General features: G+C 47.3%; 2 long non-coding RNA genes across 5 annotated transcripts; both read right to left on the bottom strand.

The window, feature by feature from the left end:
• Positions 1–3,158: 3,158 nt before the first annotated feature.
• Positions 3,159–35,505, bottom strand: LOC130368184 (uncharacterized). Of its 4 annotated transcripts, XR_008892328.1 has the most exons (6): positions 13,513–13,857; positions 4,918–5,002; positions 3,980–4,020; positions 3,819–3,885; positions 3,554–3,718; positions 3,159–3,451 (listed from the first exon to the last, which is right to left on the bottom strand). It is a non-coding gene; the product is annotated as an uncharacterized LOC130368184 (long non-coding RNA). The 4 variants fall into 4 exon arrangements; XR_008892330.1 differs by lacking the exons at positions 3,980–4,020; positions 13,513–13,857 and adding an exon at positions 35,491–35,505; XR_008892329.1 differs by lacking the exons at positions 3,980–4,020; positions 13,513–13,857 and adding an exon at positions 15,279–15,876.
• Positions 35,506–37,635: 2,130 nt separating this feature from the next.
• Positions 37,636–38,454, bottom strand: LOC130368174 (uncharacterized). The gene is made up of 3 exons (XR_008892317.1): positions 38,318–38,454; positions 38,053–38,217; positions 37,636–37,950 (listed from the first exon to the last, which is right to left on the bottom strand). It is a non-coding gene; the product is annotated as an uncharacterized LOC130368174 (long non-coding RNA).
• Positions 38,455–63,280: the final 24,826 nt, after the last annotated feature.

Below are 63,280 nucleotides of genomic sequence, written 5' to 3'. Positions count from 1 at the left end.
GCGCTTAGAAGAGGCCTCCCCGGTGAAGATAGCAGCCCGGAACCACTATCCCACCGGACCTAATCACTAATCACCGAAGGGCATGCTGGGAGATGTAGTTATGCAACAGCTGGAGGTACCCAACTACAATTCCCAGCATGCCGAGACAGCTGTTTGCTTTCTGGGCATGCTGGGGATTGCAGTTTTGCAACATCTGGAGAGCTACAGTTTTTAGACCACTACACAGTGATCTCCAAACTGTGGACCTCCAGATGTTGCAAAACTACAACTCTCAGCATGCCCAGACAACAAACAGCTATGTGGGCATGCTAGGAGTTGTAGTGTAGGGAAGATCTGGAGGGATGTAGTTTAGAGACCACTGTATAGTGGTCTCAAACTGCAGCCCTCCAGCTGTTGCAAAACTACATATTCCAGCATGCCCAAACAGCTGTCTGGGCATGCTGGGAGTTGTAGTTTTGCAACATCTGGAGGGCTACAGTTAGAGACCACAGTCTCAGACTGTAGCCCTCCAAATCAACTTACCGGCTTCTGTAGGATCCCGGGAGCCGTCCTCTTCAGAAGCACGTGACGCCGCCCGCCGATCAACGTCGCCGCTGCCTCCGGACGGGTAAGTGGACGTCGGCACCCGGTCCCCTTCGGTTCCCCGTTCTGCCCCGCCTATTGTGGGTGGGCAGGACTGGGAAAACGAAAGTTAACCCCCCCGCCCCCGGTCTGCTATTGGTTGTCGCCTCTGACGATCAATAGCAGACCAATAGCAGGGATAGGAGGGGTGGCAACCCTAACAACCCACTCCTATGCCTACAGGGGGATCGTGGGTGTCTTAGACAACCGCGATCCCCCTTCTATTCCGGGTCACCGGGTCACAATAGACCCGTATGACCCGGAATCGGCGCAAATCGCAAGTGTGAATTCACTTGCGATTTGCGCCGATTGCCGATTGGGGGGGGTCTGATGACCCCCCTGGGCATTTGCGCGGGGTGCCTGCTGATTGATATCAGCAGTCACCCCGGCCCGGTCCCCGCCCGGCGCGTGGCGGGACTGAAATTCCCACGGGCGTATGGATACGCCCTTGGTCCTTAAGTACCAGGACGTCAAAGCTTATCCATACGCCCTAGGTCCTTAAGTGGTTAAACACTAACCTTGAGGTTGGGGAAATTTGCCAGATTTGTAAATTATTTCTATTTAAAAATCTTAATCCTTCCAATACTTAGCAGCTGCTGTATTCTACAGAGGAAGTTATTTTCTTTTTGGATTTCTTTCCAGTCTGACCACAGTGCTCTCTGCTGACACCTCTGTCCATGTCAGGAACTGTCCGGAGTAGGAGAAGTTTACTATGGAGATTTGCTCCTACTCACAGAGAGCACTGTAGTCAGACCGAAAAGAACTATACAACTTCCTCTATAGCATACGGCAGCTGATAAGTACTGTAAGGATTAAGATTTTTAAGAAGTAATTTACAAATCTGTTTAACTTTCTTGCACCAGTTGATTTAAAAAAATAAAATAAAAAAATGTTTTCCCCCGGAGTACCCCTTTTACGTAACACCTGTAAATTCTGCACTACGAATATCAGCAGCCACTGAAGAGAGAGGTCATCCAACAACTGAAGTCCCAAAAAAATCTGCCACTAAATCCCTCAAGCAACCGTTCAGCCCCAGTCCAGAACCATCTGACCGGACCACAGGGACCAGTGTGGAGGAGAACAGTGTCCAGGCTGTAAAATAGAAGAACACTGGAGCAGCCAGATACACTGACTCTAAGGCTGAGCCTCATACTTCTACCGAAGCTGCAGAGTTATAGGGGAACTGTAATAATGAAAGTACTACAACCCCCAGTGTGGTCAGTCTGTGCCCCCCTAAGGGTCAGGGTTGGAGGAGGCACAGGTTGAAAAGACACACTACAATGGGAGTTGTAGTACTGTAGTTGTTAAAGAAAAAAAAGATGTTTTCATCAGGTTGCCCATAGCAACCAATCAGATTACTTCTTTCATTCTTGAGAAGACCTCTGAAAAATAAAAGAAATGATCTGATTGGTTGCTAAGAGCAACTGGACAAACATTTCCTCTCCACAGGTACATTTCCCCGATTGTCTTCATATTTAGGATGAGAATCTACTGACAAAGTGAGTAGCCAACCATTTCTGGGCATAAAACTCTGTAAGAGACAGCAGTCTGGGGGCGTCTGTGGTGGACATGAAGGAAGGGGGGGGGTCCAGGGAAATTGAGATTTGACGTCTGCAGCGAGCGCTTCTCACTGAGCGACGGGTCTCATCCCAGGTATTGCAGGGGGACCCCCCACGATCAGCTACTTATCACATAAACCATGGATAGGGGATAAGTTAATTTTTGCCATAGTTCTCCTTTAATTGGCCAGAACACACCCAAAATCGGTCCCAGCCAAATATTGCTTCGTGTCCTGTCATTTCTCCCAGCTGTTCTTTTTCTACTTGCTTGTAAGGCATGCCTACACTCTCTAATTCCTTAAAGTGGTACTCCGCCCCTAGATATCTTATCCCCTACCTTAAAGATAGGACAAAAGATGACTGATCACTGGGACCCCCGCGATCTTCATGCAGCACCCGGCGTTCCAAATAATATATTTAGAACTCTGGGTTCTCGTGGTGCGGGTCGTGACCTCCCGCCACGCCCTTTCCATTTATGTCTATGGGAGGTGGTGTGATGTCACAAGAAGGTGTGGCATGATGTCACGAATCCCACCACAGGAACCAGTGATCTAAACATACTATTTAGAATTTTGGTTGCTGCATGGAGATTGCTGGGGTCCCAGCAGCAGGATCCCCTTGATCAGACATCTTATCCCCTATCCTTTACATAGGGGATAAGATATCTAGAGGCGGAGTACCCCTTTAAGGGACAGTTCATGTACCCAAAAGTTGATCCTTTGCAACCGTATGACCCCTAGCAAGTTCCCTGCATGAGTCCCATTCATCAGAAAAAGGCTTGTGCATGGAACTTGCTGGGTGTTCTACGTTTGCCTCATAAGCTGCACCACCCAGCACCAGTTGCCTCTCTCTGCACCACATTATGCAGATCGTGCAGGAGAGCAGCTTTGGTCATCCATGTTTTGCTAACTCTATTTTCACACACAGAAATAAATTAATGAGTCGAGCAAGTCAAAGAACAGTTTAAAAAAAGGGGAACTTTATTTATTATTTATTAAAATGTTTGTGTAGGGGATTTTTTGTAACCTCCCATCACTCACAAAGAGCGTACAGTAACTAATACTCAGGACAGGAAAAACCTCCAGAGGGGAGGAAACCTGTAGGGAATCCATGGCTACTGTATGGCCCTTCCTCTGGGCATACTAAAGGAGGTTACCTCTATAATTTGGGCAAATGTTTCTGTGTATGTGCATGATTCCTAGGCCTGTGCCTTCATCCAACGTCTTGCTGTAGGTCCCGAAATGCTACTCCATGTCCTGGAAATAGTGCATCTAAGATAGGGGACAAAAAAGATAGATTATTTACATGTTTATCATAGAAATACACATGGAACTGCAATAAAGACCTTTTGGACAAAACAATGTAACACTTACCAGTCACAGTCATGTGCATGACTTTGCATTCCCGTGTCCCTACACAGTGTCCAGCACCGGCCCCTCACTGATGAACAGGACCAGTGTTATTTCTGGGGCTATGCCTTCATCCAACGTCTTGCTGTAGGTCCGGAAATGCTACTCCATGTCCTGGAGATAGTGCATCTAAGATAAGAAAAAAAAGATAGATTATTTACATGTGTATCATAGAAATACACATGGAACTGCACTAAAAACCTTTTGGACACAACAATGTAACACTTACCAGTCACAGTCATGTGTATGACTTTGCATTCCCGCGTCCCTACACAGTGTCCAGCACCGGCCCCTCACTGATGGAAAATGAACAGGAGCAGTGTTATTTCTGCTCAGTGCTGCTCTTTGGTGGACAATGGTTATGACATCACATGTGTGACACGCTGTTACCTCCTGGGAGTTCTATTTCAGTAGTGCTGCTCTCTGATTGGCTGAAAATCAAAAAAGCTTTCTAATATATTCTGTATGACTGTTATCTAAGGTTTTTGACAAATTTTATTAAAATGGCGCCACTCCCTGTGGGTGCGTTATATTTGTTTCTCCTAACCAGACATTCTGTATAAGTAATATCATTTGGTGGCCCCAACAGCCTCGGCCCATAGGTTTCTTACATAGATCAATGCTACTCCGGTAGGCTCAATGAGCAGCGCTGGCCGCCGGGACGTCTGACGAGTGACGTCCCTGACGTTGCGGTCTGGAACGAAGGATGTCACTAGTCATACGTCCCAGCAGCCATTGATTTAAAGTGGTCGTGGCTCCTGCTGCCAGTTCAAGATCAGACACCATGGCCCTAGATTGACATACTGCAACACCGATCCCCTGTGGCTGCCTACCTGTTGCAAAACTACAACTCTCAGCCTTCGGCTGTCAGGGCATGCTGGGAGCAGGGGCGGATCCAGAGTCGAGTCTCGGGAGGGGCGCTATTAGAGTATTTTGTGTTGGCGGACAGAAGATTACGGAACTTACAATATTATTAAATGTATCATACAGTCCTAACCTTGTTTAAGACTCTTAGGCCGTGCTCATATGTCAGAAAAATAATCATATATACCAATTGCCACAGAATGGGAAAGTGCTAAGGCTCTATAGTGAGGAGAATACGCAGTGATATCAGTGACTACAGGTGACGTCTTATCATTGTGTATTCTCCTCACTATAGAGAAGACGTCACCTGTAATCACTGATATCATTGTGTATTCTCCTCACTATAGAGATCAGTGATTACAGGTGACGTCTTCTCTATAGTGAGGAGAATACACAATGATATCAGTGATTACAGGTGACGTCTTCTCTATAGTCTTTCCTTATCTAATTCAGATGGTACATACCGCCAGGATTTGTTCCAGCTAAATCTTCTCTCTGCAGAACTTGATGCCCAGACGTCTCCTCACTATGCCAATGCATTCTGATCCTCTATATGAAAACAATAATTATTATAATACTGCCAAACACTGTATTCTTTGAATATAATACTGTCACACACCCTCCTAATATAATTCTGACATACTGTACCCCCTGAATATACAACACACTGTACCCTCTGAATATAATACCACCATACACTGTACCCTCTGAATATAATACTACCACACACTGTGCCCTCTAAATTTAATACTACCAAACACTGCACCCTCTGAATATAATACTATCACACGCTGCACCCTCTAAATATAATACTATCACACACTGTACCCACTGAATATAATACTAACACACACTGTGCCCTCTAAATCTAATACTACCACACAGTGCATTCTCTGAATATAACTTGCTGTGCTGTAACTACCCTCTGAGTAAAATACCGTAATGTATTGTGGCCCCTAAAAAACGTACCACCCCAGAAATTCCTCACAATATACACTATACTTCTGAAAGGCAAAACACTCTGTGCCTACACATATAGTAATAATGCCCCATCTTGTGCCCCTACATATAATATGACCCGTCCTGTTCCCCCACATAATAATGCCCTCTGTGCTGTGCCCCTCACATAGAATGCTCCTGTCATGTGCCCCACACATTTAATGCCCCCTGTGCTGTGCCCTTCACATATAATGCCCCCATTCTTTGCCCCTCACATATAATGCATCCATCATGCGCCCCTCATATATAAAGCCCCCATCATGCGTCCCGCACATATAATGCCCTTATCATGCGCCCCTCACATATAATGCCCCCTGTGCTGTGCCCTTCACATATAAAGCCCCATGTCCTGTCCACTCAGGGGGCATTATATGTGAGGGGCACAGCACAGGGGGCAATATATGTGAGGGGAACAGCACAGGGGGCAATATATGTGAGGGGAACAGCACAGGGGGCAATATATGTGAGGGGCACAGCACAGGGGGCATTATAAGTGTGGGGTACATAACAGGGGGCATTATATCATATAATGCCCCCCTGTGCTGTGCCCCACACATATAATGCCCCCTGTGCTGTGCCCCACACATATAATTTATATTTGTGGCACAGCACAAGGGGCATTATATGTGAGGGGCACAGTACAGGGGGCATTATATGTGAGGGGCACAGCACAGGGGGCATTATATGTGAGGGGCACAGCACAGGGGGGCATTATATCATATAATGCCCCCCTGTGCTGTGCCCCACACATATAATGCCCCCTGTGCTGTGTGCCCCACACATATAATTTATATGTGTTGCACAGCATAGGGGGCATTAGGTGATCGGCACAGCACAGGAGGCATTATATGATATAATGCCCCCCTGTCCTGTGCCCCTCACATATAATGCCCCCTGTGCTGTGCCCCTCACATATAATGTCCCCTGTGTTGTGCCCCTCACATAATGCCCCCTGTGCTGTGCCACACATATAAATTATATGTGTGGGGCACACAGCACAGGGGGCATTATATGTGAAGAGCACAGGACAGGGGGCATTATGTGAGGGGCACAGCACAGGGGGCATTATATGTGAAGGGCACAGGACAGGGGGCATTATGTGAGGGGCACAGCACAGGGGGCATTATATGTGAAGGGCACAGGACAGGGGGCCCCCTGTCATGTGCTCTTCACATATAATGCCCCCTGTGCTTTGCCCTGCAGACCAGGGACGTGCACAGACATTTTGGAGGGCAGGGGCTCAAGTAAAAAAGAGGGCACTTTTCATAATTTAAAAAACGTCTGCCAGACTTAATGGGCAGATGTGCTGCGGCCCAGGGACACAGTGGACTCCCGCCAGGCTTTCTCGACATTCTTAGCCCCCATAAAAGTTGGTGTTTTTGTAAAATCGAGTCAAGAACAGTTTCTATGAAGGTCTGCCATGTGTATATACACTTTGGCTGTGCTGTCAGTCTTATTTACAGAAAAGATATGACAGCTGCCCTATAATATACTGTATTATAGAGGAGATTTATCAAACCTGTGCAGAGAAAGAGCGGTGCAGTCGCCCATAGCAACCAATCAGATCGTTTTGCGGAAGGATTTTCCTCTGCAAAGGTTTTAATAAATCTCCCCCTATATGCCCCCACCTGAGCTCTATATGACAGAACCCAGCACCCATCACCAATCACCCATCACCCATCCCCAATCACCCAGCACCAATCACCCAGCACCCATCACCCATCCCCAATCACCTAGCACCAATCACCCAGCACCCATCACCAATCACCCAGCACCAATCACCTAGCACCAATCACCCATCACCCATCCCCAATCACCCAGCACTCATCACCCATCCCCAATCACCCAGCACCAATCACCTAGCACCAATCACCCAGCACCCATCCCCAATCACCTAGCACCAATCACCCAGCACCCATCACCCATCCCCAATCACCCAGCACCAATCACCTAGCACCAATAACCCAGCACCCATCACCCAGCACCAATCACCCATCCCCAATCACCCAGCACCAATCACCCAGCACCCATCCCCAATCACCCATCCCCAATCACCCAGCACCCATCCCCAATCACCCAGCACCCATCCCCAATCACCCAGCACCCATCCCCAATCACCCAGCACCCATCACCCATCCCCAATCATACAGCACCAATCACCCAGCACCAATCACCCAGCACCAATCACCCAGCACCCATTACCCAGCACCCATCACCAATCACCCAGCACCAATCACCCAGCACCAATCACCCAGCACCCATCACCCAGCACCCATCACCAATCACCCAGCACCAATCACCCAGCACCAATCACCCAGCACCCATCACCCAGCACCCATCACCAATCACCCACCTTACGCAGGAATCTCCACACAGCTCTGGTTCTTACACTGAAGAGATGGACACCACACTAATATATGCTTACAGTCTACAATATACTAGAGTTGGCAAAAAAAATAATTATAAATATACAAAGATGGCGAGGCATAGCACAGCATACAGGATGGAGGCAGGGAAGCTCCGCCTCCATTGCGCACAAGACTGACTTCGCATACTAGCAATGTGGGGCAATACCTAGAAAATGGAAAGACCAATTTTTGTATACTGCACTGTAACCTAGTGTATTGGGTTTAGTGCGAGTAAACAGCCTGTCAGTTTCCCTTTAATTATATACCGTACCTCCCCTTAATTCCCTATATACTGTGCCACCATTCATCTATTAATTCCCTATATACTGTGCCACCATTAATGAACTATATACTGTGCCACCATTCATCTATTAATTCCCTATATAATGTGCCACCATTCATCTATTAATTCCCTATATACTGTGCCACCATTAATGAACTATATACTGTGCCACCATTCATCTATTAATTCCCTATATACTGTGCCCCTATTAATGAACTATATACTGTGCCACTATTAATGAACTATATACTGTGCCACCATTCATCTATTAATTCCCTATATACTGTGCCACCATTAATGAACTATATACTGTGCCACCATTCATCTATTAATTCCCTATATACTGTGCCACCATTCATCTATTAATTCCCTATATACTGTGCCACCATTCATCTATTAATTCCCTATATACTATGTCACCATTAATGAACTATATACTGTGCCACCATTCATCTATTAATTCCCTATATACTGTGCCACTATTAATTAACTATATACTGTGCCACCATTCATCTATTAATTCCCTATATACTGTGCCACTATTAATGAACTATATACTGTGCCACTATTAATGAACTATATACTGTGCCACCATTCATCTATTAATTCCCTATATACTGTGCGACCATTCATCTATTAATTCCCTATATACTGTGCCACCATTAATGAACTATATACTGTGCCACCATTCATCTATTAATTCCCTATATACTGTGCCAACATTAATGAACTATATACTGTGCCACTATTATTTAACTATACTGTGCCACCACTAAGGGTGCATTCACACGTGCGTATTTTCTGCTGCAGATCTGCTTTAGCAGATTTCTCTTCCCATTGTCAATGAGAAGCAAAATCTGCAGCAAAAATAGGCACACGTGAACGCACCCTAAGGATCTACACACAGTGCCAGCATACATAAAAATATAATGTTCCAATATAATGAAATATATGCTGTGCTTCCATAAATTCCCTATATACTGTGCTTACATTCCTCTATTAATTCCCTAATAATGTGCTTCATACAATAAATACAAGCACATAACATAAAGGCACATACAGTACATAGGTAATATACACACATACAGTACATAGGTAATATACACACATACAGTGCATAGGTAATATACACACATACAGTACATAGCTAATATACACACATACAGTGCATAGGTAATATACACACATACAGTACATAGGTAATATACACACATACAGTACATAGGTAATATACACACATACAGTACATAGGTAATATACACACATACAGTGCATAGGTAATATACACACATACAGTGCATAGGTAATATACACACATACAGTGCATAGGTAATATACACACATACAGTGCATAGGTAATATACACACATACAGTGCATAGGTAATATACACACATACAGTACATAGGTAATATACACACATACAGTACATAGGTAATATACACACATACAGTACATAGGTAATATACACACATACAGTACATAGGTAATATACACACATACAGTGCATAGGTAATATACACACATACAGTGCATAGGTAATATACACACATACAGTGCATAGGTAATATACACACATACAGTGCATAGGTAATATACACACATACAGTGCATAGGTAATATACACACATACAGTACATAGGTAATATACACACATACAGTACATAGGTAATATACACACATACAGTACATAGGTAATATACACACATACAGTGCATAGGTAATATACACACATACAGTGCATAGGTAATATACACACATACAGTGCATAGGTAATATACACACATACAGTGCATAGGTAATATACACACATACAGTACATAGGTAATATACACACATACAGTACATAGGTAATATACACACATACAGTGCATAGGTAATATACACACATACAGTGCATAGGTAATATGCACACATACAGTACATAGGTAATATACACACATACAGTACATAGGTAATATACACACATACAGTACATAGGTAATATACACACATACAGTGCATAGGTAATATACACACATACAGTACATAGGTAATATACACACATACAGTGCATAGGTAATATACACACATACAGTACATAGGTAATATACACACATACAGTGCATAGGTAATATACACACATACAGTGCATAGGTAATATACACACATACAGTGCATAGGTAATATACACACATACAGTGCATAGGTAATATACACACATACAGTACATAGGTAATATACACACATACAATACATAGGTAATATACACACATACAGTACATAGGTAATATACACACATACAGTACATAGGTAATATACACACATACAGTACATAGGTAATATACACACATACAGTGCATAGGTAATATACACACATACAGTACATAGGTAATATACACACATACAGTACATAGGTAATATACACACATACAGTGCATAGGTAATATACACACATACAGTACATAGGTAATATACACACATACAGTACATAGGTAATATACACACATACAGTACATAGGTAATATACACACATACAGTGCATAGGTAATATACACACATACAGTACATAGGTAATATACACACATACAGTACATAGGTAATATACACACATACAGTGCATAGGTAATATACACACATACAGTACATAGGTAATATACACACATACAGTACATAGGTAATATACACACATACAGTACATAGGTAATATACACACATACAGTACATAGGTAATATACACACATACAGTACATAGGTAATATACACACATACAGTACATAGGTAATATACACACATTTGTGCATAGGTAATATACACACATACAGTACATAGGTAATATACACACATACAGTACATAGGTAATATACACACATACAGTACATAGGTATTATACACACATACAGTACATAGGTAATATACACACATACAGTGCATAGGTAATATACACATATACAGTACATAGGTAATATACACACATACAGTACATAGGTAATATACACACATACAGTACATAGGTATTATACACACATACATAGAGACACTGACACATACATACAACATGGAATATATACTAAAAGATATAGCCAATAGGCACATCATACATACAGGTACACACATACAATCACTCACAGATATACACACACATACATAGATTTACTTGCTCATATATATATATATATATATATATATATATATATACACACACACACACACATATATACATACATACACATACACATACATACACAGACAGATTCACTTGCTCACATATATATACACACACATACATACACACATATATACACACACACATATATACATACACACACATACACACACATATACATACACACATACATACATATATACATACATACACACATACACACATATATACACACACACATATATACATACACACACATACATACACACACACACATATACATACACACATATATACATACACACACATACATATATACATATACATACACACACATACACATATATACATACACACACATACACACATATATACATACATATACATACACACACATACACACATATATACATACACACACATACATATATACATACATATACATACACACACATACACACATATATACATACACACACATACATATATACATACATATACATACACACACATACACACATATATACATACACACACATACATACATACACACATACACACACATACACACATATATACATACACACACATACACACACATACATACATGCATACACACACATACACACATATATACATACACACACATACACACATATATACATACATATACATACACACACATACACACATATATACATACACACACATACACACATATATACATACATACACACACATACACACATATATACATACACAGTGGTGTGGAAATTGAAAAAAAAACTACTTGTCCAAGGGACTAAAGCGGAACACAATCTACTTGTCCCTCAAGAAAATCTACTTGTCCTGGTTGATGAAATAATTTCAACCAAAATAGTCTGATCCCCCCCCACTAGACCACCAGGGATGGATATAAGATCCCTTTAGACACTGCTGACAGCGGTGATCTAATGGGTTAATAGGTGATCGCAGCATGCCAGGCTATTAGCGGAGGGAGAGCTGTAGCTCCTCTTACACCCCAGACAAGCCCAGAAAAGTCTAGATGTAACTTTTTGATCACCTTATAAAACATTTCTCATATGAAGTGACCAAAAATTAGCAATTCTGGACTATTCTTTACATTTACACCGTTCACTGTACGGTTTAATTAACATTATATTTTAATAGTCTGGACATTTCCACATGTAGCGATACCACTTATGTTTATTTTTGTACATTATTTTTATTTAAAGAAAATTGGAAACTTTTATTAGGAAAGGGGCTTATTCACATATATACGCACTTTATAAAATATTTTAATCACTATTTTTCAGTCTCAATAGGGACTTATGTGTTACTGGGGGGGGGGGGGGGGGTTCTGCTTCTCCAGTTTATGTGCTGCATTTTGTGTCAGAAAATGCTGGAAGTTGCATTTAGTTACTAGATAACTACAACACCCAGCATGCCCTGATGCAGCCTATGGCTCTGCAGCTGGGGGATTCTGGGGGTGCAATTTAGTGCGGGTGCCACTAAAAATAAATAAAATTAGATGGCACAACTGCCCTAATGCCCGACGTGACAGTCCGCTCCTACACCCGCCACACACACACCCGCCACTGCACCCCCCCCCAACATCATACATTACATACACTCACACCATACATATACACCATACATATGCACACATCATACATACACCTGCCGCTGCCCCCCCACATCATACATCACATACACACACATCACACTTAGACATTATACACACATCATACATTACATACACATCACACATAGACAGACATCATACACACATCATGCATTACATACACATCACACATAGACATTATACACACATTATACATTACATACACATCACACATAGACATCATACACACATACACTCACACCATACATATCCACCAGTGTTTCCCAACCAGGGTGCCTCCAGCTGTTGCAAAACTATAACTCCCAGCATGCCCAGGGCATGCTGGGAGTTGTAGTTTTGCAACAGCTGGAGGCACCCTGGTTGGGAAACACTGATATACACCATACATTTATATCATATACATCATATACATATACATATCATATCATATATATCATACATATCATATATCATATACATCATATACATCATACATACACCTGCCCCCCATCATACATTACATACACACATCACACATACACTCACACCCTACATATACAACCACCCTTCCTGCCGCCGCCTGTATTCTCGGTCTCCTCACCTGAGCCGCCATGAGTGGACATCAGAGCTGTAGTCCCGGCCGGTGTGAGGTCAGATTTCCGTCCTCCCCCTCCCCCCCTGCTCTGTGTTTTCCCCGTGCAAACAAGCAACCTCCCCGTGGTGGATTAGGTCCTGTGGAGACAGGGGGAGGGGGAGGGATAGAGCTGTGTGCGGGGGATGGAGCTGTGCACGGAGCTGTCTACATCCTCTCTCTCCCCCTGCTGTGTCTTCTGAGCTCCGTCCATCCTCCGGGAGGGGAGATAAGGGGGCTCTGCAGTCAGCTGGAGGCCGCCGCCCCCTCCATACACTCTGAGCGCCGGTGTGAGGTGTAGACTTCCATCGGCTCCTGCGCCTCACACCGACATTAAAGAAAAATAAGGGGGGGGGGAAGTCTGTCTGTCCCTGCCCGATACAGGGCTAAATCTATAAACAATTCACCTGCCCGGCGCCCAAAACTACTTGTCCCGGGCGTCGGGCTATAGGATTTCCACATCCCTGACACACATACACACATAGATACACACATATATACATACATACACATACATACATATACACATAGATTCACTTGCTCACATATATACATACACACACACACTGACATACAATCACTCACATATATACACACACACTGACATACAATCACTCACATATATACATACACACTGACATACAATCACTCACATATATACATATACACACTGACATACAATCACTCACATATATATATACATGCACACACACACACTGACATACAATCACTCACATATATACATATACACACACTGACATACAATCACTCACATATATACATACACACACACTGACATACAATCACTCACATATATACATATACACACACACTGACATACAATCACTCACATATATACATACACACACTGACATACAATCACTCACATATATACACACACACTGACATACAATCACTCACATATATACATACACACACACTGACATACAATCACTCACATATATACATATACACACACACTGACATACAATCACTCACATATATACATATACACACACACACTGACATACAATCACTCACATATATACACACACACACACTGACATACAATCACTCACATACATACATATACACACACTGACATACAATCACCCACATATATACATATACACACACTGACATACAATCACTCACATATATACATATACGCACACTGACATGCAATCACTCACATATATACATACACACACTGACATACAATCACTCACATATATACATATACAAACACTGACATACAATCACCCACATATATACATATACACACACTGACATGCAATCACTCACATATATACATACACACACACACTGACATGCAATCACTCACATATATACATACACACACTGACATACAATCACTCACATATATACATACACACACACACACTGACATACAATCACTCACATATATACATATACACACACACTGACATACAATCACTCACATATATACATACACACACACACTGACATACAATCACTCACATATATACATATACACACACACTGACATACAATCACTCACATATATACATATACACACACTGACATACAATCACTCACATATATTTACAGTTACTTACAGTAAGGCCCCATCCATCCCTCTCTGCACATACATAGAGATAGACACACACACATATATGTATATATATATATATATATATATATATACACACACACTCACATACAATCACTCACATATATTTACAGTTACTTACAGTAAGGGCTGCTTAGACTGGTTTGTGGCCGGACATGTTGTGGGCGGGGCCTCCCTCTGCCTCCTCTGCTCCTGTCTCCTCCGTGTGGAGAGAAGCAAAGAAATGGCAGATAATGACAGGGTGAGTGGCGCCCCCTTGCTGCAGGGAGGGCACAGCACCCTCCATTAAACCACATACAAATCTCCAGCAATGGATCCTTTTTACTTCACTTGTCAGCCTGAGTCTGCACCTCCTTTTGTGAGGGCACTAGAGGGGCAGGTGAGGAAAAGGGCAGGGGCTCCAGCCCCCTTTCACTCCTATGTGTGCACGTCCCTGCTGCAGACCCTCATTAAATATTCCCTTTTCTCTGACCCCCCTCCTCCTAACAGTGGCGCATATCCTGTTTCCATAATCCCCTGGACCCTGAGCATACCCTTACTTACAGTATGCAGGCCGCAGGGACGGGTCCTCCAGGCGCCGGCGCGATGATGTGACGTCATCACGCCGGCCTTTAGTGGATCTCGTCCCCGCAGCTCACACGCTGTGTACTCACAGCGTGTGTGTAAGGTTAGTGCAGTGTTTCCCAACCTTTTTCGGGTCGGGGCACACCTCGGAAATTTTTTTTTTCGCGGGGCACCGCTACCGAGGTTGACGAGCAAAAAAAAAGAGGGAAAAAACGCACTGCACTATATCTATTTATCTGTCTCACTGTCACTCAGTACTTACTGCACTTGTCTCCTTGGAGGACCGGACTATAGTAAAAAAAAAAAAATATATATATATATGAACAAATTCCTATGCACACTGCATATATCTTATCTTGCATATATCTTATTTTCCCCCACATTAGGTTGGCAGTATAGTCCCCACACATTAGGTTGGCAGTATAGTCCCCCCACATTAGGTTGGCAGTATAGTCCCCCCACATTAGGTTGGCAGTATAGTCCCCCCCACATTAGGTTGGCAGTATAGTCTCCCCACATTAGTTTGGCAGTATAGTCCCCCCACATTAGGTTGGCAGTATAGTCCCCCCACATTAGGCCCCGCATAGTCCCCCCACATTAGGCCCCCGCTTAGTCCCCCCACATTAGGCCCCCGCATAGTCCCCCCACATTAGGCCCCCTATAGTCCCCCCACATTAGGCCCCGCATAGTCCCCCCACTTTAGGCCCCGCATAGTCCCCCCACATTAGGCCCCGCATAGTCCCCCCACATTAGGCCCTGCATAGTCCCCCCACATTAAGCCCCGCATAGTCCCCCCACATTAGGCCCCGCATAGTCCCCCCACATTAGACCCCGCATAGTCCCCCCCACATTAGGCCCCGTATAGTCCCCCCACATTAGGCCCCGCATAGTCCCCCCACATTAGGCCCCGCATAGTCCCCCCACATTAGGCCCAGTATAGTCCCCCCACATTAGGCCCCGTATAGTCCCCCCACATTAGGCCCCGTATAGTCCCCCCACATTAGGCCCAGTATAGTCCCCCCCCACATTAGGCCCAGTATAGTCCCCCCCACATTAGGCCCAGTATAGTCCCCCCCCCACATTAGGCCCAGTATAGTCCCCCCACATTAGGCCCAGTATAGTCCCCCCACATTAGGCCCAGTATAGTCCCCCCCACATTAGGCCCAGTATAGTCCCCCCCACATTAGGCCCAGTATAGTCCCCCCACATTAGGCCCAGTATAGTCCCCCCACATTAGGCCCAGTATAGTCCCCCCCACATTAGGCCCAGTATAGTCCCCCCCACATTAGGCCCAGTATAGTCCCCCCCACATTAGGCCCAGTATAGTCCCCCCACATTAGGCCCAGTATAGTCCCCCCACATTAGGCCCAGTATAGCCCCCCCCCACATTAGGCCCAGTATAGTCCCCCCCACATTAGGCCCAGTATAGTCCCCCCCACATTAGGCCCAGTATAGTCCCCCCCACATTAGGCCCAGTATAGTCCCCCCCCACATTAGGCCCAGTATAGTCCCCCCACATTAGGCCCAGTATAGTCCCCCCACATTAGGCCCAGTATAGTCCCCCCACATTAGGCCCAGTATAGTCCCCCCACATTAGGCCCAGTATAGTCCCCCCACATTAGGCCCCGTATAGTCCCCCCACATTAGGCCCAGTATAGTCCCCCCACATTAGGCCCAGTATAGTCCCCCCACATTAGGTCCAGTATAGTCCCCCCCACATTAGGCCCAGTATAGTCCCCCCACATTAGGCCCAGTATAGTCCCCCCACATTAGGCCCAGTATAGTCCCCCCACATTAGGTGCAGTTCCCCCACAAACATACAGCCTTCAGCCATACAGTGTATTACTGAAGGCTGTATGCCTGTGTACTGCCCCACTTCGGTGTTCCGAGCACCACTCCTCCGGTCCGGCTATACAAGTAGGTCCCGGGACCGGAGGAGCGGTGCTCGGAACACCAAAGGTGACGCGCCGCTGGAAACACTTACCAAGTAGACAGCGCGCGTCCTCCTCGCTGCTCCGGTCCTCTGCGATTGTTGCTATGGGTGCACCCATGGGACGTCAGTGACGTCCCTGCGTGCGCTACCTCCCGGCGGTCCCCGCGTTTTTAAAGTAAACTCGGGGCCGCAGGGACTTAGAGGCATCCCTGTGTCCCAAAAGCATCTTTCGGGACACAGAGGTGTCCCGCGGCAAAAACACCCGGCGGGTGTTTTTCCCACGGCACATCTTACACTATGTCACGGCACACTAGTGTGCCGTGGCACAGTGGTTGAAAAACACTGGGTTAGTGAATGGTGGAGCCGGAGCTTACAGCTTCGGCTCCACCATGCTAGGGAGCGGGGGGGCAGCAATCTCGGTGGGGGGGGGGGGGGCAATTGCCCCGTTGCACCCCCCCTGGATCTGCCACTGGCTGGGAGTTGTAGCTTTGCAATAGCTGGACAGACGTCTGTCGAAAGGGGGGAAAAGCACCAGAAATAAAGCAATGTGGGCTTTGAAAAACACCATTTATATGTTGTTTTTAATCACAGCCTAAGCCTAGGAACAAACACAATTCTTGTTTGATGTTTTTTTCTTTTTTTGCAAAAAAAACAAACAAACATCAAAATCTTCCCCCTCATGTCTTTTCTCAGCTATCTTTGTGTTATTTTTGCTAAAAGCACTGGGGGGGGGGGGTGTCTTACAGATTTGTGAAAGAAGCGATCTGATTGGTTGCTATGGGCAACTGGTCCACTTGACCTCTGCACAGGTTTTCATACATCTGTCCCAATGTGTATTATTATTATCATCATCATCATCATCATCATCATTATTATTATTATTATTATAGGAAGTGTTTTTTCTTTGGTGTTTTTTTTCCCTCTGGCTTTTCTAATTACAAGTCATGTGATTCTTTCATCATTTGACTGAAGGATTTCTATAGAAAAAAAATAGTGAGAAAATACCCCCCCAAAAATAAAAAAAAAACATGCTCTCGGCATCCCACAGATTTGATAGCCTAAAAACACCATAAAAGGATGAAGAAACCCCCATTAGTGTCTGGTGTTTCATATTACCCTATTGGTTCCAACCTAACATGTGCCCGCAGCGAGCATGGTGTTTTTTATGACAAACACGCCAAGTGTAATCCCAGCTGAAATGAATGTTTTCACAATAGGTGTGAACAGGCTGCAGGCTGTGTTAGATATATTTGCATAGTTGCGGCATACAGCACGTGCAGCATTTATGTGGCGGCTTTCCGCTGGCATATATGGCTTTCTGTGCTGGTGAATGCAGCGGGCACTTACTGGCGTTTTTTTCCTAGCTGCACAGTTTTGCACCACAACCACTCCGGTTGGGACCAGGCTGACCGATCTAATGACCAAGATGCCGCAGTGAACGGCTTTCTTTCTGTGAAAGTTCTGGCGAACTACAATGCTCAGAAGAGGAGGAGCGCCATTGAGCTTTTGGAAAGAGAATTAGTTTGGAATGGTCAGGGCCATGTGCGTTTACAAAGCCCCCCGTGGTGCCAGAACAGTGGACCCCCCACATGTGACCCCATTTTGGAAACTACACCCCTCACAGAATTTAATAAGGGGTGCAGTGAGTATTTACACCCCACAGCTCGTTGGAACAGTGGGCTGTGCAAATGAAAAATTTAATTTTTCATTTTTACGGACCACTGTTCCAAAAATCTGTCAGACACCTGTGGGGCGTAAATTCTCAATGTACCCCTTATTACATTACGTGAGGGGTGTAGTTCCAAAATGGGGTCACATGTGTCGGGGGTCCATTGTTCTGGCACTATGGGGGCTTTGTAAACACATGTGGCCTTCAATTCCAGACAAATTTTCTCTACAAAATCCCAATGGCGCTCCTTCTCTTCTGAGCATTGTAGTTCACCCGCAGAGCACTTAAAATTCACATATGGGGTATGTTCTTACTCAGAAGAGATGGGGTTACAAATTTTGGGGGGCTTTTTTCCTATTTTCCCTTGTGAAAATGAAAATTTTAGGGTAACACCAGCATTTTAGTGAAAAAATATTTTTTTTTTCATTTTCCCATCCAACTTTAAAGAAAATTCGTCAAACACCTGTGGGGTGTTCATGCTCATTATACCCCTTGTCACGTTCGGTGAGGGGTCTAGTTTCCAAAATAGGGTCACATGTGGGTATTTATTTTTTTGCGTTTGTCAGAACCGCTGTACAATCAGCCACCCCTGTGCAAATCACCAATTTAGGCCTCAAATGTACATGGTGCGCTCTCATTCCTGAGCCTTGTTGTGAGCCCGCAGAGCATTTTTTGCTCACATCTGGGGTATTTCCGTACTCAGGAGAAATTGCGTTACAAATTTTGGGGGTCTTTTTTTCCTTTTACCGCTTGTGGAAATAAAAAGTATGGGGCAACACCAGCATGTTAGTGTAAATTTTTTTAAAATTTTTTTAAAATTACAGGCTGGTGTAGCCCCCAACTTTTCCTTTTCACAAGCGGTAAAAGGAAAGAAAGACCCCAAAAATTTGTAGTGCAATTTCTCCCGAGTACGGAGATACCCCATATGTGGCCCTAAACTGTTTCCTTGAAATACGACAGGGCTCCGAAGTGAGAGAGCGCCATGCGCATTTGAGGACTAAATTAGGGATTGCACAGGGGTGGACATAGGGGTATTCTACGCCAGTGATTCCCAAACAGGGTGCCTCCAGCTGTTGCTAAACTCTCAGCATGCCTGGACAGTTAGTGGCTGTCCAGAAATGCTGGGAGTTGTTGTTTTGCAACAGCTGGAGGCTCCGTTTTGGAAACCCTGCCGTACAAGACGTTTTTAATTTTTTATTGGGGGGGGGGGGGGGACAGTGTAAGGGGGTGTACATGTAGTGTTTTACCCTTTATTATGTATTAGTGTAGTGTGTTGTAGTGTTTTTAGGGTACATTCACACTGGCGTGCTACGGTGAATTTCCCGGTAGGAGTTTGCGGTGCGGCAAAAAATTTGCCGCAGCCCAAACTTGAAGCAGGAAATTTACTGTAAACCTGTCTTTGTGAATGTACCCTGTGCATTCACATGGGGGGGGTCAAACCTCCAGCTGTTTCAAAACCACAACTCCCAGCATGTACTGACAGACCGTGCATGCTGGTACTTGTACTTTTGCAACAGCTGGAGGCACACTAGTTGGAAAACCTTTAGTTAGGTTCTGTTACCTAACTCAGTATTTTCCAACCAGTGCGCCTCCAGCTGTTGCAAAACTACAATTCCCAGCATGTACTAATCACCGAAGGGCATGCTGGGAGATGTAGTTATGCAACAGCTGGAGGTACCCAACTATAATTCCCAGCATGCCGAGACAGCTGTTTGCTTTCTGGGCATGCTGGGGATTGCAGTTTTGCAACATCTGGAGAGCTACAGTTTTTTGACCACTGCACAGTGATCTCCAAACTGTGGACCTCCAGATGTTGCAAAACTACAACTCCCAGCATGCCCAGACAACAAACAGCTATGTGGGCATGCTAGGAGTTGTAGTTTTGCAAGATCTGGAGGGATATAGTTTAGAGACCACTGTATAGTGGTCTCAAACTGCAGCCCTCCAGCTGTTGCAGAACTACATATTCCAGCATGCCCAAACAGCTGTCTGGGCATGCTGGGAGTTGCAGTTTTGCAACATCTGGAGGGCTACAGTTAGAGACCACAGTCTCAGACTGTAGCCCTCCAGATCAACTTATCGGCTTTTGTAGGATCCCGGGAGCCGTCCTCTTCAGAAGCACATGACGCCGGCCGCCGATCAACGTCGCCACAGCCTCCGGACGGGTAAGTGGACGTCGGCGCCCGGTCCCCTTCGGTTCCCCGTTCTGCCCCGCCTATTGTGGGTGGACAAGACGGGGAAAACGAAAGTTAACCCCCCCGCCCCCGGTCTGCTATTGGTCGTCGCCTCTGACGATCAATAGCAGACCAATAGCAAGGATAGGAGGGGTGGCAACCCTGCCACCTCACTCCTATGCCTACAGGGGGATCGTGGGTGTCTTAAACAACCGCAATCCCCCTTCTATTCCTTGTCACCGGGTCACAATAGACCCGTATGACCCGGAATCAGCGCAAATCGCAAGTGTGAATTCACTTGCGATTTGCGCCGATCACCGATGGGCGGGGGGGGGGGGGGGTGTCTGATGACCCCCCTGGGCATTTGCGCGGGGTGCCTGCTGATTGATATCAGCAGTCACCCCGGCCCGGTCCCCGCCCGGCGCGCGGCGGGGACTGAAATTCCCACGGGCGTATGAATACGCCCTGGGTCCTTAAGTACCAGGATGTCAAAGCGTATCCAAACGCCCTAGGTCCTTAAGTGGTTAAACACTAACCTTGAGGTTGGGGAAATTTGCCAGATTTGTAAATTATTTCTATTTAAAAATCTTAATCCTTCCAATACTTATCAGCTGCTGTATTCTACAGAGGAAGTTATTTTCTTTTTGGATTTCTTTCCAGTCTGACCACAGTGCTCTCTGCTGACACTCTTTTTATTAGAAAAATACAAAAACTTATCAAATACAAAACACAAAGCAAGCTTAACCAGCTATAACATAAATAAGAAATACTCTAGAACCAAAAACAAAACCTCATAAACAAAACCCTGCCTAACCGGCCAGCCCAGCTTTACTAAGATACTAAAATACTAAGATATTAACCCCTTCCCGCAGAATGTCATATATAAACGCCGGGTTGTGCAGTGCGTTCGCGCATCCCGACGTTTATAAATGACATTCAGTTAACCCGGCGATGCGCAGAATCGCACGGGTTAACTGGCAGAAGTCCCGCTGTTTCCAGCAGGGGACAACTTCTGCTTCACCCCCAGGACCATCCATTGATGGTCCTGGTCAGCGATCACTGTGATTGGTCCCTGTGGACCAATCACAGTGATCTAGGGTGAAAGTTCAGATCCCCCGCACTGACCGCCCCTGGAAGTCAGGCAGAACGGGGGACGATGGCTGCGGGGGCTCGCGCCATAGGTGGGGGAACACGCGGGGACCGGCGGCCTTACCCGAACCAGCGGTGGGACCGAGGAGCAGCGCGGGACCGGCCACGTTGACGAGCAGCGACGGGACCGGCAGGTAAGTACATGGTCCTCAGAAGCAGCAGTGAAGATCTTCACTGCTGCTTCTAGGAGTCTGAAAACTACAACTCCCAGCATGCCTAGACAGCCTTTGGCTGTCTGGGCATGCTGGGAGTTGTAGTTTTGCAACATCTGGAGGGCCCCAGTTTGGAGACCATTGTATAATGGTCTCCAATCTGTGCTCTTGCAGCTGTTGCAAAACTACAACTCCCAGCATAAACTGACTGTCCAGGAATGCTGGGAGTTTTAGTTCAGCAACATCTGGCCCTTCAGATGTTGCCGAACTACAACTCCCAGCATGCCCTTCAGCTGTCTGGGCATGCTGGGAGTTGTAGTTTTGCAACAACTGGAGACACACTGGTTGGGAAACATTGTTTCTAACTCAGTGTTTCCTAACCTGTGTGCCTCCAGCTGTTGCAAAACTATAACTCCCAGCATGCACTAGCAGACCATGCATGCTGGGAGTTGTAGTTTTGCAACATCTGGAGGGCCCCAGTTTGGAGACCATTGTATAATGGTCTCCAATCTGTGCTCTTCCAGCTGTTGCAAAACTACAACTCCCAGTATGCACTGACTGTCCAGGAATGCTGGGAGTTTTAGTTCAGCAACATCTGGCCCTTCAGATGTTGCCGATCTACAACTCCCAGCATTCCCTTCAGCTGTCTGGGCATGCTGGGAGTTGTAGTTTTGCAACAACTGGAGACACACTGGTTGGGAAACATTGTCTGTTTCTAACTCAGTGTTTCCTAACCTGTGTGCCATATACACATACCCCTACACAGCCCCCCTCCCCCAATAAGAACATCCGATACACCACTGTTTCCAAAGCAGAGCCTCCAGCTGTTGAAAAACAACAACTCCCAGTATTGCCGGACAGCCGTTGACTGTCCACGCATGCTGGGAGTTTTGCAACAGCTGGAGGCACCCTGTTTGGGAATCACTGGCGTAGAATACCCCTATGTCCACCCCTATGCAAATCCCTAATTTAGGCCTCAAATGCACATGGCGCTTTCACTTTGGAGCCCTGTCGTATTTCAAAGCAACAGTTTAGGGTCACATATGGGGTATCGCCGTACTCGGGAGAAATTGCGTTACAAGGTTTGGGGGGTATTTTCTTCTTTAACCCTTCATGAAAAGGAAATGTTGGGGTCTACACCAGAATGTTAGTGTAAAATTTTTTAATTTTTTACACTGACATGCTGATGTTGCCCTATACTTTACATTTTCACAAGAGGTAAAAGGGAAAAAAAGCCCCCCAAAATTTGTAACGCAATTTCTCCTGACTACGGAGATACTCCATATGTGGGCGCAAAGTGCTCTGGGGGCGCACAACAAGGCCCAGAAGGGAGAGCGCACCATGTACATTTGAGGTGATTTGCACAGGGGTGGCTGATTGTTACAGCGGTTTTGACAAACGCAAAAAAAAAAAAAACCCCACATGTGACCCCATTTCGGAAACGACACCCCTCAGGGAATGTAATGAGGGGTGCAGTGAGAATTTACCCCCCACAGGTGTCTGACGGATCTTTGGAACAGTGGTCCGTGAAAATGAAAACTTGTACAGCCCACTGTTCCAAAGATCTGTCAGACACCAGTGGGGGGCAAATGCTCACTGTACCCCTTGTTACGTTCCTCAAGGGGTCTAGTTTCCAAAATGGTATGCCATGTGTTTTTTTTTTGCTGTCCTGGCACCATAGGGGCTTCCTAAATGCGACATGCTCCCCGAGCAAAATTTGCTCTCAAAAAGCCAAATATGACTCCTTCTCTTCTGAGCATTGTAGTTCGCCCATAGTGCACTTCAGGTCAACTTATGGGGTACCTCCATACTCAGAAGAGATGGGGTTACAAATTTTGGGGGGTATTTTCACATATTAACCCTTGCAAAAATGTGAAATTTGGGGGGAAACACACATTTTAGTGGAAATTTTTTTTTTTTTTTTTTACATATGCAAAAGTCGTGAAACACCTGTGGGGTATTAAGGCTCACTTTATTCCTTATTACGTTCCTCAAGGGGTCTAGTTTCCAAAATGGTATGCCATGTGTTTTTTTTTTGTTTTTCTGTTTTTGCTGTTCTGGCACCATAGGGGCTTCCTAAATGCGACATGCCCCCCGAGCAAAATTTGCTCTCAAAAAGCCAAATATGACTCCTTCTCTTCTGAGCATTGTAGTTCGCCCATAGTGCACTTCAGGTCAACTTATGGGGTACCTCGATACTCAGAGGAGAAGGGGTTACAAATATTGTGGGGGATTTCCTGCTATTTACCCTTGGGAAAATGTGAAATTTGGGGGGAAACACACATTTTAGTGAAAAAAAATATTTTTTTTTTACATATGCAAAAGTCGTGAAACACCTGTGGGGTATTAAGGCTCACTTTATTCCTTATTACGTTCCTCAAGGGGTCTAGTTTCCAAAATGGTATGCCATGTGTTTTTTTTTTGCTGTTCTGGCACCATAGGGGCTTCCTAAATGCAACAAAATTTGCTCTCAAAAAGCCAAATATGACTCCTTCTCTTCTGAGCATTGTAGTTCGCCCGTAGTGTACTTCAGGTCAACTTATGGGTTACCTCCATATTCAGAAGAGAAGGGGTTACAAATATTGGGGGGTATTTCCTGCTATTAACCCTTGGAAAAATGTGAAATTTGGGCGGAAATACACATTTTAGTGAAAAAAAATAATTATTTTTTTTACATATGCAAAAGTCGTGAAACACCTGTGGGGTATTAAGGCTCACTTTATTCCTTGTTATGTTCCTCAAGGGGTCTAGTTTCCAAAATGGTATGCCATGTGAGTTTTTTTTTTTGCTGTTCTGGCACCATAGGGGCTTCCTAAATGCAACATGCCCCCCAAAAACCATTTCAGAAAAACATACTCTCCAAAATCCCCTTGTCGCTCTTTCCCTTCTGAGCCCTCTACTGCGCCCGCCGAACACTTTACATACACATGATGTATGTGCTTACTCAAGAGAAATTGGGCTACAAATATAAGTATACATTTTCTCCTTTTACCCCTTGTAAAAATTCAAAAATTGGGTCTACAAGAACATGCGAGTGTAAAAAATGAAGATTGGGAATTTTCTCCTTCACTTTGCTTCTATTCCTGTGAAACACCTAAAGGGTTAAAATGATGACTGAATGTCATTTTGAATACTTTGGGGGGTGCAGTTTTTATAATGGGGTCTTTTGTGGGGTATTTCTAATATGAAGACCCTTCAAATCCACTTCAAACCTGAACTGGTCCCTGAAAAATAGTGAGTTTGAAAATTTTGGGAAAAACTGGAAAATTGCTGCTGAACTTTGAAGCCCTCTGGTGTCTTCCAAAAGTAAAAACTTGTCACTTCTATGATGCAAACATAAAGTAGACATATTGTATATGTGAATAAAAAATTTTTTTATTTGTAATATACATTTTCCTTACAAGCAGAGAGCTTCAAAGTTAGAAAAATGCAAAATTTTCTAATTTTTCATCAAATTTTAGGATTTTTCACAAGGAAAGGATGCAAGTTACCACAAAAATTTACCACCATGTTAAAGTAGAATATGTCACGAAAACACAATCTCGGAATCAGAATGATAACTAAAAGCATTCCAGAGTTATTAATGTTTAAAGTGACAGTGGTCAGATGTTCAAAAAACGCTCTGGTCCTTAAGGCCAAAATGGGCTTGGTCCTGAAGGGGTTAAAATATGCCCAAAATATCTAATCAAACACTCACACGCTTACCGAAAATGAACATAAGAAAAATAAATAAATAAATAAAATAGCACAACTTGGCTTGTCAAAATATAAACATAAAAGTTATCATTACCCGACTATAACTCAAAACCATCCATACTTGGGAACACGCAACAAGAAAACTAAACAGAAAAGTAGCAAGCACACCTAAAAAAAAAAAAAATGAATAAATAAATAAAACAAAAAATAATTATTGTATGTTTTTTTACATTTTATTTTTTTTATATATTTTTTAATTTATTTTTTACATTTTTTATATTTTTTTAATCTATCTATATATATTTTTTTTCTCATATATTAAAATAATAAATAAATAAAAAAAAAATTACAAAAAAAATGTATATTGTAATAATAATAATAATAATAATAAAAATAATAAAAATAATCATATCACACATACATTCACTTACAAAACGTCCAAAGTAACTGGATCCTCTATCCGGGACTAATGAAAATACCAAAGAAAACATAAAACAGACCAAATAACTGAAATAAACAAAATAAACCACATATCAACACAACAACTGGTCCGGCTACCATAACGCTATCACATGAAACAATATGAAACAATATAGATATAACACAATATAGGTACAAAATTACTAAATTTACTATATAAATAAAATATAATATAAACAAAATATATGCACTACAGAAAACACCTACAAAATCAATAGAAAACCCTAGGAAAAACCCTACCGTATATACTCGAGTATAAGCCGACCCGAGTATAAGCCGAGACCCCTAATTTCAACCCAAAATCCCAGGAAAAGTTATTGACTCGAGTATAAGCCTAGGGTGGGAAATACCTCATCCCCCCCTGTCATCATCCAGACCCGTCATTAACATCCTCATCATCCCCTTGTCATCATCCCACACATCCCCCCTTCATCATCCCCTTGTCATCATCCCACACATCCCCTTATCATCCCACACATCCCCCCTTCATCATCCCCTTGTCATCATCCCACACATCCCCTTATCATCCCACACATCCCCCCTTCATCATCCCCTTGTCATCATCCCACACATCCCCCCTTCATCATCCCCTTGTCATCATCCCACACATCCCCTTATCCCACACATCCCCCCTTCATCATCCCCTTGTCATCATCCCACACATCCCCTTATCCCACACATCCCCCCTTCATCATCCCCTTGTCATCATCCCACACATCCCCTTATCCCACACATCCCCCCTTCATCATCCCCTTGTCATCATCCCACACATCCCCCCTTCATCATCCCCTTGTCATCATCCCACACATCCCCTTATCATCCCACACATCCCCCCTTCATCATCCCCTTGTAATCATCCCACACCCCCCCCCTTCATCATCCCCACACCCCCCCCCCCTTCATCATCCTCTTCTCATCATTCGCCCTCAGTGGTCTTCAACCTGCGGACCTCCAGAGGTTTCAAAACTACAACTCCCAGCAAGCCCGGGCAGCCATCGGCTGTCCGGGCTTGCTGGGAGTTGTAGTTTTGAAACCTCCGGAGGTCCGCAGGTTGAAGACCACTGCGGCCTTCAACATGCGGACCTCCAGAGGTTTCAAAACTACAACTCCCAGCAAGCCCGGGCAGCCATCGGCTGTCCGGGCTTGCTGGGAGTTGTAGTTTTGAAACCTCCGGAGGTCCGCAGGTTGAAGACCACTGCGGCCTTCAACATCATCCAGCCCCCTCTCACCCCCTTTAGTTCTGAGTACTCACCTCCGCTCGGCGCTGGTCCGGTCCTGCAGGGCTGTCCGGTAAGGAGGTGGTCCGGTGAGGAGGTGGTCCGGGCTGCTATCTTCACCGGGGGCGCCTCTTCTCCGCGCTTCCGGCCCGGAATAGAGCCGTTGCCTTGACAACGACGTATCTGCGTCGTTGTCAAGGCAACGTGACTATTCTGAGGCCGGGCCCGAAGCGCTTAGAAGAGGCCTCCCCGGTGAAGATAGCAGCCCGGACCACCTCCTCACCGGACCACCTCCTTACCGGACAGCCCTGCAGGACCGGACCAGCGCCGAGCGGAGGTGAGTACTCAGAACTAAAGGGGGTGAGAGGGGGCTGGATGATGTTGAAGGCCGCAGTGGTCTTCAACCTGCGGACCTCCGGAGGTTTCAAAACTACAACTCCCAGCAAGCCCGGACAGCCGATGGCTGCCCGGGCTTGCTGGGAGTTGTAGTTTTGAAACCTCTGGAGGTCCGCAGGTTGAAGACCACTGCGGGTTGGGGAGTTCACTCGAGTATAAGCCGAGGGGGGTGTTTTCAGCACGAAAAATCGTGCTGAAAAACTCGGCCTATACTCGAGTATATACGGTACATTAAAACTGTACCCTCACCCACACCCCGGTCATCAGAGTTCCTACACTTCAAATTGTCCCTCACATATAGCTTCCCCTGAAAGCAGCGCCAGGCCAAGTCCCAAAACTTCTGGGGGATCCTTTTCATGCTTAAAAGGTACAACCCCACCCTCAGATCCCGACCTGGGAAGTCCCTGAGCGCCAGAGGCTTCTGGAAGTGGGTCAACAGAAACCCGTTTGTCAAGGAACTGCCTTCACTGGGTCCTGATCTCCCACACTCCCAGACCCCACCGACGTATCGCCTTCAGAGTCGGGGTAGCGTAAGCCGGAAGATATCCATGGGGCGTACGGAGGTCCTTCACTTGCCCTCCTGTCTCCCATTCCTGGAAGAAAGGCCGAAACCATTCCCTGCAGGAGAGTACCCACGGAGAAGCCCTCTCTGACCAGAGGTTTGAGATGTTAGCTTTCAAGAAGGTGTTGGTTAAGAACACCACAGGGTTTACCATAGATAAACCCCCTAGTCTCCTAGTGCGGTACGTAACCTCCCTCTTGACTAGGTTCATCCTGTTTCCCCATAACAGTTGGAAAAACAGGCTGTAGATTCTAATGTAGTAAGCTTCTTTCAAGATACATACGCTGCAGATAGATAAACAAGGGGAGCAGGTACGATTTGATCAGGTGTACCCTTTCCCTGAGGGTCATAGACCAACCCTTCCATTGGTCCACCTTCTGAGCGGCATCCTGGAGCTTACCATCCCAGTTTTTGGTTGGATAATCATCCTGGCCGAATATGATGCCCAAAACTTTTGCTGACTCTTGGGGCCCGGGAAGAGTGTCCGGGAGATCAAACGTGGGATCTCCCCCTCCCAGCCAGAGACTCTCACACTTATCCCGGTTGATTTTAGACCCAGATGCCTCCGAGTAGCGGTCCACTTCCGACATCACCACATCGACCTCCTCTCGCGAGGAGACAAAAATAGTGACATCGTCAGCGTACGCCACCACTCTCTGGGTGACATCCAGCTCCGCCAGACTCATCCTGACTCCCGCCAACGGCCCACAATCTACCCTCCGGACGAAGGGATCGATCGCAAACACGTATAAAAGCAGGCTCAAAGGACAACCCTGACGGACTGCGGACCCCACCTCAAAACAACGGCCAGACCAACCGTTCACCAGTGGGAAACTCTCTGCCCCTGCATACAAGATCTTAAGCCAATTAACAAAAGTACTCGGTAAGCCATATCTCAGGAGGACGGACCAGAGGTACTCGTGGTTCACCCGATCAAACGCTTTGGCCTGATCCAGGGACAGCAAGTACCCCTTCCAGAAACCCGCTCTACTCCGCTCCACTGCCTCCCTGACACTAAGGACCGCACTTAAGGTGCTTCGGCCTGGAACAGAGCAGTGCTGAGCCCCCGAAAGGAGCCGGGGTGCAAACTTCACCAGCCGATTAAACAGTATCTTAGCCAGAAGCTTCCTGTCCGTATTGAGAAGAGCTATGGGCCTCCAATTCTCAATACGGCTGGGATCTTTACCCTTTGACAGAAGAATCAGGGCTGACCTCATCATTAAATTCGGCAGAGTGCCCGAGTAGAGACACTCATTGAATACCTCAGTCAAGAGGGGAGCTAAAGACTCCTTAAAGGTCCTGCACCACTCGGATGTTAAGCCATCCGGACCTGGCGACTTCTTAGGGGCGAGCCCCTCGATCGCCAGTCTCACTTCCTCTTCCCTGATTTCTTCTGCCAAAACATCAAGAGAGGGGTCTACCCGTGGCTCAGGAATGGTTTCAGCCAGGAAAGCCGACATCTTGTCTTGATCTAGATCCTTCCTTCCCAAGAGGTGCGAGTAGAAGGATCTGACGACCTCCAAGATCCCTGATCTGGACCGATTCAGAGATCCTGTACTATCAATCAGTCCTGAAATGACTTTACTACTCACTGACATCTTACAGTTTGTGTAAGGGTCGGGCGAGCGGTACTTCCCGAAATCCCTCTCAAAAACCAAAGATGCGTGCCTATCGTACTGACACCCCATCAGCAAGGATTTCACTCTGGAGATATCCTCACGGCTACCTCCAGTCGAGACAAGAAGCTCGAGTTTCCTACTCAGACCCTGATACAGGCGATACCTGTTCAGGGACCTGAGGCTCGAGAGCTGGCGGAAGAACCCCGCAACCCGCTTCTTGAATATCTCCCACCACTCTGACTTACTACTACATAGGCCCAGTAAAGGTACCTGACTCTGAAGAAAATCCTCAAAGGACTGTCTTATCTCCGCTTCCTCCAGGAGGGACGAATTCAGCTTCCAATAACCTTTTCCCATCTGGGGGGGGTCTCTGAAACATTCAGGGAAAACAAAATCATACACTGGTCGGAGAACTCCACCTCAACCACGGACACTGCGGAAGCTACGGCTTCCTCCTTTAAATAAAACCTATCTATCCTAGACCTGCGACTACCTTGATGATAGGGGAAACCCGTGTGGCCTGAGGGGCTCCGGATGTGGGCGTCCTCTAGGCGAGCTTCTCTAGCTATGCTAATCAGTGCAACACTATCGCAAGTCAGCGGACCATTGGAGCCTCTCCTATCTTGAGACCTTGTGACATTATTGAAGTCCCCTCCAAAGATCACTTGCCGACTCGTAAAAAGAAAGGGCTTAATCCTCATAAAGAGATCTTTACGGCCCCGCTTAGTTTGCGGGGCGTAGATGTTAATGAGTAGGAGCTCTTGTCCCTTCATGAAGACATCTAAGATCAGGCACCTCCTCATTTCTAACTCAATAACCCGTCTGCATTCAACAGGAGCAGTAAAAAGGACCGCCACCCCACTATACGGCTCAGCCGCAAGAGACCAGTGGGAGGGACCGCGCCTCCACTCTCTTCTGGCTTTTACCAGGGAGGCTAGATCTGACAACCTGGTCTCTTGTAAAAAGAAAATGTCAGCTTCAACACGGCCGAGAAAATCAAAGGCTGCGAATCTAGCCGTATCTGATTTTATGCTGGCACAGTTAATGGATGCCAACGTGATTGAGTTAGATGGCCTCACCCCTTAAACCTTCTTCCTCTCCTTCCCTCCACCCCCATCTGAATCGGAGGAAGACCCTTTGCCTCTTTTTAAACTCAGGGATATATCCATCCCAGGATCTTTACCTCCAGCATCTGGTGTTACCTCAGCCCCTGAGGAAACTGCCCCAGAGGAAGGAGGCTCGGCACCTCCTGGAGGCCGCACTGCCTCCGGACCCTCGAGAAGAGGAGGGGAGATGGTATCCCCAAGGGCCTCATATCGATTTGAAAGGACGATCAGAGGGTCAGAGACTGAGTTGTTCCTTCTATGGTCTGAGGCTACAACTGAAGAGGAGGTCGGCGCTGCCTTACTCTTATCCTTCTTCTTCCTCCTCTTCTTCTTTTCCTGGCCACCATTTACTGTCTGCCCCTCCTTCTCCTGCTCATCCACAGTTTCGGATTCAGAGGCATGACTGGAAGAAGGAGCATCTTGACCTTCTTCCCTACGCAGTCTCCCTATCTCCTCATCCAGTTCGGCCCCACCCAAAGCCTCAGAGTTATTCTGACCTCCTTCTGAGCCAGTGTCTGGAGTGGGACCCCGAGCCACCCCTTCCACCTGGGCATTCTCAAGGGCCCTCTCCAACCTGCGCTTCTCCTCTCGCCTCCGCATAGAGGGGGTCTTATGTTTTTCCTTCACTGGCTTTGGTGCCCCCTCTCCTCCACTAGTCCCCTCCCCCGCTGGGGCAACCGTTAGGCTCTCCCCAGCCGGGGCGGTCACATTGTTAGAGAACGAGCGTGGACACCGGCTGAAGGGGTGACCTAGGTCACCACACAAGTTACACCGAATCTGCCCACAGGTGGCTGCCAGAGGACCCACCCCACAGCAGAGGGCGCATATCTGCTGAGTGCAGTTGGCACTAAAGTGGTTTGGGTCACCACACCTGTGACACAGCCTCGGCTGCCCCTGGTAGAAGATCTGAATCCTGTCGCGTCCCAGAAAGGCGGCCGAAGGGATGTGGGTGACCGTGTTCCCTGAACGCCTGAGACGAACGGAAAACGTCCAGGCCCCAGACCATATATTGTGCTCGTCAAAGTTCTTCCGGGGGACGTCCGTCACCTCCCCGTACCTGCCTAGCAAGGTCATAATGTCATAACAAGAAAGTGACTCGTTACGGGTCAAAACGGTCACTTTCTTTACCATACTCTTGCGAGATACCGCTTTTACAGCGAAATCTCGCCATCGCAATCAGCTCATAATTAGACCAAAAGAGATCTAGTCCTTCCGGCCTAACAAAGCTGACGTCAAACTCGGAGGAGCCGAAGGGGTGAATCAGGTCAAAGATGTCCCCAGCCCTGAAACCCATCTGGAAAAGAAGCTCCACCACCACCACGTATCTTCGCCTTTCCAGACCAAACGGGCCACATTCCTGCGACCTACCTCCTGCCCGGGTGTCTGGAGGGACCATACGGCCTACCCATTCCCATGTCTCTCCACCCAAAAAGACAGGTCCATCTCCTTTCCCTCTACCTGGAGCGTCCTTTCTCCTCTCTTTAGTGCCTCCAGGAGGCGCCGTTGCAACTGACCTTCACCAGATGCAGGAGGTAAAGATCCTACTGAACCCTCAGCCGCCACACTTGCATAACTCCTGACGACCGTGGGGGGCAGCCGGACCAGACACCGTCCCTACATCCCCACCTAGGCCACCTGTACTGCCACAAAAGCCACTCTTATTCCTACCATCCACACCACTACTACTACTCTCATTCACACCACTACTCCTCCCATCTGCACCACTACCACTCCTCTCATTCACACCACTACCACCCCTCCTCTTTACTCCACTATCACCACTCTTATTCACTTCACTGCCACTCCTCCCAATCACTCCACTACCACTCCTCCCATCTGCACCACTACCACTCCTCTCATTCACTCCACTATCACCACTCTCATTCACACCACTACCACTCCTCCCATCCACAACACTACCACTCCTCCCATCTACACCACTACCACTGCTCCCATCTACACCACTACCACTCCTCCCATCTGCACCACTACCACTCCTCCAATCTGCACCACTACCACTCCTCCCATCTGCACCACTACCACTCCTCCCATTTGCACCACTACCACTGCCACATACACCCCTCTCATCCACAGCACTACCACTCCCATCTTTCAAACACCTTGTATTAACATTGCTTTTATTGACAGTATTTTTGGGATCAGCAGCTGCTTCACCCACTACCTCTGGGCTGGCCTGGACATGCTTTAGCTTGGCCTTTTTGTACATTCTCAGGTCACCGGCGGCTGCCATTGTCGGCGACGCTGACTCCTCCTCCATTCGAGATGTTACCGCCGACATCACCTCCCGAAGCTGAGGCTGCCCCTCCGGGCGCCACTTCACCCCTCCTCGTGCCACTGATGTGCAGGGACTCCCCTCTCTCACAGGGGAGATCCCTGCAGTGTCCGCGCCAAACACTGTGCCCAACCGCACGGGCTCAGCAGCAGGTTCTGACACCTGGATGCCCCCCCCCCCTCTCAGGGGAGTGCCCCGCAGCACCGACACTACTAGCAGCGCCCAGGGGACCGCCCCCCGAGCAGAAGATCTCACCACACACCTCAGGCGCCTGGACACTCCCCCCCCCCTCTCAGGGAAGTGCCCCGCAGGGCTAGTAACATTGCCCACAATACTCGGGGAACCGCTCCCCTTGCAAACTGCCGCATAACTATTGCCCACCATTAGCCCGTCCTGCTCTTCCCTACCAGCAGGACGCGTGACTGTAGCACCTGCGGCCATGTTGGATGCAGCACTGTACCCCCCGTGCTGGTCCCGTTCCACAGCAGAAGTGGGATCTGGCAGGGTGGGAGGCCCAGCAGCCTGAATCAACTTTTCAGGTGGCCCAGACTGCTGGATTGGAGAGAAAACAAACTTTATCTGCTCCTCAGCCTTTTTCTTCTTCTTCTTTTTTTTCCTCTTCCTCCCCTCAGGGCCCAGGTCCTGGCCAAAACTGCAATTTTCCAGACGGTTGGGTGACTCCTGCATCACTATGGCCCGCAGGAGCCCCCCCACAGACCAGTCCACTGTCACCGCCATCACTACTGTCACTTTCCTCAGAGGTGGCTGGTAAGGCGACTTGGGCAGGGTTGATGTAATCTGCACTCGGGGTGACAGAGGTCTTAGGGGTATACGGGGTATCACCAACATCCCCCTCACTCTCATCTCCCTCACTGCCGCCATCTCCCTCACCACCTTCCTCCATCTTCTCCTAAGTGACACACAAGCACTCTTCCTCCCCCTGACTATCCTCTTCCTCCTTCACAGGGGTACGCATGGTTTTATAGCGGTCTTCATTCTTTAATTTTTCTTTAAACATGCCTGAAACCTCTACAATCAGCATTCGGGCTCTCACCACCTCCTGCTCCTCTGCCTTCAGCTGACACACCCTGGCAGCGAACCTTGCCCTCATGGCCTTGGCAGAGTTATCTGTTTGGTAGCGAGCAAACTTCAGGTCTTCCCTTATGATTTTCAGCTTTTTTCCCAGCTACTCATATTCTACTAGATTTGCCTGCATGCGGGAACCGAAAGTAGCTAGCGACTCCCTGGGACCCTTCACCCCCCATTGCTGGGGTTCCATAGTATCAGACACAGTCCCCGAAGACATAACCATAAGCTTCTTACCGGACGCCTTGCGGTTTCCAGCGACGGACGGGGGAGTGGGCTCCACATTACTGCGGAGCCTGCTGGATCTTCTCACCCTGTCCTGGGAATCGGCCGTAGCTCTCTCACTCCCACCCCCGCCGTCCTAGTTCGAGGGGTGGAAGTCTGGGGCTCCATAGCAGGAGCCTCTCACAAGGAAGCTGCCACCCTCCTGGGGGAAAGGCTGTAGGAAACACTGCTTCAATCCTCTCTCTCTGGAAAACTCTGGTAGTCAGACACACCCAACAGCTGCTGTGTTCCACAGGAAGTGCTCTCTGCTGACACCTCTGTCCATGTTAGGAACTGTCCGGAGTAGGAGAAGTTTACTATGGAGATTTGCTCCTACTCACAGAGAGCACTGTAGTCAGACCGAAAAGAACTATACAACTTCCTCTGTAGCATACGGCAGCTGATAAGTACTGTAAGGATTAAGATTTTTAAGAAGTAATTTACAAATCTGTTTAACTTTCTTGCACCAGTTGATTTAAAAAAACTAAAATAAAATAATGTTTTCCCCCGGAGTACCCCTTTTACGTAACACCTGTAAATTCTGCACTACGAATATCAGCAGCCACTGAAGAGAGGTCATCCAACAACTGAAGTCCCAAAAAAATCTGCCACTAAATCCCTCAAGCAACCATTCAGCCCCAGTCCAGAACCATCTGACCGGACCACAGGGACCAGTGTGGAGGAGAACAGTGTCCAGGCTGTAAAAGAGAAGAACACTGGAGCAGCCAGATACACTGACTCTAAGGCTGAGCCTCATACTTCTACCGAAGCTGCAGAGTTATAGGGGAACTGTAAAAATGAAAGTACTACAACCCCCAGTGTGGTCCGTCTATACCACCCTAAGGGTCAGGGTTGGAGGAGGCACAGGTAGAAAAGACACACTACAATGGGAGTTGTAGTACTGTAGTTGTTAAAGAAAAAAAAGATGTTTTCATCAGGTTGCCCATAGCAACCAATCAGATTGCTTCTTTCATTCTTGAGAAGACCTCTGAAAAATAAAAGAAGTAATCTGATTGGTTGCTAAGAGCAACTGGACAACATTTCCTCTCCACAGGTACATTTCCCCGATTGTCTTCATATTTAGGATGAGAATCTACTGACAAAGTGAGTAGCCAAAAATTTCTGGGCATAAAACTCTGTAAGAGACAGCAGTCTGGGGGCGTCTGTGGTGGACATGAAGGAAGGGGGGGGGGGGGGGGGGCAGGGAAATTGAAATTTGACGTCTGCAGCGAGCGCTTCTCACTGAGCAACGGGTCTCATCCCAGGTATTGCAGGGGGACCCCCCACGATCAGCTACTTATCCCATAACCCATGGATAGGGGATAAGTTAATTTTTGCCATAGTTCTCCTTTAATTGGCCAGAACACACCCAAAATCGGTCCCAGCCAAATATTGCTTTGTGTCCTGTCATTTCTCCCAGCTGTTCTTTTTCTACCTGCTTGTAAGGCATGCCTACACTCTCTAATTCCTTAAAGTGGTACTCCGCCCCTAGATATCTTATCCCCTACCTTAAGGATAGGACAAAAGATGACTGATCACTGGGACCCCCGCAATCTTCATGCAGCACCCAGCGTTCCAAATAATATATTTAGAACTCTGGGTTCTCGTGGTGCGGGTCGTGACCTCACGCCACGCCCTTTCCATTTATGTCTATGGGAGGTGGTGTGATGTCACAAGAAGGAGTGGCATGATGTCACGAATCCCACCACAGGAACCAGTGAGCTAAACATACTATTTAGAATTTTGGTTGCTGCATGGAGATTGCTGGGGTCCCAGCAGCATGATCCCATTGATCAGACATCTTATCCCCTATCCTTTACATAGGGGATAAGATATCTATACCCCTTTAAGGGACAGTTCATGTACCCAAAAGTTGATCCTTTGCAACCGTATGACCCCTAGCAAGTTCCCTGCATGAGTCCCATTCATCAGAAAAAGGCGTGTGCATGGAACTTGCTGGGTGTTCTACGTTTGCCTCATAAACTGCACCACCCAGCACCAGTTGCCTCTCTCCGCACCGCATTATGCAGATCGTGCAGGAGAGCAGCTTTGGTCATCCATGTTTTGCTAACTCTATTTTCACACACAGAAATAAATAAATGAGTCGAACAAGTCAAAGAACAGTTTAAAAAAAGGGGAACTTTATTTATTATTTATTAAAATGTTTGTGTAGGGGATTTTTTGTAACCTCCCATCACTCACAAAGAGCGTACAGTAACTAATACTCAGGACAGGAAAAACCTCCAGAGGGGAGGAAACCTGTAGGGAATCCATGGCTACTGTATGGCCCTTCCTCTGGGCATACTAAAGGAGGTTACCGCTAGAATTTGGGCAAATGTTTCTGTGTATGTGCATGATTCCTAGGCCTGTGCCTTCATCCAACGTCTTGCTGTAGGTCCCGAAATGCTACTCCATGTCCTGGAAATAGTGCATCTAAGATAGGGGACAAAAAAGATAGATTATTTACATGTTTATCATAGAAATACACATGGAACTGCAATAAAGACCTTTTGGACAAAACAATGTAACACTTACCAGTCACAGTCATGTGCATGACTTTGCATTCCCGTGTCCCTACACAGTGTCCAGCACCGGCCCCTCACTGATGAACAGGACCAGTGTTATTTCTGGGGCTATGCCTTCATCCAACGTCTTGCTGTAGGTCCGGAAATGCTACTCCATGTCCTGGAGATAGTGCATCTAAGATAAGAAAAAAAAGATAAATTATTTACATGTTTATCATAGAAATACACATGGAACTGCACTAAAGATCTTTTGGACACAACAATGTAACACTTACCAGTCACAGTCATGTGTATGACTTTGCATTCCCACGTCCCTACACAGTGTCCAGCACCGGCCCCTCACTGATGGAGAATGAACAGGAGCAGTGTTATTTCTGCTCAGTGCTGCTCTTTGGTGGACAATGGTTATGACATCACATGTGTGACACGCTGTTACCTCCTGGGAGTTCTATTTCAGTAGTGCTGCTCTCTGATTGGCTGAAAATCAAAAAAGCTTTCTAATATATTCTGTATGACTGTTATCTAAGGTTTTTGACAATTTTTATTAAAATGGCGCCACTCCCTGTGGGTGCGTTATATTTGTTTCTCCTAACCAGACATTCTGTATATGTAATATCATTTGGTGGCCCCAACAGCCTGGGCCCATAGGTTTCTTACATAGATCAATGCTACTCCGGTAGGCTCAATGAGCAGCGCTGGCCGCCGGGACGTCTGACGAGTGACGTCCCTGACGTTGCGGTCTGGAGCGAAGGATGTCACTAGTCAGACGTCCCAGCAGCCATTGATTTAAAGTGGTCGTGGCTCCTGCTGCCAGTTCCAGATCAGACACCATGGCCCTAGATTGACATACTGCAAAACCGATCCCCTGTGGCTGCCCACCTGTTGCAAAACTACAACTCTCAGCCTTCGGCTGTCAGGGCATGCTGGGAGTTGTAGCTTTGCAATAGCTGGACAGACGTCTGTCGAAAGGGGGGAAAAAGCACCAGAAATAAAGCAATGTGGGCTTTGAAAAACACCATTTATATGTTGTTTTTAATCACAGCCTAAGCCTAGGAACAAACACAATTCTTGTTTGATGTTTTGTTTTTTTTATGCAAAAAAAAACAAACATCAAAATCTTCCCCCTCATTTCTTTTCTCAGCTATCTTTGTGTTATTTTTGCTAAAAGCACTGGGGGGGGGGGGGGGGGGGGGGGAGGTGGAGGGGTTGTCTTAGAGATTTATCAAAACCAGGGAAGAGGGAAAGTGGACCAGTTGCCCATAGCAACCAATCAGGTAGTTTCTTTCATTTTTAAAAAGGCCTCTGATTGGTTGCTATGGGCAACTGGTCCACTTGACCTCTGCACAGGTTTTCATACATCTGTCCCAATGTGTATTATTATTATTATCATCATCATCATCATCATTATTATTATTATTATAGGAAGTGTTTTTTCTTTGGTGTTTTTTTTCCCTCTGGCTTTTCTCATTACAAGTCATGTGATTCTTTCATCATTTGACTGAAGGATTTCTAAAAAAAAAAATTGTGAGAAAATACCCCCCCCCCCCCCCCCCCCCAAAAAAAAAAAAAACATGCTCTCGGCATCCCACAGATTTGATAGCCTAAAAACACCATAAAAGGATGAAGAAACCCCCATTAGTGTCTGGTGTTTCATATTACCCTATTGATTCCAACCTAACATGTGCCTGCAGCGAGCATGGTGTTTTTTATGACAAACACGCCAAGTGTAATCCCAGCTGAAATGAATGTTTTCATAATAGGTGTGAACAGACTGCAGGATGTGCTAGATATATTTGCATAGTTGCGGCATACAGCACGTGCAGCATTTATGTGGCGGCTTTCCGCTGGCATATATGGCTTTCTGTGCTGGTGAATGCAGCCGGCACTTACTGGTGTTTTTTTCCTAGCTGCACAGTTTTGCACCACAACCACTCCGGTTGGGACCAGGCTGACCGATCTAATGACCAAGATGCCGCAGTGAACGGCTTTCTTTCTGTGAAAGTTCTGGCGAACTACAATGCTCAGAAGAGGAGGAGCTCAATTGAGCTTTTGGAAAGAGAATTAGTTTGGAATGGTCAGGGCCATGTGCGTTTACAAAGCCCCCGTGGTGCCAGAACAGTGAACCTCCCCCCCCACATGTGACCCCATTATGGAAACTACACCCCTCACAGAATTTAATAAGGGGTGCAGTGAGTATTTACACCCCACAGATCTTTGGAACAGTGGGCTGTGCAAATGAAAATTTTTATTTTTCTTATTTTTACGGACCACTGTTCCAAAAATCTGTCAGACACATGTGGGGCGTAAATTCTCAATGTACCCCTTATTACTTTAAGTGAGGGGTGTAGTTTTAAAAATGGGGTCACATGTGTCGGGGGTCCATTGTTCTGGCACTATGGGGGCTTTGTAAACACATGTGGCCTTCAATTCCGGACAAATTTTCTCTACAAAATCCCAATGGCACTCCTTCTCTTCTGAGCATTGTAGTTCACCCGCAGAGCACTTTAAATTCACATATGGGGTATTTTCTTACTCAGAAGAGATGGGGTTACAAATTTGGGGGGGCTTTTTTCCTATTTTCCCTTGTGAAAATGAAAAATTTAGGGTAACACCAGCATTTTAGCGAAAAAATATATATTTTTTCATTTTCCCATCCAACTTTAATGAAAATTCGTCAAACACCTGTGGGGTGTTCAGGCTCATTATACCCCTTGTCACGTTCGGTGAGGGGTGTAGTTTCCAAAATGGGGCTACATGTGGGTATTTTTTTTTTTTTTGCGTTTGTCAGAACCGCTGTACAATCAGCCACCCCTGTGCAAATCACCAATTTAGGCCTCAAATGTACATGGTGCGCTCTCATTCCTGAGCCTTGTTGTGAGCCCGCAGAGCATTTTATGCTCACATCTGGGGTATTTACGTACTCAGGAGAAATTGCGTTACAAATTTTGGCGGTCTGTTTTTTCCTTTTACCGCTTGTGGAAATAAAAAGTATGGGGCAACACCAGCATGTTAGTGTAAAATTTTTTATTTTTTTACACTAACAGGCTGGTGTAGCCCCCAACTTTTTCTTTTCACAAGCGGTAAAAGGAAAAAAAGACCCGCAAAATTTGTAGTGCAATTTCTCCCGAGTACGGAGATACCCCATATGTGGCCCTAAACTGTTTCCTTGAAATACGACAGGGCTCCGAAGTGAGAGAGCGCCATGCACATTTGAGGACTAAATTAGGGATTGCACAGGGGTGGACAAAGGGGTATTCTACGCCAGTGATTCCCAAACAGGGTGCCTCCAGCTGTTGCTAAACTCCCAGCATGCCTGGACAGTCAGTGGCTGTCCAGAAATGCTGGGAGTTGTTGTTTTGCAACAGCTGGAGCAGTGGGGTAACAATAAATTTGGAGGCCCCCCTGCAAGATTTTTTGAGGAGGCCCCTAAGCTCCACCTCCACAAGGTATTCCACACCCATGCCAATATACCCCACCCATCACAAATTACTCCGCCCATACTGATATGTACTGCCATAGGCATTTTCTATGGACTTATGAAAAGCATCTGTAGGTAATTCTTACATTTGTTTTTGCCCCCGAGCAGCAGCGAAGCGGCACACAATTCTCGGTAAGGGGCCCACGAGCGGCAGCGCAATGCAGCGCCAGCGGCACACACAGGGCCATCTTTAATTTTGATTGGACCTTGGGCAAGCAATTTTTTTTGGGCCCCCCGATCCCCCACCTCCATCCCACACACACTCGGGATCAGTAATGTAATGTATGTACACAGTGACCACACAAGCAGAATAGTGAGTACAGCTCTGGAGAGAGGTTGTGTTCTGCTGAGCTCCTGAGACTTCCACAGAAGCAGTGATTTCCTTCCGCCCCTCCCCAGGTGTGTGGCATACACCTGGGTAGGTTCTCCTGCTATGGAGCCCAGGGGATCTGGAGCTTCATCTTACACTCCCCGTATCTGGCCGGCGGGGGGTGCCAAGGAAAATGCCACGGCCAATAATCAGGACGGAATTAGGAGAACAACCAGGGCTCACAGTAATGTGGTGCCCCCTCCCCCGTCCTCAGCTGGGAGCTGCAAAGCCTCCAGCAAAAGCCCTGCAAGGAAAAGAAGCTCTTCCAGGCAGAGGAGTGCAGTGAAGGCAGCCGTCTCTGGATCCTCACAACCCCAGCAATGGGGGGTAAAGGGGAACAGAGAATCCCTGGCGACCTTTGGATCAAGAATCCAGGTGAAGATGGCTGAATATGAACAGCTTGGAAAGCAGCTTCGTGGCCTTAGAGAAGATCTAAAGTTTGCCATCTATCAAGCGGATCAGGCACCTAAGGCAAAGAGATCAGCATTCAACACCAAGGTGAGGTCTCTGAGGAAAGAGGTGGAGGAGCTTATGAGGAGGAGATCGGACATTGTGGAGGGTGCTGGGTTTCTTGGTGAGAAGCTAATTCATGAAGAGAGATTCTCCAGCATGAGGGCCTCCAGAGGTTGTGAAAGTCAGCAAGATGAGGATTGCCGCAGTGAGGAGGAGGAGATGGAGGAAGGTGATGGAGGTGAGGAGGGCAATGTGAGTGAGGGGGATATGGACACTGTATGTGCCACCATTGCTACCCCTGACCCCCCACTTACCCTGAGTGCAGACTATATAAACCCGGCTCAGGTGGCCTTACCTCTCTCCAGTGAGGAGGATGATGGCAGTGACTGCGGTGAAGGCAGCGGCTTGGCAGACGGGGGTCTCCTGCGGGCGATTGTAATGCAGGAGTCACCCACCCGTCTAGAAAATTTTTCTTTTGGAGACGATTTGGGCCCAGAAGAGAAGAGGAGGAATGAAAAAAAAGGGCAAGAAAAGAAAGAAAACTGAGGGACAAGTGAAGTTTGTCTTTTCTCCTTTCCAGCAGTCTGGGTCGGCTGAAAAGTCGGTTCAGGGTGCTGGGTCCCCCAACCTGCCAGACCCCGTTTCTGTAGTGGAGCGGGGCCAGCATGGGGGATACAGTAGTGCACCCAAAATGGCCGTGGGTGCTATAGAAAAAAAAGGGCACCCTCCTGTGAGGGGGGAGGGTGTCCAGTCACCAGAAAATGGCGGCAGATTCACCCGTTCGGTTGAAGTGGGCGGTACAGGTCTTGGCGCTGCAGGGCACTCTCCTGTGAGGGGGGGGAGTGTCTGGGCACCAGACCTTGTTGGTTCAGGGGGCGGTCCCCTAGGTGACGCGGTTGGTACCGGTTCTGGCGCCAGGGGGCACTCCGCTGTAAAGGGGGAGGTTCCCTGTGCGTCGGCTGTAGCAGGTGTAGCGGGAGTGAGTCCGGAGGGACAGTCATTTTGCGAGGGGGCGCGGCCACCTATGTCAGAGGAGGAGCGTGTGTCTGCACCCCAAGAGACGGGAAGAAAGAACTATGCAGCGCCAATTCTGAAACCGGCAGCCATTAAACATGCAAAAGACCCAGCCAGCCCAGTCTGTAACACACCAAGGGAGAGTGTACGCAAGAGTGAAAGTGAGAACAAAAATGGTAATGTGCAAAATGTGAATTATGGTGGTGTGCATGGGAGGAGTTGTGGTAGCAGTGTGGATGAGGGGGGAACTTGTGGAGTGCAAGAGAGGGGTGCAAGAGAGGGGTGCAAGTGGAGTGAAAGAGAGGGGTGCAAGTGGGTACAAGAGAGTAGTGTTGAGCGGCATAGGCCATATTCGAATTCGCGAATATTCGCGAATATATGGACGAATATTCGTCATATATTCGCGAATATTCGCATATTCGTTATATTCCCGTTTTATTTTCGCATATGCGAAAATTCGCGTATGCGAAAACTATCATATGTGCACATTAGCATATACAAAATTAACATACGCGAAAGTTCGTATATGCGAAAATTCGCATGTGCTAATTTTCGCATATGCTAATTTTCGCATATGCGAATTTTCGCACGCCAGTCTCACACAGTAGTATTAGAGCCTTCTTTACACCACACAAGCTGGAAGCAGAGAGGGATGATCACTGTGATGTGTACTGTGGAAAAAAAAAAAAAAAAAAAAAACGAATATTCGTAATTACGAATATATAGCGCTATATTCGCGAAATTCGCGAATTCGCGAATATGCGATATTCGCGAATAATATTCGAATTGCGAATATTCGTGAGCAACACTACAAGAGAGGGGTGCAAGAGAGGGGTGCAAGTGGAGTGCAGGAGAGGGGTGCAAGTGCAGTGCAGGAGAGGGGTGCTAGTGAAATGCAGGTGAGGAGCGGTAGTGGAATGGCACAGAGAGGTGTTATGGCTGATGTTTCTGTCAAGAATAAGGGTCCTGGTTTGGTTTCTGGTTCGACTGCCCCCCCCCGGTAGTAGCTGCTTCTCCCAGAAGCTATGCCAGCGTCACTGCCGGGGGATCCCCATCTCCATCTGGCTCTGGGGGTCACTTGCAACAGCGCCTCCTGGAGGCTCTATGTAGGGGAGACAGGTCGATCCAGGTAGAGGGGAGGGGTGAGGTTGACCTGTCTTTTTGGATAGAAAGACACGGCTTAGGCGCCTTCCGAGAACAAAACGGGGAGGTGGTCTGGTCCCTCCCGACATCCGGGCAGGAAAGTGGCCGTAGGAATGTGGTCCGTTTGGTGTGGAGGGGCGAAGATGCGTGTCCGCATTGGGGAAGCGTGGTTGAGCTCCTCCTCCGGATTGAATTCAGGGCAAGTGACATCTTTGCCCTGATCCACCCCTACGGTACTTCCGAGTTTGACATCAGCTTCGCTCGGCCAGAGGGTTTGGAACTTTTCTGGTCGAACTATGAGGTGGTGAAAAGCGAGCCCGGCTGGCGGGATTTCGCCGTAAAGGCGATATCCTGTCAGAATTTGGTCAAGAAAGTGACCGTTTGGACACGTAACGAGTCACTCTCTTGCTATGATATCATGACCTGGCTCAGCCGATATGGGGATGTGACGGACATGCCAAAAAAGAACTTTGACGAACATGGGATCTGGTCTGGGGCCTGGACGTTTTCCGTCAAACTGAAGCGTTTGGGGAGCACTGTTGCCCACATCCCATCAGCTGCTTTTCTTGGGAGAGACAGAATCCAAGTTTTCTACCAGGGGCATCCCAAGGTCTGTCACAGGTGTGGCAGCCCCACCCACTTTAGCGCAGCCTGTACCGTGAAGGTCTGTGCACTGTGCGGTGGGGTAGGTCATCTTGCCGCATCCTGTAGGCAGATCCGGTGTCATCTGTGTGGTGTCTTAGGACACCCTTTCAGCCGTTGTCCTAGCGCCTTTGCCCGTGCGACGGTCACCTTGGCTGGAGACAGCAGTAATGTTGCCTCAGCTGGGGAGGGCACGAGTGCGGGTGAAGGTGCAACAGGGTCAGTGAAGAGGAAAAGTCCAGCCAAGCTGAGGCGGGAGGCTAATCGGAGAAGGAGCAGGGAACTGGAGAGTTCCCATGTGGCAGGGGTAGCTTCTGGCCCTGCTCCAGAGGATAGTCCTGAAACTGCTGAGGCCCTGGAGGAGAATGTGCTGGATGAGGAAATGAGGAGAATCTGTAGAGAAGAGAGCAGCAAGGCCGATCTTTCTGATTCCTCCCACTATGAAAGTGGGGATGAGGAGGGTGAAGAGAGGCCAAAAAAGAAGGGCAATAAAGGGGGAAAGAAGAGGTCGGAGCCCTCTAGTCCCCGTGCTACGGACCAGGTCCCAAGTGGAAGCTTACCTGCCCCCCCCCTCTGATTGATCTGTCTAATCGGTACTCTGTCCTTGAAGACATCTCCTCCCCTTCCTTGGAGGGGGGGGGGGGGTCGAGGATGGGGTGCCTGAAGTGGGGGAGCCTCCAGGGGGAACTGGGCCCTGTCCTGATGGGGCAATTTTCTCAGGGGATGGGGCCAAACCGGAGCCAGGTGGAGATGGGGATTCAAAAATGGACCTGTCAGAATCAAAAAAACGGTCCAAAGAGAAGGAAGCCTCCTCGTCTGGGGATGAGGGGGTGAAGAAAAAGCAGAAATGAGGGTGTTAGGGTCGTCTAACTCAATCACCCATGATGGCGGCACTCACCCCATTGACGCTGGCATCTATTAACTGTGCCAGCATAAAGTCTGATACGGCTAGATTCGCAGCTTTTGATTTTCTCGGCCGTGTTGATGCCGACATTTTATTTTTACAAGAGACCAGGTTGTCAGATCTAGCCTCCCTGGTAAAAGCCAGGAGAGAGTGGAGGCGCGGGCCCTCCCACTGGTCTCTTGCGGCTGAGCCGTATAGTGGGGTGGCGGTCCTTTTTACCGCTCCTGTTGAATGCAGACGGGTTATTGAGTTAGAAATGGGGAGGTGCCTGATCTTAGATGTCCTCATGAAGGGGCAAGAGCTCCGGCTTATTAACATCTACACCCCGCAAACCAAGTGGGACCGTAAAGATCTCTTTATGAGGATTAAGCCCTTTCTTTTTACAAGCCGACAGGTGATCTTTGGAGGGGATTTCAATACTGTCACGAGATCCCAAGATAGGAGAGGCTCCAATGATCGGTTGGCTTATGATAGCATAGCTCTCAATAGTATAGTTAGGGAAGCTCTCCTAGAGGATGCCCACATCCGGAGCCCCTCAGGCCACGCGGGTTTCACCTATCATCGAGCTAGCTGCAGGTCTAGAATGACAGGTTTTATTTGAAGGAGGAAGCCGTCTCTTCCGCAGTGTCCATGGTTGAGGTGGAGTTCTCCGATCACTGTATGATTTTGTTTTCCTTGAATGTTTCAGAGACCCCCCGGATGGGTAAAGGTTATTGGAAGCTGAATTCGTCCCTCCTGGAGGAAGCGGAGGTAAGACAGTCCTTTGAGGATTTTCTTCAGAGTCAGGTACCTTTACTGGACCTTTGTAGTAGTAAGTCAGAGTGGTGGGAGATATTCAAGAAGAGGGTTGCGGGGTTCTTCCGCCAGCTCTCGAGCCTCAGGTCCCTGAACAGGTATCGCCTGTATCAGGGACTGAGGAGGAAACTCGAGCTTCTTGTTTCGACTGGAGGTAGCCGAGAGGATATCTCCAGAGTGAAATCCTTGCTGATGAGGTGTCAGTACGATAGGCACGCATCTTTGGTTTTGAGAGGGATTTCGGGAAATACCGCTCGCCCGACCCTTACAGAAACTGTAAGATGTCAGTGAGTAGTAAAGTCATTTCAGGACTGATCGATAGTACAGGATCTCTGAATCGGTCCAGATCAGGAATCTTGGAGGTCGTCAGATCCTTCTACTCGCACCTCTTGGGAAAGAAGGATCTAGATCGAGACAGGATGTCGGCTTTCCTGGCTGAAACCACTCCTGAGCCAGGGGTAGACCCCTCTCTTGATGTTTTGGCAGAAGAACTCAGGGAAGAGGAAGTGAGACTGGCGATCGAGGGGCTTGCCCCCAAGAAGTCGCCAGGTCCGGATGGCTTAACATCCGAGTGGTACAGGACCTTTAAGGAATCTTTAGCTCCCCTCTTGACTGAGGTATTCAATGAGTGTCTCTCCTTGGGCACTCTACCAAAGTCAATGAGGAGGTCAGCCCTGATTCTTCTCTCAAAGGGTAAAGATCCCAGCCGTATTGAGAATTGGAGGCCCATAGCTCTTCTCAATATGGACAGGAAGCTTCTGGCCAAGATACTGTTTAATCGGCTGGTGAAGTTTGCACCCCGGCTCCTTTCGGGGGCCCAGCACTGCTCTGTTCCAGGCCGAAGCACCTTAAGTGCGGTCCTTAGTGTCAGGGAGGCAGTGGAGCGGAGTAGTGCGGGTCTCTGGAAGGGGTACTTGCTGTTCCTGGATCAGGCCAAAGCATTTGATCGGGTGAACCATGACTACCTCTGGTCCGTCCTCCTGAGATATGGCTTACTGTGTACTTTTGTTAATTGGCTTAAGATCTTGTATACAGGGGCAGAGAGTTTCCCGCTGGTGAACGGTTGGTCTGGCCACTCTTTTGAGGTGGGGTCCGGAGTCCGTCAGGGTTGTCCTTTGAGCCTGCTCTTATACGTGTTCGCAATCGACCCCTTCGTCCGGAGGGTAGATTGTGGGCCGTTGGCGGGAGTCGGGATGAGTCTGGCGGAGCTGGATGTTGCCCAGAGAGTAGTGGCGTACGCTGATGATGTCACCATTTTCGTGTCCTCGAGAGAGGAGGTTGATGTGGTGATGTCGGAGGTGGAACGCTACTCGGAGGCATCCGGGTCTAAGATCAACCGGGATAAGTGCGAAAGTCTTTGGCTGGGAGGGGGAGATCCCACGTTTGATCTCCCGGACACCCTTCCAGGGCCCCAAGAGTCAGCAAAAGTTCTGGGCATCACATTCGGCCAGGATGATTATCCCACCAAAAACTGGGATGGTAAGCTCCAGGATGCCACTCAGAAGGTGAACCAGTGGAAGGGTTGGTCTATGACCCTCAGGGAAAGGGTACACCGGATCAAATCGTACCTGCTCCCCTTGTTTATCTATCTGGGCAGCGTATGTATCTTGCCAGAGGCTTACTATACTAGGATCTACAGCCTGTTTTTCCAACTGTTATGGGGGAACAGGATGAACCTAGTCAAGAGGGAGGTTACGTACCGCACGAGGAGACTTGGGGGTTTATCTATGGTAAACCCTGTGGTGTTCTTAACGAACACCTTCTTGAAAACTAACATCTCAAACCTCTGGTCAGAGAGGGCTCCTCCGTGGGTACTCTCCTGCAGGGAATGGTTTCGGCCTTTCTTCCAGGAATGGGAGACAGGAGGGCAAGTGAAGGACCTCCGTACGCCCCATGGATATCTTCCGGCTTACGCTACCCCGACTCTGAAGGCAATACGTCGGTGGGGTCTGGGAGTGTGGGAGATCAGGACTCAGTCAAGGCAGTTCCTTGACAAACGGGTTCTGTTGACCCACTTCCAGAAGCCTCTGGCGCTCAGGGACTGCCCAGGTCGGGATCTGAGGGCGGGGTTGTATCTTTTAAACATAAAAAGGATCCCCCAGAAGTTTTGGGACTTGGCCTGGCGCTGCTTTCAGGGGAAGCTATATGTGAGGGACAATTTGAAGTGTAGGAGATCTGATGACCGGGGGTGTCCCCGAGAAGAGTGCGGGGACATGCTGGAAAGCATGGACCATTTCCTGCTTCATTGTCCCTTTAATATAGGGGTATACAACCGGGTGGGCGCTTCCATCGGCTGGAGTCAACTTGCCGGCCTTACCTATCCGGAGTGGGCTTATGGGGCATTCAGGACCCTGGGTGGCCGTGATCGGGAAACTTTATTCTTAGTCAGTTTAGTGGTTAGGTAGTACACGTGGAATGCACAGTGTTTAGTATCTACACAGCGGAAAGTCCTCTCCGAGGTGGAGGTCTGTAGGAACATCACTGGTGACCTTGGGAAGATCAGGTCTTTGGAGTATGGCAGTCTTGGTACCAGTAAGGCTTCTCTCCTATGGAGAGGGTTTTCTTTTGATGTGCCCTAGGTACTAGACCTTTTGGGTAGAGTACCCTTGATTTGGTTAGGGACAGTGATGTAGGGACAGGGTTAGGGTGATAGTAGGGTCAGTTTATTTTTAGGGATAATGGTAGGGAGAGAGGTAGGGTGCAGTTAGGGAAAGAATGTAAGTATTTTGTATGTATCAGGATTGCCATCCTTCTTCCTGGTGGTGGGCTAATGCATGTGCACCATAGCTTTTTGTTTTGTTTTCAGATGTTAAGGTTATGAAGGGCTTACAGGCACCGAACTTGGGCCTAAAGTGGGTTGTATTGTTTGTTTATGTATATTGTAATGCTGATAATGATAAAGTTGGTTGGGAGGAGTTCTAGGTTGGGAGGGTGTATTTGTGGGTGGTGGTGGTTGTTTGTTTTGGTGGACCTGGCATGGGTCAGTTATGATCTGGACATTGAGGACTATGAACTGTATGGACTTTGACCCATGTACAGGAGGGCGGGTGGTGTGGGTGAAGGGACAGTTTAGTGTAGGTTGTTTTATTGCATTTGTAGGTGTGTTTCTGTATATTTAGGTGTATATAGTGTATATATTCTATATGTATAATATGTTATAATTTTGTTTATCTTATATTATGGCAGTCGAACCAGTTGTTATTTTTGTAAGTAATTTTTCTTTGGTATTTTTGTATCCCGTAGTGGATTTCGTTTTTCTTTGGTCTAGGTCTTCTTTTCCCCAAGTTTGGGTGTTTTTGAGTTATAGATTTAATTTTCCTTCTTAACAATTAGGAGGGAAAAAAAAGTATGTGTGTGTGTATATATATATATATATATATATATATATATATATATATATATACATTAAATTAATGGGGTGTAGTGGGAATCCTTGTTGTGTGTGTTTTCCCAAGTTTGGGTGTTTTTTTAGTTACAGCTAAATAGTGCTATTTTTATGTTTCTTTTTTGGTAATGCAAGTTGAGTATGCATGTGAGTGTTGTTAGATATTCGGTTATGTAAGGTGTGTCTCTAGTATTTTCTAGGGAAAACTGGGCTGGCCGGTTAGGCAGGATTTATGTTCTTTTATTTGAAATGTAAAGTTTGAGTTTATGTTATTTTATGTTGTTGTTTTCAGTTATGGCAAAGTTGTGCTGGTTTTGTGTTTGTTATGATTTACATTTTTCTAATAAAAAAGATTTACAGGATATAACTCAGGATCAGTACAGGATCAGTAATGTAATGTATGTACACAGTGACCTCACCAGCAGAATAGTGAGTCCAGCTCTGGAGGGTGTGGTCACTAGGTCTGTGTGTTGCTGAGCTCCTGAGACTCCAGACTTCCAGTGGAGAGAGGATGATTTTTTCCACCTGCTTTCCCAGGAAGGTGGCAGATTTTTGGGGAAGAGCGTCCTGCAATGGAGCCTCATGGCTCCACTTCCCGTTCTAGGCTGGCGGGGAGTGGAGTGAAAACTTCAACAGCCATTGTTCCGGCCGGGAGAAGATCTGGCAGAGTCTGCAGAAATGCAGGCTCTGCTTCCCAGGCTACGGGTGCCAGCCAGAGCTCCACAGGTGGAAGAGGGGCACGGAAAAGCAATGTGGAGATGTGGTCGGAGAGTGGGCCTGGAGAGTCCAGTTCCACGTACTGCTCCCGCATGGCCTCAAGGTTTGCGGAGTATGAGCAGAGCGGCAAGGAGCTGAGGATGGCCAGAGAGGATCTGCGTGCGGCCCAGAGTCTGATGAGCACCAGATCCAGAAAGAGCAAGCCAGAACTGAAGAGAAGGATAACATCCCTGAAGGGCGAGATTGTGAAGCTGGAGGCGAGGAGAGCGGAGATACTGGAGGGGAGCAGTCTCTTCAAGGAGAAGCTGATCAACAGCGATCGGTTTGCCGCCATGAAATCCCCAGGTAAGGTGGAGGTGGATGATGGGGAGAGTAGTGGCGGTGAACATAGTGAGGATGGTGGTGAAGATGTGATGGAGGAAAGTGCACAATGTGCGGAACTTGAAGCTACTCCCTGTGACACCCAGACCCAGGACAGCTACATTGAGGCTGGACAGGTGGCACTACCACCAAGTGAGAGCGAGGAGGATGACGTGGAGGGTGAGGCTGGGGGTCTATTGAGAGCTATTATGATGCAAGAGTCCCCAGCCCACCTCCAGAATTTCACCTTTGGCGATGAAGAGTGTGAGGATGTGGTGGTAAAGCAGAAGGCCAAGAAGCGCAAGACAAAGGAGATGGTGCAATATGTATTTGTCCCTTTCCAGCAGTCTGGGCCAGCTGCAAAGCTGGTTCAGGCTGCAGGCTCCCCCAAACTGCCAGACCCCGTTCCTGTGGTGGAGCGGGGCCAGCATGGGGGGTACAGCATGGCGTCAGGAAAGGCTAAGGGTGCAATAGTTGTGAAGCCCACCCATCCTGTCGGTAGGGAAGGGCAGGATGGGCTCATGCCGGGCAGCTCTGGCACTGCAGGACCGCCCCAGGGTGGCAGGCGGCGTGTCCAAGTGCCAGAGGCAAGTTACGCTGCCGTGTGCTCGGGGGGCGGTTCCCCGAGTACTGTGGGCACTACTGGCGCCGCGGGGCACTCCCCTGTGAGGGGGGGGGAGTGTCCGGGCGCCAGAGAGCGTTGAGTCCGTGTGCTCGGGGGGCGGTCCCTCGAGTAAGGTTTGTTCTTCGGGCACTGCGGGGCACTCCCCTGTGAGGGGGGGGGAGTGTCCCGGTGCCGGGATCAGTGTTCGGCAATGGCGCCGTGGGAGGAGCTGGGGTGCGCTTGGGGGGGCAGCCCCAGACTCAGGAGGCGTCATTGCCCAGTCAGGAGAAGGAGCCATCGTCAGCAGCAGCAGCAGCCAAGCTGGAAAAAAAGAACTTAGTAAAGCCAGCAGTACTATAATTTCCAGCCAGCCCAGAATCAGTTAGGCAGGGTATGAGTGAGAATGCTGAGTGTAGTAGTGTTGTGGATGAGAGGAGTGTCAGTGGAGTGAATGTTGGTGGGAGTAGTGGTATGAATGGAAAAAAGGATGATGTGAGTGGTGATGTGAGTGGTGGCGTGAATGGTGGTTCTGGGTCTGGGTCTGGCCTGGCTGCCCCCCCGCCAGTGACTGCTCCTAGGAGCTATGCTAATGTCACTGCCGGGGGTCCAGGGGGGTCCCCGTCTCCGTCCGTCCCCGGGGGTTACTTGCAACAGTGCCTCCTGGAGGCTCTGCGTAGGGGCGACAGGTCGATCCAGGTAGAGGGAAGGAGTGAGGTCGACCTGTCTTTCTGGATAGAGAGGCACGGTTTGGGGGCTTTCCGAGAGCAGAATGGGGAGGTGGTCTGGTCCCTCCCGACAACCGGGCAGGACAATAACCGCAGGAATGTGGTCCGTCTGATTTGGGGGGGTGAGGATGCGTGCCCACCTCGCGCTAAAGTGGTTGAGCTCCTCCTCCAGATGGAATTCAGGGCGAGTGACATCTTTGCCCTGATCCACCCCTACGGTACGTCCGAGTTTGACGTCAGTTTCGTTCGGCCAGAGGGTCTCGAACTCTTCTGATCAAACTACGAGGTGGGAAGAACGAGCCCGGCTGGCGGGATTTTGCCGTAAAGGCAATTTCCCGTCAGAACTCAGTCAAGAAGGTGACCGTTTTGACCCGTAACGAGTCACTTACTTGTTACGGCATCATGACCTGGCTCGGTCAGTATGGGGATGTGACGGACATGCCCAAGAAAAACTTTGATGAGCACGGGATCTGGTCCGGGGCCTGGACGTTTTCCATCAAACTCAGGCGCTCAGGGAGTATGGTTGCCCACATTCCGTCAGCCGCCTTCCTTGGACGTGACAGGATCCAGGTCTTCTACCAGGGGCAGCCTAAGGTCTGTCACAGGTGCGGTAGCCCCACCCATTTTAGCGCAGCCTGTACTGTACAGGTCTGTGCTTTGTGTGGTGGGGTGGGTCATCTGGCCGCATCCTGTAGGCAGATCCGCTGCCATCTGTGTGGTGTCCTCGGGCATCCTTTTAGTCGTTGTCCTAGCGCCTTCGCCCGTGCGGCGGCCGCTCCGGCTGGGGAGAGCTGTGAAGTTGCCTTGGCTGGAGAGGGTACGAGTAGGGATGGGGGCGCACCAGGGCTAGTGAGGAGGAAGGGCCCTTGCCAAACTAAGGTGGGAGGAAAATCGGAGGAGGAGTAGGGAGCTGGAGAGTGCCCAAGTGACGGGGGTAGCTCCGGCCCCTGCTCCTAAAGCTGGCCCTGAAATTACTGAAGCCCTGGAGGAGGATGTGCTGGATGAGGAGATCAGGAGACTGGGCGAAGAGGAAGGCAATATGGCCGACTCTTCCGATTCCTCCCACTATGAAAGTGTGGATGAGGAGAGTGTAGAGAAGGCCAAAAAGAAAGACAAAGGCAAAAGGAAAGGGAGAAAGAAAAGGTGCAAGCCCTCTCTCCCTCGTACTGCGGGCCGGGTCCCAAGCGGAAGCCTGACTGCCCCCCCTCTGGTTGACCTTTCAAACCGGTACCTCGTCCTTGATAACATCTCCTCCCCCTCCTTGGAGGGGGAAGGTGAGGGCGAGGTGCCCAGGGAGAAAGAGCCTCTCGGGGGAACTGGGCCCTGTCCTGTTGAGGCACCTTCCTCGGAGGTCAGGGCTAGACCGGGGTCAGACGGAGACGGGGACCATATGGACCCGAGTGAGTCCAAAAAAAGAGGCAAAAGCGGTCTTGCCCTTTCTTCTTCTGGGGATGAGGGGATGAAGAAGAAGGGTAAGAAAAAATAAAGGTTAGGCCATCTAACTCAATCACCCATGATGGCGGCACTCACCCCATTGACGCTGGCATCCATTAACTGTGCCAGTATAAAGTCGGATACGGCTAGATTCGCAGCCTTTGATTTTCTCGGCCGTGTTGAAGCCGACATTTTCTTTTTACAGGAGACCAGGTTGTCAGATCTAGCCTCTCTGGTTAAAGCCAGAAGAGAGTGGAGGCACGGGCACTCCCACTGGTCTCTTGCGGCTGAGCCGTATAGTGGGGTGGCGGTCCTTTTTACCGCTCCGGTTGAATGCCGGCGGGTTATTGAGTTAGAAAAGTGGGGGTGCCTGATCTTAGATGTCCTCATGAAGGGGCAAGAGCTCCGGCTCATTAACATCTACGCCCCACAAACCAAGTGGGGCCGCAAAGATCTCTTTATGAGGATTAAGCCCTTCCTTTTTACTAGCCGGCAAGTGATTTTTGGAGGGGACTTCAATAATGTCACGAGGTCCCAAGATAGGAGAGGTTCCAATGGTCCGCTGGCTTACGATAGCGTGGCCCTCAATAATATAGTTAGGGAAGCTCGCCTAGAGGACGCCCACATCCGGAGCCCCTCAGGCCACGTGGGTTTCACCTATCATCGAGGTAGCTGCAGGTCTAGGATAGACAGGTTTTATTTAAAGGAGGAAGCCGTCTCTTCCGCAGTGTCCGTGGTTGAGGTGGAATTCTCCGATCACTGTATGATTTTGTTTTCCTTGAATGTTTCAGAGACCCCCCGGATGGGTAAAGGTTATTGGAAGCTGAATTCGTCCCTCCCGGAGGAAGCGGAGATAAGACAGTCAGGTACCTTTACTGGACCTTTGTAGTAGTAAGTCAGAGTGGTGGGAGATATTCAAGAAGCGGGTTGCGGGGTTCTTCCGCCAGCTCTCGAGCCTCAGGTCCCTGAATAGGTACCGCCTGTATCAGGGTCTGAGGAGGAAACTCGAGCTCCTTGTATCGACTGGAGGTAGCCGGGAGGATATTTCCAGAGTGAAGTCCTTGCTGATGAGGTGTCAGTACGATAGACACGCATCTTTGGTTTTTGAGAGGGATTACAGGAGGTACCGCTCGCCCGACCCTTACAAGAACTGTAAGATGTCAGTGAGTAGTAAAGTGGTCTCATGACTGATTGATAGTACGGGATCTCTGAATCGGTCCAGATCGGGGATCCTGGAGGTCGTCAGATCCTTCTACTCGCACCTCTTGGGAAGGAAGGATCTAGATCGAGACGGGATATCGGCTTTCCTGGCTGAAACTATTCCTGAGCCAGGGGTAGACCCCTCTCTTGATGTTTTGGCAGAAGAAATCAGGGAAGAGGAAGTGAGACTGGCGATCGAGGGGCTCGCCCCCAAGAAGTCGCCAGGTCCGGATGGCTTAACATCCGAGTGGTACAGGACCTTTAAGGAGTCTTTAGCTCCCATCTTGACTGAGGTATTCAATGAGTGTCTCTCCTCGGGCACTCTACCAAAGTCAATGAGGAGGTCAGCCCTGATTCTTCTGTCAAAAGGTAAAGATCCTAGCCGGATTGAGAATTGGAGGCCCATAGCTCTTCTCTGCTCTGTTCCAGGCCGAAGCACCTTAAGTGCAGTTCTCAGTGTCAGGGAGGCAGTGGAGAGGAGTAGTGCGGGTCTCTGGAAGGGGTACATGCTGTCCTTGGATCAGGCTAAAGCATTTGATCGGGTGAACCATGAGTACCTCTGGTCCGTCCTCCTGAGATATGGCTTACCGAGTACTTTTGTGAATTGGCTTGTCACCTTATATGCAGGGACAGAGAGTTTCCCGCTGGTGAACGGTTGGTCTGGCCGCTCTTTTGAGGTGGGGTCCGGAGTCCGTCAGGGTTGTCCTTTGAGCCAGCAGTTATACGTGTTCGCAATTGATCCCTTCGTCCGGAGGGTAGATTGTGGGCCATTGGCGGGAGTCGGGATGAGTGGTGGCGTACGCTGATGATGTCACTATTTTCGTCTGCTCACTGGAGGAGGTCGATGTGGTGATGTCAGAGGTGGACCGCTACTCGGAGGCAGCCGGGTCCAAGATCAACCAGGATAAGTGTGAAAGTCTCTGGCTGGGAGGGGGAGATCCCACATTTGATCTCCCGGACACCCTTCCAGGGCTCCAAGAGTCAGCAAAAATTCTGGGCATCACATTTGGCCAGGATGATTATCCCACCAAAAACTGAGATGGTAAGCTCCAGGATGCCACTCAGAAGGTGAACCAGTGGAAGGGATGGTCTATGACCCTCAGGGAAAGGGTACACCTGATCAAATCGTACCTGCTCCCCTTGTTTATCTATCTGGGCAGTGTATGTATCGTACTAGAGGCTTACTACACTAGGGTCTACAGCCTGTTTTTCCAACTGTTATGGGGGAACAGGTTGAACCTAGTCAAGAGGGAGCTTACGTACCGCACGAGGAGACTAGGGGGTTCATCTATGGTAAACCCTGTGGTGTTCTTAACGAACACCTTCTTGAAAGCCAACATTGCAAGCCTCTGGAAAGAGAGGGCTCCTCCGTGGGTACTCTCCTGCAGGGAATGGTTTCGGCCTTTCTTCCAGGAATGGGAGACAGGAGGGCAAGTGAAGGACCTCCGTACGCCCCATGGATATCTTCCGGCTTACGCTACCCCGACTCTGAATGCGATACGTCGGTGGGGTGTGGGAGATCAGGACCCAGTCAAGGCAGTTCCTTGACAAACGGGTTCTGTTGACCCACTTCCAGAAGCCTCTGGCACTCAGGGACTGCCCAGGTCGGGATATGAGGGTGGGGTTGTATCTTTTAAATATGAAAAGCATCCCCCAGAAGTTTTGGGACTTGGCCTGGCGCTGCTTTCAGGGGAAGCTATGTGTAAGGGACAATCTGAAGTGAAGGAGATCTGATGACCGGGGATGTCCCCGAGAAGAGTGCGGGGACACGCTGGAAAGCATGGACCACTTCCTGCTTCATTGTCCCTTTAACATAGGGGTCTACAACAGGGTGGGCGCTTCCATCGGCTGGAGTCAACTTGCCGGCCTTGCCTATCCGGAGTGGGCTTATGGGGCATTCAGGAACCTGGGTGGCCGAGATCGGGGCACTTTATTCTTAGTCAGTTTAGTGGTTAGGTACTACACGTGGAATGCACGATGCTTAGTGTCGACCCAACAGAAAATCCTCTCCGAGGTGGAGGTCTGTAGGAACATCACCGGTGACCTCAGGAAGATCAGGTCTCTGGAGTATGGCAGTCTTGGTACCAGTAGGGCTTCTCTCCTGTGGAGAGGTTTCTCATTTCATGTGCCCTAGGTACTAAACCTTTTGGGTAGAGTACCTTTTGAGGGCAGGGTGAGGGCAGGGTCAGATTTATTGTAGGGATAGAATTAGGGAGAATTGTAGGGGGAGTTAGGGAAAGAGTATAAAATGATTTATGTATCAGGTCTGCCATCCTTCTCCCTGGTGTTGGGCTGATGCATGTGCACATTAGCTTTTTGTTTTGTTTTCAGTAGACATGGTATGAAGGGCTTACAGGCAACCAAACTTGGGCCTAAAGGGGGTTGTGGTTCAGAGTGTATAAGTTTGTATATAAGTTTGTTGGGAGGAGTGTTAGGTGGGGAGGGTGTATTTGTGGGTTGTGTTTTTGTGGTGTTTTGGGGACCTGACATGGGTCAGTTAAGGACTGTACTTTGAGAACTGTATGGACGGTATGGACTCTGACCCATGTACAGGAGGGGTGGTGTGGGTGAGGGGATAGTTTTAGTGTAGGTGTTTTCTGTTGTTTTCTGTAGTGTATTTATTATATTTTGTATATTTTCTGTGATTTTTGTATATATTGTGTTTTGTATATATTGTGTTTTGACTTTATATTGTTTTATATTATATAGTGTATAGTGGCAGTCGGGCCAGTAGTAAAGTGGTGTCAGATGTATTTATGTGTATGTGTATGTTTGTGTATGTTTATGTTTCTCCTTGGGGGGGCCGCTCCCCTCCGATGTCTCTGCCCTCCTCGCCTCCGGCTTCGCGGTCTCGTTTTTTGGCGGTGTTGTCCTTCTCTTCGGTTCTGGCTTGCTCTTTTTAGGTCCAGCACTCGCCGGATTCTGGGCCTTGCGCAGATCCTCTCTGGCCGTCCTCGGCTCCTTGCCGCGCTGGGCGTGCTTCGCGGGCCTTGCGGCCGTGCGGGGGCAGTGCGTGGGGCTGGGCTCTTTGGGCCCTCTCTCCGGCCGCATCTCCGCGCTGCTTTTCCTTGCCCTTCTTTCACCTGTGGATCTCTGGCTGGGAGGCAGAGCGTTGTTTTTTTTTTTTAGCAAGTTGTGCTGAGCAATTTTTTTTTTATTTAGTTTATTTTTTTTAATATTTTTATTTATTTACTTATTTTTTATCCCCTGGGTAAGGGTAATTTTTCAGTTATAGCCAAGTTGTGCTACTTTTATGTTCCTTTTCTTTTGTTTTGTTTTTATAGCCAAGTCGTGCTGAATTTTATGTTTATATATTTTTATAAGCCAAGTTGGGCTATTTTTATGTTCATTTTTTGGAATGCGTGTTTGTGTGTGTTGTATTGGTATGGGGAAAAAAAGTAAAAGTGTATTTTAGTAAGTTTGGGCTGGCCAGTTAGGCAGAGTTTGTTTTTGTAATTTTATTTTTGTTATAGCTGGTTAAGCTTGTTTTTGTTTTATGTTTTGTATCAGGTGTGTTTTTCATTTTTATAATAAAAAAGAGTTACAGGATATAACTCAGGATCAGTACGGGATACGTATGGGGGGAGGCGATTATCAGATTATGCATGTGAGGGGAGGATAATAATGATTATTATAATCCTCCCCTCACATATATGTAACATCTCCCCCTCACATATATAATCTGATAACCCCCCTCCTCACATTGATAATCCCCTCACATATAATCTGATTATAATATTATATATGTGAGGGGATAATCAATGTGAGGAGGGGGTGATCAGATTATACATGTGAGGGGGAGATGTTACATATATGTGAGGGGAGGATTATAATAATCATTATTATCCTCCCCTCACATGCATAATTTCCTCCCTTCTCACATTATATAATAGCCCCCCCCCCACATTATATAATAAATAAATACCCCCCCCCACATTATATAATAAATACCCCCTCACATTATATAATAACCCGCCCACATTATATAATAAATACCCCCTCACATTATATGATAACCCCCCCCCCCACATTATATAACAAACCCCCCTCCCCCCCACACACACTATATAATAAATCCCCCCCAACACACACTATATAATAAATCCCCCCCACCACACACACTATATAATAAATCCCCCCCCCACCACACACACTATATAATAAATTCCCCCCACCACACACACTATATAATAAATCCCCCACCACACACACACTATATGATAAATCCCCCCACCACACACACACACACACACACTATATAATCAATCCCCCCACCACACACTATATAATAAATCCCCCCACCACACACACTATATAATAAATCCCCCAAACACACACTATATAATAAATCCCCCCACCACCACACACACACACACAAACACTATATAATAAATCCCCCCAAAACACACTATATAATAACCCCCCCCCCAAAACACACTATATAATAAATCCCCCCACCACACACACACTATATAATAAATCCCCCCACCACACACACTATATAATAATCCCCCACCACACACACACTATATAATAAATCCCCCCAACCACACACACTATATAATAAATCCCCCCCACCACACACACACACACACTATATAATAAATCCCCCACACACACACACACTATATAATAAATCCCCCCCCCAACACACACTATATAATAAATCCCCCCCAACACACACACACACACACACACTATATAATAAATCCCCCCAACACACACTATATAATAAATCCCCCCACCACACACACACTATATAATAAATCCCCCAACCACACACATTATATAATAAATCCCCCCCACCACACACACACACACACTATATAATAAATCCCCCCCCACACACACACTATATAATAAATCCCCCCCCCCAACACACACTATATAATAAATCCCCCCCAACACACACACACACACACACTATATAATAAATCCCCCCAACACACACTATATAATAAATCCCCCCACCACACACACACCCACACTATATAATATATCCCCCCCCAAAACACGCTATATAATAAATCCCCCCAACACACACTATATAATAAATCCCCCAACACACACTATATAATAAATCCCCCCACCACACACACTATATAATAAATCCCCCCCACCACACACACTATATAATAAATCCCCCCACCACACACACTATATGATAAATCCCCCACCACACACACACTATATAATAAATCCCCCCACCACACACACACACTATATAATAAATCCCCCACACACACACACACTATATAATCAATCCCCCCCACCACACACACTATATAATAAATCCCCCCACCACACACTATATAATAAATCACCCCACCACACACACACACACTATATAATAAATCCCCCAACACACACTATATAATAAATCCCCCCCACCACACACACACTATATAATAAATCCCCACCACCACACACACTATATAATAAATCCCCCCCACCACACACACTATATAATAAATCCCCCACCACACACACACTATATAATAAATCTCCCCACCACACACACACACTATATAATAAATCCCCCCCCCCCCACACACACACACTATATAATCAATCCCCCCCACCACACACACTATATAATAAATCCCCCCACCACACACTATATAATAAATCCCCCCACAACACACATTATATTATAAATCCCCCCACCACACACACACACACACACACACACACACACACACAAACACTATATAATGAATCCCCCCCACCACACACACTATATAATAAATCCCCCCCCAACACACACTATATAATAAATCCCCCCACCAAACACACTATATAATAAATCCCCACCCAAAACACACTATATAATAAATCCCCCCCCACCACACACACTATATAATAAATCCCCTCCCAACACACACTATATAATAAATCCCCCCAAACACACACACTATATAATAAATCCCCCCACCACACACACACACTATATAATAAATCCCCCCCCACACACACACACTATATAATAAATCCCCCCACCACATACACTATATAATAAATCTCCCCCCCCCAACACACACTATATAATTAATCCCCACCACCACACACACTATATAATAAATCCCCTCCCAACACACACCATATAATAAATCCCCCAAACACACACTTTATAATAAATCCCCCCCACCACACACACACACAAACACTATATAATACATCCCCCCCAAAAACACACTATATAATAAATCCCCCCACCACACACACACACACTGTATAATAAATCCCCCCACCACACACACTATATAATAACCCCCCACCACACACACACTATATAATAAATCCCCCCAACCACACACACTATATAATAAATCCCCCCCACCACACACACACACTATATAATAAATCCCCCCCCACACACACACACTATATAATAAATCCCCCCCCAACACACACTATATAATAACCCCCCCCCCAACACACACACACACTATATAATAAATCCCCCCAACACACACTGTATAATAAATCCCCCAACCACACACACACCCACACTATATAATATATCCCCCCCCAAAACACACTATATAATAAATCCCCCCAACACACACTATATAATAAATCCCCCCAACACACACTATATAATAAATCCCCCCACCACACACACACTATATAATAAATCCCCCCCACCACACACACTATATAATAAATCCCCCCCAACCACACACACTATATAATAAATCCCCCCCCAACCACGCACACTATATAATAAATCCCCCCACCACACACACTATATAATAAATCCCCCCACCACACACTATATAATAAATCCCCCCACCACACACACTATATAATAAATCCCCCCCACCACACACACAATATAATAAATCCCCCCACTACACACACCATATAATAACCCCCCACCACACACACACTATATAATAAATCCCCTAACCACACATACTATATAATAAATCCCCCCCACCACACACACACACTATATAATAAATCCCCCCCCACACACACACTATGTAATAAATCCTCGCCCCAACACACACACTATATAATAAATCCCCCCAACACACACTATATAATAAATCCCCCCACCACACACACACCCACACTATATAATATATCCCCCCCAAAACACACTATATAATAAATCCCCCCAACACACACTATATAATAAATCCCCCCAACACACACTATATAATAAATCCCCCCACCACACACACATTATATAATAAATCCCCCCCACCACACACACTATATAATAAATCCCCCCCACCACACACACTATATAATAAATCCCCCCCACCACACACACTATAAAATAAATACCCCCCCCACACACACACTATATAATAACCCCCCCCACACACACACAAACTATATAATAAATCCCCCCCAACACACACTATATAATAAATACCCCCACCAAACACTTTTTATAATAAATCCCCACCACCACACACACTATATAATAAATCCCCCCCACCACACACACACACACACACACTATATAATAAATCCCACCAACACACACACACACACACTATATAATAAATCCCCCCACAACACACACACACTATATAATAAATCCCCCCACCACACACTATCTAATAAATCCCCCCCCACCACACACTATATAATAAATCCCCACACCACACACACACACTATATAATAAATCCCCCCACCACACACACACTATATAATAAATCCCCCCCACCACACACACACACTATATAATAAATCCCCCCCACCACACACACACACTATATAATAAATCCCCCACCACCACACACACTATATAATAAATCCCCCCACCACACACACACTATATAATAAATCCCCCCCACCACACACACACACACTATATAATAAATCCCCCCACCACACACACACACTATATAATAAATCCCCCCACCACACACACTATATAATAAATCCCCCCCCACCACACACTATATAATAAATCCCCCCACCACACACACACACTATATAATAAATCCCCCCACCACACACACACACTATATAATAAATCCCCCCCACCAC

This window comes from Hyla sarda, chromosome 4, assembly GCF_029499605.1.
Source record: "Hyla sarda isolate aHylSar1 chromosome 4, aHylSar1.hap1, whole genome shotgun sequence".
NCBI classification, from domain to species: Eukaryota; Metazoa; Chordata; class Amphibia; order Anura; family Hylidae; genus Hyla; species Hyla sarda.
This window is presented reverse-complemented; position numbering and strand designations above follow the sequence as displayed.